The 72,089-nt window shown below is 38.8% G+C and overlaps 1 protein-coding gene across 5 annotated transcripts; it reads left to right on the plus strand.

Moving 5' to 3' along the window:
• The first annotated feature begins 13,812 nt into the window (after nucleotides 1-13,812).
• tmem200ca (transmembrane protein 200C, genome duplicate a) lies at nucleotides 13,813-59,399 on the plus strand. 5 transcript variants are annotated; one of them, XM_048595907.1, is made up of 5 exons: nucleotides 13,813-13,923; nucleotides 24,714-24,831; nucleotides 43,797-43,914; nucleotides 49,542-50,017; nucleotides 56,934-59,399. In XM_048595907.1, the coding sequence occupies exon 5, from the start codon at nucleotides 56,958-56,960 to the stop codon at nucleotides 58,524-58,526; it is 1,569 nt and encodes a 522-aa protein (XP_048451864.1). In that variant the 5' UTR covers nucleotides 13,813-13,923; nucleotides 24,714-24,831; nucleotides 43,797-43,914; nucleotides 49,542-50,017; nucleotides 56,934-56,957; the 3' UTR covers nucleotides 58,527-59,399. The 5 variants fall into 5 exon arrangements, 4 of the variants coding, with proteins under 4 accessions (XP_048451864.1, XP_048451863.1, XP_048451866.1 ...); XR_007261936.1 differs by lacking the exon at nucleotides 56,934-59,399 and having other exon boundaries at nucleotides 49,542-50,463; XM_048595906.1 differs by lacking the exon at nucleotides 49,542-50,017.
• The last annotated feature ends 12,690 nt before the right edge of the window (nucleotides 59,400-72,089 follow it).

The raw sequence follows: 72,089 nt of genomic DNA on the forward strand, positions 1-72,089 counted from the left end.
AAAACATTATTGAGAGTAATGAGGATCTGGAATTCAAAACATTAACAGATCAGCCATGATTTTATTGAATGGCAGAGCAGATGAGGGGCCGAATTATCTACTTCTGCTCCTATTTCATATGTGTGTTTGAACTAAATGCATTAATTTGTAATAATGGACGCAGGAAGTATATCAAAAGTCTTAACTCAAACAATTGTTCTAAGCATTTGAACAATCTAAGAATTTATACACAGTGTTAAATTAAACAGCCATCTATTAGATATTATGAAGTGATACATGACAAATTAGATAAAGAATAAGAAAATACATTTTTTTTAATAAATTGATTCTGTTTTAAAATTCCAAATAGCTATTGACTGTTCCTTGGTATATCAATAATATTTAGTTTGATTTGAAAATAAGTAAACATACTTTTTTCTACTTTTCCAATATTTGGTAGCAATTGGTGTTCAGCTTACCAATTTACTCTGTGTGCAAATTTTGATTAACTTGCACTTTTCACTTTAATATAAATCATTTCCCCGACATCCCTGGGTATGTCCTGCTCCACTGGCAGAACAGACCCTGTTCAGAAAAAAAGGTGTTTGCATAGTGTGGAGGATGATATGACCCAGGAGTGTTCAATATGGACACTGGATCACATGAGATATATGGCATCAGGTCAGACACAAGCAAATAATCTATTCTTCCTCTGCTGACGAATCAGTACTCCTCCACTTGGTGCAGCATTGAGGGTAACATGAGCACTGAATGTACTCAGAGATGGTGTCTTCAGTGTCAATCATCAAGAGTGATTACTCGTATCTCTGCTGACCAAAGAGGCTAGTTATTGAAGGACATAGCTGCCTGATAGCCTGCATTGCCAATAATCAGGGAAAATTTTGACCTTTACAATCTACCTGTTGCAAATGTTCATGACAAAATTGGTTGGAAGGGCCATTGTACAGTACTTCTGGAAAAGAAGCTTCACCTTCACACCAATAACATGCTCCATTTTGATGTCTGGCACTACACAGTGCTCAATAGAATACATTCAAAATGGATCTAAGAGCTCAAAAACTGACTATTCATGAGGAATTCTGGGCTGTCAGCACCAGCAAATTGTATTCTACTGCAAGATATAACTTCATCGCCCTGTATAAAGCCCTCATTCTACCATTACAATCAAGTCAGGAAACGAACACTGGTTCAGCAAGGTGTTTGGAAGAGTATGCTAGGAACTGCACCAGGCAAGCAAAAGAATGAGGAACCAACCTGCTAAAGCTATAACACAAGACTAAATGCATACCAAACAACAGTTACATTACACTATACAGCAAAGCAATCCCCCAACCTATGGTTCAAATCATAGATATGCAGTCCTGCTGTATCCAACAATGACTGAAAATAGGCAATTAAACAAATAATTGGGGGGGATAAGGTTCCTCTAACATTCCCACCCAAAATGATGGCAGAGGCAACATGCAAGTATAAAATACAAAACTGCAACATTTTTAACAATATTCAGCCTGATTTCCCAAGTAGATGATCCACCACGACCTCCACCTGAAAACCCCAGCATCATAGATGCCAATCTTTAGTCAATTCAGCTCACTCAAAGTGATAACAAGAAGCAGTCGAGTGCATGGGGTGCAGAGAAAGCTATGGGCCCCTTCAATCTCCCAGTTATCCTGCTGAAGATGTGCTCTGGAACTAACTCACTCAGCTGGGCTGTCTCAGTAAAGCTGCACCATGGCTATCAATCTAACATGGAAAATTGCCCAGATATGTCCTATCCACAAAATGCAGGACAATCGAACCCAGCCAAGTACTGCCCCATTAGTCTATTCTTAAAACATCAGAAAATGATGCAAGCTATCATTGACAGTGCTTTCATTCAGAACTTTATCACAAATAACCTGGTAACTGCCTTTCAGTTTTGGTTCTGCCAGGACTGCGCATCTCCAGACTTCATTATAGACTTGGTCCAAATATGAACAAAGAAGTTCTAGTACTGAAGGCGAGGGGAGATTGACTGTCTTTGACATCAATGTAGAATTTAACTCAGTGTGGCATAAAGTAGTCATTGTAAACAGAAGTGAATGGAAATTGAGGTTAAACTTTCCACTAGTTGAAGTCATATCTAACACAAACAAAAACAAAAATTGATGTCATTTTTGGAGGTCAGTCAGTGCAGCCCCAAGACATCATTACAGTTCTACTGCAGGTATATCTCTGACCAACCTTCTGCGGCCAACTATCTTCAGCTGCTTCATCAATCACTTTGCCTCCGTCTCAAAGTCAGAAATGGTGATATTGGCTGATGATTGCACAATGTTCAGTGCCTTTTATGACTCCTCCAATACTAAAACAGTCCGTGTCTACAGGGAGCAAGATCTTGGCAGCACTCGAGCTTGAGCTGATAAGTGGCAAACAACAGTTGTGCCAATGTGAGGCAATGACCATTTCAAACGAAAAAAAAAGCTGTCTACATTGCTTTGACATTCAACATAGCCATTGTTGATTGCTAAATTACCCATTGGGTTCACTAAGTCCTCTAAGGAAGGAAATATGCCATCCTTGCCTGGGTTGGCCGACATGAAACTCCAGCCCCATAGCAATGTGGTTGATTCTTAAGAGCCCTCTAAATTGGTCTGGAAAACAACTCAATTCAAGGACAATTAGAGATGGGCAATCAAGGCTGGCTCTGCCAGTGAAATCACATCTCATGAATGAATAAAAATCAAACTTTACCACCAGCAAAACATGTTTGTAATTTTACTGCCCACAAGATGCATTGCAGCAAATTACCAGAAACACCTTCCAAACTGGTAACCACTAACTCTAGAAGGAAAAGGGCGGTTGGCACAAAGAATTAAATTGAATGATTTATTGTTACATATATTTTACAGTGAGAAAAATCAGTGAAATACAGTGAAAAACATTTCCAATGTTGCCACAATCTGGCACTATTTTGAATAATTTAAGAATAGAAAGAAAAATAGAAAGAGATAGCTTAAAGAGAGTCCATCAGTCCTAAGCCAGCTCATCACCATCAACGATGCCTGTGCTGCCATCTCTACTCCACTACATCTCTGCTGCCTACACTGGACCCAACCAATGAAGTTGTCGATTCTCAGATGCCATCTTTTGTTGCTGGGCCGATTCTCTTCTGCCCACTCGCACCAGACCTACCCATTGTCACAGTCATGTCGCTCACCATTGGGTCCACCTTGATGTCAATGTTATGCCCTTCTGCCACTCCTTTGCTGCTGCCAGTGCCAAACTCAAACAACAACAAAGTCGCCGATCCTCAGGCACCATCTTTCACTGCTGGGCCTACCTCAGCGATGTCGCCTCCGCCGATGTAGCAGCTGCCAAGTCCTGTCCTCACGCTGGAAAGTACTTTGGGGCTCATTTGAGGTCTACGCTGGGCCCATTCGAGGTCCACACTGGGCCTACTCTCATCCGCAATGGGCCCACTCAAGGTCCACACTGGGCCTACTCTCATCCGCATTGGGCCCACTCGAGCTCAGAAAGATCCGCCACCAATGCTGTTGAGCTCAAGAGGTAAGTAAAGAAACACTGCTACTTCCAAGTTCCCTTCTAACTCTCACAGCATCCTGACCTGGAATTCTTTTCTTTTATTCCTTTTTTTTGAATTCATCATTCCTTCCTTATCACTGAGTCGAAATACTGAAACCCTTAACCAGCACTGTGTGATTATCTTCATCGAACTGATTGCAGCAGTTCAAGAAACCAGCTGACCATCACCTAATCAAGAGTAACTAGTGAGTGGAATAAATGCTGCTGTTGCCAGTGATATCTAGATTCCATAAATGAATAATGTATTTTGCAAATGAATAATTTATGAAAAGTTGAAAGCATTTCAAACATAGATAAATTCAAGCAGGCTAAACTTTAAACTGTGGAAGAATCTTAGAGCAGTAGGTTGTTTTGCATTCAATATTTCTCCTTCATACAATACCAAGAACAAAGTTATGAATGATAAGAGTTTCATTAATACTATAGCTAGCAAAGAATCGGGAAGACATTTGCATTAGTCCTGAAATTCTATTTGTTTTTCAAAACTTTCATGCCATAAAACGTTGGCCAGAAAAGTGGTAGTATTCAAAAGAAAATGTCACCTGCAGCCAAATATATGGCAGAATCCAAAAAAAATTACAAATAGTCAGAGACAGTGAATCTTCTTTGAAATGGAAATATTCTGAAAAGAAATGGCTTTTCATACAATGGACGTGGGTTTTCTTCTTGTGGCAGTGCTGAGATTCTATATGGGAGAAATGCAGTTGCATCAAAGAAAAGTGATGCATAGTGGTAGATCAGCAATTCTCTGTCAAGCACAGTCTCAATTCTGCTCAAGCAATTACAGGGATTGCAAAATGTGGACTGTACTTCCTTCTGCAGAGGCCAAGATACTCTGTAGTGATGTGCAAGCCATTTTTTCAAATCTGCCATGTCTCTTGTCAATTTCATAGTTTGAACACTGGATACAAATGCAAACAGTTAATTGTCATATCCGGAGTTCAGAGATAGTTAGTGGCAATTTCAATAAAAATAAAGAGAGGCCATTGCAATCGCTTTCAGAGCACTGCTATACATAGGCCCTAACAAACAAAAAGTTATATCTAGGTTTTTTTTCCAAAAAGGTTGCTCAGGAAATGACGTCTTTGCTTCTCTATCTTACTTGGGGGCTGTTACACTGCATTTCCACCCACAAATTGACAAAACTCACAGCCAAAAGGCCAGACAGCTTTCTTCCCAAACAGTACTGATCCCAGGGACAAAAGTGTGAATGGGACCAGAAAGATACCACTAGGACAGCAGGAGTGTCATCAGGTTGCAGTTTAGAAATGTAAAAACATCTTACAAGAATTTATTATTCAATTCTATTTGTTAGTGCCAATAACAGTGCATGTCATTGGACTGTACCACAAAATAATCAGCAAACGACCAAGATACTTACAGCGGACAGAAAGGCAAGGATCAAAGCCCTGAGATGTGCATATCATTCCCCAGTTGCAGTACCTGACATTAGAATTGTCCATCTGACCTATTTTGCTTGTCACTTAACACATCAATATGTTTAGACTGCAAATGAAATTGTGAACTGAGCCACGTATTGAATGTCACTACTGTTTTCCTAGTGTTGATGGCCCTAATGGCTGGTCTGTGTCTGGATTTTAAAGCTCTGACTATGTGCTTCTCCACAAAAAAAGCATTATTCACAAAGACAGGGCCTGCTTATGGATGGGTACTGAGATTTCAAGGGAAAAGAAAAGGAATGACTAAAGATGTTGTTTTATCAAAACATTGCATTTTCTCATTATTTATGGCTCAGCAATCCATATAATGTCTTGGCTCTAGTCCTCCAATATTCAACTCTGTTTTTCACAATATCCTAATTTTATCCATATACTCTTATAAACTTAAAAATAGAGACATATGCATACAGACATTTTCCTGGTTTATTAACAATCTACATCCATTTGAAGTGTCTTTTAATACCAATAAAGCATCTTTTTTTAAAACAATTAGTATAAATTAGTAGTTCCCTCCAACCTACCTCAACAACTTGCCTTTGCCCCAAAATTGAAGCCACAATACCCACTGCATGTGTTTCTTACTTCATTCATCCTGAGTTCTGACAGAGTTTCATGGTCACCACAGGTTTTCTGAATGCAGCACAGCTCATAGCTTCATAAAATTATTACTGTGCAAAAGGGGCCATTCAGTCCATACTGTCACCACTGTCTTGATGAATTAGCATATCAATTAGTGCCACTGTCCTGTCTTCTCCCTGTAACCCGACACAGTTTTCTCTTCAAATAACAGTCTAATACTCTTTGGAATGCTTCAAATGAACCTGCCTCCTCCATACTCTCAGGCAGTTCCTCAAACTTCAAAGTTATTCTAAGAAATTATATTGAGTTATAATTATAATACATCTACCAGACATGGGCAACTGTTAGCTTATCTGCAATACGGTCTTTACTTTTCTACTTATTCTATGAAGTAATGCTTAGTTTTTTAACCCCGTTTCTCTTACTAATTTGTACCTAGGTTTTTTGTACCTAGGTACCTTGTTACTTTAAGTGGCGACATCATACACTTTTCACTGTACTCCTGTACTTCTATATTTAAAATCTAAATTTCAATCTCTCATGGTGCTAATTAGTAAAAGCTCCACTTAAAAATAGTAAGAGAAATTGAGATAAACTCACTCAGGGCAAATTTCAAAACAAGTGCTGTTCTGTTTATTGGAATCTTGGAAGCTTCCCGTGATGGTTCATCCATAAATTGTAATTGGATGGAAAATAGTGCAGACACAAAATAAAAGAAATTCATCAATAGTGCTACCAGCATCCATAGAAGTGCGTGTATTTTGAGAAGGAAAGAAAAGTAGCAAAAAAATGTTACTAAACCTTAATTATGTTGCAATGGAAAGTATCTATTCTCCCCTCAGTGTTTTCCAGTAGGAGCAAAGCAAACTGCAAAACACTCTTTTCCTTTATCCTCTCAGCCATCAAGTGAATATGTCCATTTGTTTAACAGTGTTGTGAGGGAGCACTGTCCTTCAATCCAAATAGGCAATCCAAACAGCCAAACATTTGACCAAACTAACTTTATGAATGCGTAAAGTTCTTCTTTATTCTAAAAAAATTGATCATTCAATTTCATGGTCAATGACAAAAAAAAAACTCAGATAGTACAGGGAAGATTGGTAACATATCAAAATCATTGTAAAGAAATGCAGTGTTCCACATGGAAACAAACAAAATTTAAAACAAAAATTGTGGAATGAAGCTGTCATTGTCAAGGCTTACATATATTGCCCATCTCCAATTATCCTTGAGAAATGGTGATGAGCTGCCATCTTGAAAATTGAGTGGCTTGTTAGGCTATTTCAGAAGGCAGCTAAGAGTCAACAAGGCTTGCATCAGAACTCAGTAAGGATAGCAGATGGCCTTCCTTGCAAGGACAATCCATGATCATAATCACTGGCGCCACTTTTTTTTTTAGTCTAGATTTGTTAGGTTAACTGAATTCCCCAGTTGCTGATGAGATCTTAACTCATATCTCTGCAAGGTGGAGACAATGGCCTAGTGGCATTATTGCATGACTGTTAATCCAGTAAACCCAAGTAATGTTCTGGGGACCCCAGTTCAAATCCTGCCATGGCAGATGGCAGAAATTGAATTCAATAAATATCTGGAATTAACCATCCACTGGTGACCACGAATTGATTGTCAGGAAAAAAAACCCATCTGGTTCACTAATGTCCATGTGACTCCAGACCCACAGCAATGTGGTTGACTGTCAAGTGCCTTCTGATCAATTAGGGATGGGCAATAAATGGTGGCCTAGCCAGCAGCGCCCTCATTGTGGGAATAAATTTTTTAAAAATCCTAACTAACCAGTGGATTACCAGGATAGGCAAGGTGACACAAGTGCCAGACAATTACTATCTTCATCAAGAGAGAATTTAACAATCACTCCCTGACATTCAACGGCATTACCATCATTGAATGCTCCCACTATCAATATCCTGGCTGGTGTGGGGTGGGAGAAGTCACCATTGACCAGAAACTGAACTGGACTCGCTACATAAATACTGTAACTAAAAGAGCAGACAGAGGCTAGAAATCATGCAGCGAGTAACTCAACACATGACTCCTCAAAGTCTGTCCTCTACCTACAAACCACAAGTCAGGAGTCTGATGGGATACTCTCCACTTGCCTGGATCAGTGCACCTCCAAAAACTTTCAAGGCGCTTGATGCCATCTAGGAAAAAGCAGTCCACTTCATTGTCACCACATTTACACCCTCCACCACAGATGCTCAATAGCAGTGGTGTATATCACCTACAAGATGTAGTATAAAAATTAACCAAAGCTCCATAACAGCACCTTCCAAACCCAGAGCCATTACCAGTTAGAAGGACAAAGGCAGCAGATACAAGGGAACACTGCCACCTGCAAGTTTCCCTCCATGTTGCACAATATTCTGACTTGGAAATGCACAACTGTTTCTTCAGTGCTACTGGTTCAAATTCCTGGAGCTCTCAGCTTAACAATGTTGTGAATCTGTAAATGGACTGCAGTGGTTCAAGAAGACAGCTCCCTACTACTTTCTCAAGGGCATCTAGGGATGGGTAAGTAATGCAGGCCCAGTGATACTCATAATACATGAATGAATCGACAGATCAAAAATGAGAGGGCACAGGTTTAGTGATTCCAAAGGAAGTAAGTGCAAGGTGAGGAAAAGCTTTAACACATGGTTGGTATCTGGAGCACACTGCCTGGAAATGTGGTGTAAGAATTTCAACTGATGCATTCAAAAGAGCATTGAATGATTCTTGAAATAGAAACAATGTGCAAGGGTATGGAAAAAAGGCAGAAGAATGGCATTAAGTCACGATGCTCATTTGGAAAGCTGGTGCAGAAATGATGAGCCGAATGGCCTTCTTCTGCATCATAACATCTGTGCCTGTTGAGTGGTTACACTTGAGAGGTAAAATTGTATGGAGTATTTGCCACTCCCAGTCTACCATTGGGAAAATCCCTAAATTCATCAGACAGGTTATGACCTCAGCAGCCTCAGGCTGATCCCAGATGCATACTGTAAAATACTAGTCAGTGTCAGGACAGCAGGTTTAATAGGTTATTTAATTGGCTTAAATGACAATCTGTCACTTTCAGGTGAGTAGTATCACCAGGACCCCTCAACCCCTGCAGTATCCAAAGAAGCATTTCCAAAATGACTTTGATACTAAATGTCCGCACAATTGGTGCAATAGTTGGTAATATGAAATTGCCAGCCCACCCAGCTCAGTTTCAGTTCTTCAGCCAAATGAAAATTTAGCCCATTAACTCCCTGTTTCTCTCCCTAGAGATTCCACCTGCTGAGTATTTCCAGCATTTTCTGTTTTTTATTTTAGTATTTGCAGTATTTCTGTAAACATTTTTACAAACTGATATTAGCTTAATCTCATTATTTAATGTAAAAAAAAATCTTAAAAGACACACTGAGCAGAAACAAGTTTATTCTAAAAAAAAGTAAAGAAAAATGACAGAAATGCATTCTGTGGCTGTTTGATTTTATGTATTACATGCACAAATTGCTCACCTAAAGTCAAACTGCAGCTGCACAACCAAAATTCATCCAATTCTCAGTACATTTGAGATTCATTGGACTTTGCTGACTATAAGGAATCGATGTAGCTTTGAAACATCAAGAATGGTGAAGTGAATTAGGCAAGAGCTTATATATTTGTCACTAAACTGGCAATTATATTTACAAACGCAATAAAAATAGAACTTAAAAACTTTGAATAATTAGGAAAAGTATTTTCTAATTAACTTGATTCATTACGTCCAGATACGATTATGTATTATTATGTTTCTAAAAATTCTAATAGCAAGTGTTTAATTGGGAATCTGAATACCATCTGCCATTTTAAACCTATTCTGTGCTTAAATCTGCTGCATATGCTGGCAACTGTAGTCTGAATGTGTTCCTTTGAGATGCTAATGGCATAACTTTCTGAATGCCTCGGTGTATAGTACACAGATGCAACCCTGTGCAATAAACCAGATTTTAAGAGCTACTGTTAAAGATCAAAGGGCCGTCTGTGTTTATTTTAGAAAAGGCTTACGTTCCAGTCATCCTGTTGTCAAACACTAACAGGAAAGCAAAATCTTATTTTCAGTCAGATATTGTTTACATGATTTAGCCAGTCAAGATTTTAGATTTTAGATTTAGCTATTAATTATCTCAAAAAGAACATCAAACACAACAAGGTTAGAACATCAAAAGCAACAAGAACACTGAAATAAGAACATGTTAATAAGGTCCTGCACAGCTCAGATCTCAGAACAGGGACAACAGTAAAAACTCTGAATTTATTACACATGTATGCCAAAAATGGTTCAGAACTGTACATAGTCTGCCATTTTTTAAAAAGCACTTTACCACTTCTGTGCTGTTTTAAACAAGTTCAATTGGAGTTAAAATTGTTATGAAGAGGCAAATGATAAAAGTGAGAAAAGACTGACGTGTTGCCAATTCCCTATTTTAAATGAATCCAACAATTCTATGTGGCAAACTTAATTTTCCTATCCAGTGCAAACTTGAACAGGTTATCATTGAAAAGGGGGATGAAATTAAGCAGTGAGATTTAGTGCCATCTGTCCTGCTTGATGTAAATTTGAAATGAGTCCTCCAATGAATTCTCCTACTCTAACTCAGTTACAACAGGATGTCAGTTTGACTCAGGGTAATTCTCTTGTATTTGAGTCAGAAGAATATGGATTAAAGCGACACATGAGGTCCTGTGTATGCAACCTAGTCTGACATTTCAGTTGAGCCCAGAGGGAATGCTACAATGTTGAAGGTGCCGTCTTTCACAAGAGATACTAACCAATTCCACAATCTTTACTATCAAACAGGACAACAGCAACAAGATTATGCAAATACTGCTGGTTTCGAGGTCCCCTCCAAGACATACACCATTCTGACTTGCTTGGACATTTACTACCATTTGTTCGCATACTGATTTTAAAATCTGGAAATTCCTACATAATACAATTGTGGGAACATTATCAGTATGCACAATGCCACAGTTCAGAAAAAAATAGGCCCAGTGCCACTTTAGGACAACTATGGATGGAAAGAAAGCATGCTTTTGCCAGCATTGTTCATTTTCCATACAAATAATAACAAATTCCACATTTCTGTTTTTAAAAATCTGACTTTTATTTTTGTGTTTCTGTCTTTTTTGGATACTGCTTGAGGGATGAGTATATTTTCAAGCTCATATTGACAGGTCTTGTGAACTCAGTTCTGGAATAGGGAGATTGAAAGACCACGCAAAACAAAAAGAAATAATTAATCAATTTACACATGCGCTCCAGCAGTAAAATAAACTGGAATTAGAGAAAACATTTTTTTTCTTCAAAGAAGGTTGAAACATTTGCAACCATCATTTGCCAGAAGTGGATGATCCATGTCAGTTTCCTCCTGCTGTCCCCAATATCACAGATGCCAGTCTTCAACAAATTTAATTCATTCCAGCTGATGTCAAGAAACACTGCATATAGCAAAGCAAATGGACCTTGACAACATACCAACTGCAGTACTGAAGTACTTGTGCTTCAGACATAACAGTGTCCCTAGCAAAGCTGTTTCAGTGCAGCTAAACTGTCATTAACCTAACAATATGTAAAATTATCCAGCTCCATAAAAGCAGGATAAATCTAATCTAACTGATTTTCAGTCAACTCTTGAGCATCAGCCAACGTATGGGAGGTGTCATCTATCAAGTAACACATACACAGTTAATACCTGCTTACTGATTGCTTAGTTTGGGTTCCATTAGAAGATGAAGGTGGTGACATAGTGATAATGCAACTGGACACCAGATTAATATTCTGGAGGCATGGGTTCAAAGACTACCACAGCAGATGGTAAAATTTGAATTCAGTAAAAATATAGAATGAAAAACTAACATATTGGCCACCATGTATCCTTTAGGGAAGGAAATCTGCCATCCTTACTGGGATCTGGGCTACATCTGTCTCCAGACCACTGCAAATTGGTTAAATCTTAACTAGCCTCTGGGCAATTAGGGATGGGCAATAAATATCGGCATAGCTGTTGAAACCCACAGCCCCTGAAAGAGTGTGACTGCTGTTGACATCAAGACAGCATTTGACTATCGTAGCAAAACAGAATTCAATGAGAATCAATGGAAAATCTCTCCACTGGTTGGAGTTAGACCTCACACAAATGAAGAGAGGATTGTGGTTGATAGAAGCCAAGCATCTCAGGCCTAGGAGTCACTACAAGAATTCCATTGTGTAGATATTTTCTAATCAATCAGTTCAGAGATATTAGTACACACCTCTGGAGCAGGTGGGCTTTGAACTGAGGCCATCTGCTCCAGAGGTAGGGACACTACCACTGCACCACAAGTGCTCCGAAGGTCCTCCCTGTGGTGTCTTCAGCTGCTTCATCCGCAATTTTCCCTGAATTGTAAGGACAAAGGTGGATATGTTAAGCTTAATAAGTGGCAAGAAACAATTATGCCAGGCAAATACTTGGCAGTAACAATCACCAACAAGACAGAATGTAACCATCTGCTCTTGACACTCAGTAGTGTCAACAAAACCAGAAATTGCTGGTGAAATTCAGCAGGTCTGGTAGCATTTGTGGGAAGAAAGCAAAATTAACATTTCAAGTCCTACAGATGCTGCCAGAGCTGCTGGATTTTGCCAGCTATTTCTACTTTTGTTTCAGATCTCCAGTATCTTTAGTTCTTTGTTTTAATCTAGTAGTGTTAGCATCACTGAATTTCCCTTTGTTAGCATCCTAGGGGTTAATATTGTTCAGAAACACTGTCAGCACTAAGATGCACTGCAGAAATTTGTCAGCCCTTTTTCAATAGCATCTTCCAAACCTGAAGCCCGAAACACCTAGAAGGATAAAGGAATCAGACACACATGAACACCATCACAGTTATGAGTTGGAGCTACATTACTGTTACTCATTGCACACCCACACCAAGATGGACCACAAGAGTTTGAGAAGTAAGCTCACTATCACTTTCAGAAGGAAAATTAGGGTTAGGCAACAAATGCTTGCCTTGCTGGCAGTATTTGCATCCTATGAAAGAACAAAAAAAAATACAAAAAGTAAATACAAATTGTAAGCTAAAATCTTTAATGAACGACCTTGTATGTGATGAGATGTTCAACAGCTGTTTCCAAACGATTCTTTTATTGTGCCAACAGCATCTGAAGCTTTTTTGACAGATATTACCAGACAACATTTGAACCACAGTACAAAAACATTTAAAACACAAATTTTTCTTAGGTAATGATTTCCACTGGGAAGTTCAAATGACAGTGAAAGTAAAAGTGCAAACTGATGACATGGCCGGAATAAACAGATCAGTGAAGAACTTAATGCTGATTATGGTTTTTTAATGCAATGAGAAGATAATGATCATATTCCCCTACACAGCGTGATGACTAAGCACACACACAAAAGTTCTGCAGTGGCAGCTGTACCTAAGCATTTTGCAAAGATAAAATGCATAAGTGGGTAAGAACACAACCTATAAAAGGTGAATAGTTAAAAGGATGGTTTTAATTCAGTGATTAAAGTAGGTAAGGTAGGGCATGAGATTCTAACATTTGTTCCTACGTTTTCCAAGAATATTGCCACGAATGGTATATGTCACAGTACCAGCTCAGGAGCACAGTTTGCTGCATGAAGTTCCTTTCCAGCTAGGGGGTAAATTTTTCAATCATGTTTTTGCCTTGCCTTTGTAAAGTGTGTGGGACACAGATCTGGCTGGTTGCCCGTTACTTTTCACTCAGAAAAACTATTAAGTCAGAATTGGTGCGAGTGATTTTCCTCAGCTCGGCTGGCCAGCGGTGCACTTTGCTTTTCAGGCGGTGAAGAACGAGGTTTTAGATGATCAGTGAGGAAGCGAGGTGTTTTGTTGGAAGAGCGAGAGTTTAAATGGCAGTTACTCCCTCAGAAGCTGCAGCGACCGTATCCTAGCAACGGCGAGGGCAGGGAGCTGCTCATCAGATGAGCAGCCGCAAGGAGATAAACAGCAACAAAACATAATCGGGCACTTTTTCGGGTTGTGTGTGTGTGTTTTTTGGGAGGGTGTTTCCAGGACATCCAGAGGGGGTGGGGGGAGGGGGTGGTAAAAATGTGAAACTTACCCAGATGATAAACCGGTTCGGCGAAGATGGGGAGCGGCCTACAGGGTTTCTCCGGGCGCTGCCTCGCCTCCCCCGGCCCAACGGAAAAGCCGAGAGCGGCCGGGAGGACCGGACCTCATCCCTGACAAGATCTGATCGAGGGGACAGGTCTCCCGGACTGAGCCGAGCCCTCAGACTCTGGTAAGTGAAGCCCCCCGTCCGTCTCCTGCCGGCCTCCATTTTGAAGTGAGTGAGTTGAGCTGTCAGCAGCAGCCTCTGCTAAATGTTCTCTTTTGTTTTAAAATTAAAATAAGCCTCTTCCAAAGTTAATCAATTCACTATTTCTGGACGCGACATTTTTTAAAAGAATGCGATAGTGTTATTTCCCGAGACCTCGGTGAACACTAGATCTATTTTCATCACGTTTACCCTTTTTTAACTAAAAATGATAAAAGACTTGGTAGGTGCAATGCCATTTATTTCCATGTCTGAAAAGTGTCAAGTGGGCAATTGCAGTTTTTTTTTTGTTTTCTAGGAAACTTTGTAGTGGTAACATCAACAAACCTTTTTCCGATTGCCATCAATCCATATTAAAATTGTTGTTTTTGTATGCTTTAAAACAAAAAACAAGTCAACAAATGGGAAATGTGACATATACATCTGTTAAATCCCAGTAGGGCACACAGATAAAAACATAAACAAACCTTAACCTAAAACTTAACAAAGAAAGTTTTTTGGGAGGAAATAAATTCTATCAATTATCAGTTTGTATCCGATGTATGATTCTTGCAAAATTGCTTGACCAGTTGGAATAGAGCTGGATTTGATTTCTTGATACACTGATTTCTAACTTTGCTGGTATATCTTCATAAGGCTTAGCAATGTTTATTTTAAAATACTTATCCATAATTATTTTCTGTTTATTATCATCTTTACTCAGCATTCACTTGAAAATTGACATTCTCCATATTCAAATGTTCTGTAACTAGTAGAAGAAGCTAAAAAAATGTTCACCAATTCTTTCTTTGCAAAGTCACAGGCTTTCTTTTCATTCACAGAGAATGATATTGTCAGCGTGGTTTAATTATAAAGATATTGCATATATATTCTAATTAATCAACCATGATTTGGTATTAGCATTTGTTCTTCTTCCTCCATTATCTAAAGGCAAACATCTTTGGCTTTTGGAAAATAAAGCAATCTTTCCTGTAAATATGCAATTTCCTGCTGAGTACGCTGTGTGAAACACACCATTTCTAACTGCATAATCTTTGTATGTGTTTGTCTGAGGATCCATAAGTCTAATGTGTACATGTATGCATAATTTAGTTGTATGTATAAAATGCATTACTTGGAAACACATGGTGTTTTCCCCAGAAAGAGTGGTAATTAGTTGTGATTACGTGTTCTATTTAAAATTCTTGTAACCACTGCTTCTCAGCTTTAGGCAAACAAGGGATAAAGTTTATAAATTCATTGCAAATTTATTGCTATATGTTTATTGAAGGTACACAGATATGTACATCACAGAGCCAGATAGAAAGATTGTAAATTGAACATGAAGGAAGGGCAATTACTGAAGAAACGTTGCTGCATCTTAGTGATAAAAAGTGTTTTACGGTACTAATAATTTCCTGTGATTCAGTCTTAAAAAGGCTTTTACATGTAGATCTGTATATGTGCTTTTTAATTGATATAGCTGCTAAGGACCAGAGGCAAGAAAATAAAAGGATGTAAAAGTGACAAAATAGAAATAGCAAGTGATACTAACACCAGTGCATTTGTTGGTTGTGTATCGACTCGGATTACCCTTCCTTTCCTTACTTTTCCATCTTGCGTGTCATCCTTAGAGATTATCATCAAAGCAGCTGCAGCTCCCTCTAAATTTAAGTTTGCTCCATATTAACATAATTTTGACATAGACATAAGCCAGCCTGGAACTTACTTTCCATTAGATTTTCTGAAGTTTTTAAACATTGTTGACGTTTATTTTACAATTATTGTAGATGCTGCAATCCACAGACTGGGGAGGTTTAGGTAGCTGTAATATCAATGACATGAGTGAACAAAGGGAAATCCTGCAATTTCAACACTAGAACAATGCATGGTAATTGTTTTGCTAGTCTGCATCTCGTGTAAACCATTTTATTGTTAGCGAAAATGTAAGCAAACTATTCATAGAATTGCAAATGTAGAAACATTTTGAGTGTCATACATGTTCACAAATATCTAATTTAGGATTATAGAGACAAGTTGCATTTAATCAATCAGATTTTATTTTTAATATGTTTACTTTTAAGTGTGCCAAGTTATTGCTCTAAATTGGAGTAAACTATTTTTACTAAAATGGCAATTTATATATTGCATATGTACAATAACTTTATCCCTTTGTGATTTTTGTAAACCTTTGTCAACTGGAGGTAACAAATCAGAATTTATAGAGCATGAATTAACTCTCTGACATTCATTGTCACCTCGTATCTGTGATATCACATATTGACTATTTTCCTTCTTAAAAGCTCCTGCTATTTCAATTAATTTGTGGTATAAATAGAACATTAAAAAATTACTTATATGTGTATTGCAAAATAATAGACCAGGCATGAGCTACAACTGCATGGCTTTCATCTATGTGTTAACGTACGGTAAGCTTGGACCAATGTACAAACGTGCAATTCTGTCCGGCCTAAGATAAATCTGTCTGCTTCCATTCATGTACAGATCTGTGATTTAGTACAAAATCAATTAGACTAAAACTATTGCATCCATTCTGCTGGTTAATTGTGAATCCCAATATTCATTCCTCCCATATGTCAATAAATTAATAAAATTTTTGATATAAATTGAGTCTTTTGGTATGATCATTTTGTTGGCATGTAAACCTATCAAAGCCTTTAACATATAGGGCCTTCTGTATGGAATATATTTATAGATCAAGAATTAAGGAAAAATTACATGCTTATCATATTGATTTTTAAGGAATTGTTACCATGCCAACAGAATAGTCCAACTGGGAAATTCTGCTTCGTGCTCTAGAAGTTTAACAGTTAATGGACAGTTCTGTGATCTATGGTAAAGTAAAAAAGATTATCATGTACTGTCTCAATTGGAAGAGAGCACTCTCAACCTATGAGATAATGATTATTTTTTTCTTTCCTACTCCCCCTATGGCTTTTGTAATTGGATGAGGATATGGTTCTTTTCTTTAATTGTGCTTATATGAAAGGAAGGAGTTCATCCAGACTTTGCTACAATTCTTGTCCAGATTGAGTCAAAAATTCTACACAAGTATGAAATAATTTGGACAGTGAAAAAAGCAGAAATACTTCTTGAGGAAAAAAATATTAGTTAGTTCAGCCCGTGGAAGTATTATGTTGCAGATTAATGTACATAAGCCTTTGCCTGCAGGGCCCTTCAGTACACAGTTGAACAAAGATATTTGAATCCGTTTCCCAGTAATTTGAGATAAAAATGCTACTGATTAGTCAGAAGCCAACAGTGAGTTACTATTTCACCTGAACAATTTCAAAATAGAGCTTATGCCTCTTCAATTAAAGTGCTCATTATTTGGCTAATTTATTTATACTTTCACAATCGCAGTTTTAAATTTCACAAGTGCAGTGATCACACTTGAACCCATTTTTAATTCTGACAAATTTACAAAGGAGTAATATGAATTAAGTTAGTATTCAGTAAAGAGAGGAAGGCATTAGTGAGAAGTTGGGAAGCTGTGTCTCCGTGCTGTTCCTCATCTCTTCCATGCACTTTGATTTTCCAATTTATTTATTCTGTTATGTTATTTTTCTCAAAGTTGATATTAAGTTATTAATGATGCTTGATAACAAAATGGGTTGTACATAATTTATGGAAGTACAGTCACAATATTTAAAACATGATAAAATATATTCTTGGCTAGATTCTGCAACGTGCTTAAATAATTTTTTTAGAACTATCAAGGTGTTAAATGAGATTGTAATCTGAGATTGACATCTCTACAGCCACCGATCTGCTGAATCACATTTTCAGAATAAATTTTGATGCCCTTGTCCCCATTAAAATTATTCCTTTCTCACCTTGATCTTTCTCCTGGTATGGCCATCAACTGTTTCTCTTAAGTCTAAGAAATACAGATTTCAATGTCAATGCTAATTGAACCATTATTTGCTTGTTCTGAGTGGACCACATAAATTGCTAGCAGGTTTTGTTGTCCTTGACCAAAACTGTTCACTGCTTTAGCATCATATTGCAATGCCAAGATAACCCCTGCTTTCCCAGTACATGTTTCTTATTAATTTCTTTGGTCCTAACTCATTCCTACTCACCTCTAACAAAAGTGTGAGAAGCTCATAAAAATTGTCACGTTGGATTGGAAGCTAGAAAATGTATGCCACTATCAAGAAAGGAGGGAGAAGGAAAGCAGGGCACTACAGGCCAGTTAGCCTCACATAATTCGTTGTAGGAATATTGGAATCCATTATTAAGAAAATATGCCTAATGTTTAACAGATATTTAATAAGTTTGTGGATGTAACTGGTAGGATAGATAAAGGGAATAATTAGATGTAGTATATCTAGATTTTAACAGTATTCAAAAATGTGCCACACTAAAATAGTTGGTAAACAAGTCAAGGGGTCACAAAGCTGTGTGTAACAGCATCAATACAGGACTAGTTAAAAGGTAGGCAGCAGAGAGTATGAATAAACTGTTCCTTTTCATTTTGGTAAGTTATTACCAGTGAGGTACAACAAGGATCAATGGTGGGCCCTTAACTATTTCTGGTCCATGTTAGAAGGACTGTGCTGTGCTGTAGCGAATGAACCAGTTGTTTTGTTCGCAACCAGAAGGTCAAGCCGGGAACTCTTTGGCGTTCACTTATTGGTTACACAAGGTCGCCAACTTTGGCGAATCTGGATTTGATCTGTTGTGAAATATGCAAGTACCTGGTGCCATTGGATTAAACAGAAAAACTGCCAAGCAACAGCTTTTGGATAGCGAAGTTGCAGATTGTCACAGAACTGAGAGAAGGTGTTTGCACTCAAATCTTCAGAAAACCTGCAAAAGACAGATCTTGCTATTGCACTTGCACTCGTTTTGTCTCTTCCTTCCTCTGTGTGAGTGGAACAAAACAGCACACAATGACTCTGAAGATAAGGACTTCTAACTCAAATAAAGACCTAGGTTCAACTGACTGTCAACTGCAGATCTTCTACGCAGTTGACAATGACATGATATCATCACTAAAAACCAAAAGATCTGTGAGAACGTCACCTCATTCCAGCCTGTGGCTTGGAATCTTAATTCACAAGTCTGTTCCTTCTGCTTATGTTTCCATCCATGATATTTCTGCAGAACTGTTTGGCTTGTCTGTCCTATTTGTGAATTAATGTGTTCATGTTAAGATTTAAAAGGATATAGTTTAAGCTAACATAGTAGTAATCTATTTTTTCACTTTTTAAAGGATGTTTGTTATCTCTAAATAAATTTTTGTTTTCTTGCTCATTGATGGAATCTGGTATGTTTCTTTTTCTCTTGTAGTGTTTGAAGGCAGGCAAAGTAACCATCTTAGTGATTAAGGTGGTCATGTATACACTTGTTATGGTTCGTGGAATAGCCGGGATTGACTATCAGTGTACCCTTCCTGTCAGGGTCATAACGAAACTGTGGGACTTGATTAAAGGATGTTTAAATGTTGTCAGCATGAGATTGGACGTGGAGCAAGAGTGAATGATGAACGATAAGAGGGCAGATACCAGGTTTCTCATCTTGTAAAATAAGATGGAATTGGAAGTAGCTAAACTTATCCAGCAGATGGATGAGGTGTCTCTGAAGTTTTAGCAAAGATTTGTAGCTCGGGTTGTGGGTGAGGTTGTTGACTTGCTCGCTGAGCTGGCTTGTTTTCGTTCAGACGTTTCGGCACCATGCGAGGTAACATCATCAGTGAGGCCTCCGATGAAGCAATGCTGTTCTACTCTGCTTGGAATTTATACTGTCCAGTCCATTCTGGTGAATAATGTGATTTCCAGCTTTGTTCTGTATGGGTTTGTATATGGGCTCCAATTCTATATGTTTGTTAATTGCCTTGTGTGTTGAGAATCTGCATGTCTGTGTTTAGCTTGGGCTACTATAGTTACATTGTCCCAGTTAAACTGATGGCCTTCATTGTCCGAGTGTACTGGTATTAAGGAAAGTTTGTTGTGTCGTTTTGCTGCTAGCTGACATTCGTGTATTCTGATTGCTAGTTTCCTTCCTGTCTGTCCGATGTAATGTTTGTGGCAGTCGTTGCTTGGTATTTTGTAAACTACGTTGGTTCTGCATGTTGTGGGAATGGGGTCATTAATTCTTGTGAGTGTTTGTCGTAGAGTATACAAACCCATACCGAACAAAACCGGAAATGACACTACTTACCATAATTGACTGGACAGTATAAATTCCAAGCGGAGTAGAACAACATCGCTTCATCACTGATGATGTTACCTAGCATGGTGACGAAAAGTCTGAACAAAAGCAAACCACCTCAGCGAGCAAGTCAACAACCTTATGAGGTGTCTCTGATTTATAAGACCAAGGTAAGGCCATAAAATCAGATAAGAGGTTAAAGATGGAATTTCTTTTAAAAGCTAAGATGGCAGAGATTATTAACATATAGATGCAGCATTTGGGACTGCTGGAAATACAAGAGGCACTAATTACTAAATGCATAGCATTTTTGTTCACGAAAATTTTATTGCGACTAAAATGACTTGAACATGCAAAAGTACAAAAGCAGCTTGAAATGGAAAGGGAAATAAACTTAAAAGCATTTAACTTGAGGAAAGAGACAATTTAAGAGGCTGCGACTGGAGATTCAGCGTAGAGAAAAGAAACAAGAGAGGAAATTAAGAAAAGAATACCAACCTAGGAGAATAGAAATGTAAAGAGATCTCCAATGTGGAAGAAGGCTCCTTTTAGGAAAGCCCAGTCATAATATGAAGACCAATAGTAAAATGTTTAAAGTTGTACAGGCCCTACCAAAACTTGAAGAAATAGTTGTGGAATATTTCTTTGTTGTGGTTTGAAAATATAACAAAGTGAATGAAATAGCTGAAGGAAAACAGCTAGGAAGGAGTCATACAGAGCAGGTTGCGCTCATAAAATTTATGCATCACTGTTAGAAGAGGTTTCAATAGATTATGACACTATAACAGGTTATTTTGGGCTCAGGAAATTTCCATTCCTGAGCATATAGAAGAAGTTTTGAAACTTAAGGAAGCAGTATGGGCAAACCTACATTGCTTTACCTATTCAAATTCAAAGTAATTTTGACTGGTAGATAGAGTCATAGAGCTGTACAGCATGGACACAGACCCTGTGGTCCAACTCGTCTGTGCCAACTAGATGTGCCTGATTAAATCTAGTCCCATTTGCCAGCATTTGGCCCACACATCCAGATGCCTTTTAAATGTTGTAATTGTACCAGCCTCCACCACTTCCTCTGGCAGCTCATTTCATACACGCACCACCCTCTGTGTGAAAAAGTTGCCCCTTAGGTCTTTTCTAAATCTTTCCCCTCTCACCTTAAACCTATGCCCTCTAGTTTTGGACCTCCTCACCCTGGGGAAAAAACCTTGTCTATTTACCCTATCCATGCCTCTTATGATTTTCTACACCTCTATAAGGTCACCCCTCAGCCTCTGACGCTCCAGGGAAAATAGCCCCAGTCTGTTCAGCCTCTCCCTACAGCTCAAACCCTCCAAACCTGGCAACATCGTTGTAAAGAGATAGTAGGAACTGCCGATGCTGGAGAATCTGATATAACAAGGTGTAGAGCTGGATGAACACAGCAGGCCAAGCAGTATCAGAGGAATAGGAAAGCTGACGGTTTGGGTCTGGACCCTTCTTCAGTAATTCTGAAGAAGGGTCCAGACCCGAAACAACAGCTTTCCTGCTCCTCTGATGCTGCTTGGCTTGCTGTGTTCATCTAGCTCTACACCTTGTTATCTCTAACATTCTTGTAAATCTTTTCGGAACTCTTTCAAGTTTCACAACATCCTTCCTGTAGCAGGGAGACCAGAACTGAACGCAGTTTTCCAAAAGTAGCCTGATCATGTCCTGTATAGCTGCAACATGACCTCCCAACTCCTATACTCAATACGCTGGCCAGTAAAGGCAAGCATACCAAGCGCCTTCTTCACTATCCTATCTACCTGCAACTCCACTTTCAAGAAGCTATGAACCTGCACTCCTAGGTATCTTTGTTCAGAAACTCACTTCATGAATCCACAAAGGTCAGAAAACTGGAGAATGAAAGAACGGCAAGTGGTGAGAAACTATTAACTGTTGGTGTCCTTGTAGATGAAAAACAGCAAGTTAACATTCAGAAAGGTACACAAAGCAGACAGGAAGAAAAATGTTGATTGGCCTTTAATTACAAGGGCATTGGCATACAAAAGTAAGCAAATCTTTCCTCAATTGTATAGAACGTTTGGTCAGACCATACCTGGAATACTGTAAATATTTATAGTCTTCATTCCTAGAAAAAGCATATTTTATAAACTTGGGTAAAGGTGAATTCCATGACTTTAAGCCAAAAAAAAAAGTAATTTTTCATTTCTCAAGTGAAAGTCAACTCCAGTTTTTCACGGATCAAACCAAATTTGTGATAATTACTTAATGGGTTGCCACGGTTCCTTAATATAAAGGCACATGTAAGAACCTTAAGATTTTCCATCCACTAATTGAAACTCTTCCAATTAATTGGCAAGATGAATGTATACCACATGATCTATCACAATACCTTTTGACTAACAATCTGTTCTCATTCTTCTCAGTCTGTCTGCAGCCTTTTAAGTGGTTGACCACACCAAATTTGTCACTGTATTGAAGTTTCAAGAAAAAGAATAAAGCGTAAAGCAGACCACACTCCTCACAAATTTCCCACGTTCCATCAATGTCAATTCTTCTTCTCCCTATCCAGCCTGTCATTCCCTCGATGCCGACCGATCTACCTTTGCCAACTTCCTTTATAACGTTATGCCAACATACGTCCCCACACTCATCTCTCTCTTCCCTTACATTACTATACCAACTGATCCAATATCAACCATGGGCAGAATTCAGGACCCATTCAAAGTTGAAATAAAATAATATGAATTATGCATTGCAAACTTTGCTACTTTGAAAAAAGTCACTCTATTTCATAATGACCCATTTACATGCCTTCAATTATAAAATTTCTCACAGCAATAAGCATTTCATTCATGTGTAATACCTTACAGCAACAAACATTGGAATTCATAATCCCATTTCAATTTCTGTAAGTACTTGGAGCTGTCAATCAGTGAAATTGCAGACACCCTACAATGATAATTGACTGTGGTGAAATCAATCATGCAATACTAATCCAATAATGGAACCCTCTGTCCTTTTGAGAACAGATAGAGTCAAGTAGAAAACAGTGATCTTTTTTGAACAGGACAGACATTTTAAAAAAAATTGAACGGCAGGGCATTTAAATACATTGACATTTGACATCTCTTTTTGCAAGTTCCTCTTGATATTTTTGACAGCTCGTTTTGTTAGATCTGATGAGCTTGACAGTTAATGAGTTTATTTACTTCTTACACAATTACATGCCAACTTTTAACTTTCAAAAAGGAACCTGACCTCTCCATAAGTATTCCAAGACCATTCCAATGCATACCTTGCCTTCTCAAAAGGGTACATGAGCTGTTCAAAGTTCAGACCTGCTCCTACCAAGTCTAATCTGTGCACCTCCTCATGTTTTAAACATCCAGATTACCAAGATAACATCAGAACAGAGGCAGCTGCTGTTTTATATGGGAAACTGCCTCCACAAAATGGGCACCAAAACAGGTGCTGTGCTTGGGGCCAGGACTTTGGGAACAGGATTTTCAAGCACAACCACCATTTTGCTATGACGGAAAAGCTTCCTGTTGTTATAAAATCCTGGCCAAATTTCTGGAATTTTGTGGTTTACCCTAAAGCATGCAAGAAAACAATTTGTCAGATAGTATTACATTTTTTTTTTCTTATTTATATAAATGAACTAGAAACTAGTGAGATAGAAAGTGGATTTGATTTTAATTCTCCAAAGTTCCCTAGAATCGGGAAAGGTTCCATTAGAGGGGAAAGTAGTGAATGTAATTTTTTTTGTTCAAAAAGGGAGAGACAGAGAGAAGAAAACACATGCCAGAGAGCTTAACATCTATCATCTGGATAATATTCGGCAATATTAAAGACATTATAGAAGGTTACTTAGAGAGCTTCAAGGTAATCAGGCAGAGTCAACATGGTTTTGTGAAAGAGAAATCACGTATAACCATTTTTTGGACTACTTTAAGGAATTAACATGCTATGAATAAAGGGAACCAGTGGAAGTACTGTGCTTGGAGTTTTACGAGGCATTTAATAAGTTGGCACATCAAAGATTATTGTGAAAATAAAATGAAAGCTCATAGCATGGTGTTAAGATGTTGGCATGGATGGAAGATTGGCTGGCAAACAAGAAACTGTGCAGTCATAAATGGGCCACTTTCTGCATGGTAACATTAATTGAGTGGTATGCTACAAGTATCAATGCTGCATTTTATATAAATTACTTAGATGTAGGAAGCACAGGTGTGATTGCTAAATTTGCTGATGAGATAAGGATAGGAAGGCAAATAAGCTGAAGAAGGAAGCTACAAAGGAATATAGATATTTAAATAAGAAGGCAAAGACGTGGCAAAAGATAGATAATATGGGAAAATGTAAGATTGTTCATAAAGGCCTAAAGAATCTGCAAAGTTAACTAAATTGACAAGAAGGTGGCACATGGAGTATAATGTGCTGAAATACAAGGCAATTTGCAGATAGGAAGAATAGAGCATTTTCGTTTTATTTAAATGGTGCAACATTACCAGTTGATGATCTTCGGACAGAGTTTTGTCCTTGTACAAAACAAAAAGAGGTGGAGAAATTTATTCTCTTGTACCACTTATTTTGGTTTACAGATTGCGTAGAGTTCTGAAGGGTCGGCAACGTTGCAAATCACTGCCTACGCACTATGATTTTCAATTACATGGATGAGGACTGTCTTGCAGGGAGCCCACACCTTCACCATCAATTAAAGTAAGTCTTTATTGCACTACTTGAGGTAAACAAAAACTAGTTTATACGCGATGTTTTGATGAAGTTTTTACCCTAGAACAGCAAGCAAGGAAAGTAAGTGATAAATTGGCCTTTCTTGTAAGTGGGCTGAAGTAAGGAAGTTTTGCTGCAGTCGTATAGGATCTCGCTGAGACCAGATCTGAAGCACTGTATCTAGGAGAGATATTTAGGAGAGTTTCAATAAAATTACCTATAGTTTTACAAGTTAGTTTATTTTTCAGAAGTTGAAACATAATATCCTGAGAGGCCCTGATAGATTAATGTTTGAAGGCTAGCTGCAATGTAAAACAAATAGCATAGTTTCAAGGTAGAGAGACAGCCATCTCAGACAGAAATACAAATTTTTTTCACACAGTTATGAAGCTTTGGAATTCACTACCCCAAAGGACTATCAATGGTCAGTCAATTAATGTTTTCAAGGTTGAGCTTTTAAGAGATTTGAAGAGTATGATGATTGGGCAGTAAAGTAGTGTTGAAGTACAGGATCAGGTAAGATTGCAGGAAGTGATAGAGCAGGCTTGAAAGCCTATTATTGCTGCTATTTCTTGCCTGGCTTCTTGAAGGTTGAATACAAGCAGTGGAGATCTGAATGAGTTGGAATTACTTTGGAGCCTGGTAAGGAAATTATTTGAAAAATTCAATTTTGTAGCAACAATAGCATGAATAGGAGTTTTGGGGATGGCTAACCTTGAGACAAGAGATTTTATGATAATAGAAGTTGACGGTCTTGATCGTAGACTAAATATGAAATTTGAATCTTAGTTCAGCATTCAACAGAACATCCAGGTTGCTTTTATACTAGGAAAGGGCAGGGGAAATCAGGAACTAAATGCTTCTATGTAGTCCCATGATGAAATCATTGATAGAGGCTTTGAAAGGTTGTCATAACCACTATATAACCTGATTGTCATTGTTTCTTTACCTCACAATGTAAAAATTTATTGAAATTCAAAATATGTAAAGGTAAAGTCACCATCATGACCACATCAGATTATGGAGCTGCTGTCCTATTAGAGAGTGAGAGATGACTGACTGGTGATGGTTTAGCCTGTGGGTGACTACGTCTCAGATGAGGGGAGAGGTTGAGAAGGCGAGTTCTTCATGGTAACCTCAGCTGGTGTGGGAATTGAACCCATAATGTTGGTGTCACTCTGTATCAGAAACCAGCCATCTAGCGGCTGAGCCAACTGACCAGCAAGAAACCTCCTGCTGATTGCCGTCTATTGTTCTCCCCCACCCACTGTCTGACCCTTGGCTCATGAATCAGTAATCATACATTCCTACATTTTGGACAGCACCTGGAGGAAAGGCTGATAATAACAGGGACACTGAATGTACTCTGGTGTGAGTCTCCAATGTGCATCACCGAAAGTGGCTTGATACTACCATCTGAGCTGGCCGAGCCCCGGAGAACATAACTGCCGTACTCAACTGCACCAGGTAGTGAGGGAATCAATATGATGGAAAACTCTACCTAATCTTCATCAATCTACATGTTAACAGATGTGTCTGTCCAGGACCATATTGATAAGAGTGACTAGTGCAAAGTCCTTGTGGAGATGAAGTTCAGTCTTCACATTATGAGTGCCCTCTGTTGCGACGTTGCCACCATGCAAAATGGGACATGCTTTGAACAAATCTAGACCCTCTAAACTGGGCCTCCGTGAGACACTGTGGATCATCAGTGGTGACAGAACCACAATTTAATCACAAGCTATAATCTTATGGCCTGGCATTTTCCCTATTTTCTTTTCACCATCAAACAAAAAGATAAACTCTGTTTCGTGAATGTACGAGGACATGTCAATAGCAGCGCCAACCATGTGTAAAAATGAGATGCAGAGTGGAACTACTTGCATGCCAAATAGCAGATGCAGCATGCAATAGACAGGGCTATGCAGTCCCACAACTGGGTTAAGCTCTGCAGTCCTACAACATCCAATCCTGAATGGTTGTGGAACGGGAAGTGGGACTCCGCGAATATCTGGTCCTTGATAGGGAAGCCAAACATATCAGTGCAAAGGACAAGGCTGAAGCATCAGCCAGAAGTGCCTAGTGGATCACAGCCTTCTCTGGAGGTCCGCAGCATCAAGGATGTCAGCCTTCAACCAGTGCAATTCTATGCACATGATCATAAAAAACATCTGAGGTCACTGGATTTTGCAGTGGCCTTGAAAACATGGAAAAAATATTGAAGATTTGTGCCCTGAAATAGCCATGCCTCAAACCAAACTGCTCCAGGACAGCCACAGCATTGGCATCTATCTGGCAATGTGAAAAAGTTCCTGAGTATGTGCACAAAAACAAAACAAATCCAACATAGCCAGTTTGCATCCTATCAGCCTACTCTTAATCATCTGCAACATGATGGAAGGGGTCTCAGACGCTGCTACCAAGTGGCATGTTCAAAGTAATAACTTGTTCATTGGCACTCAATTTGTGTCCTGCCAGAGTCACTCAGTTTCTCAATTTATTTCAGCATTTGATAAAACATGAACAAAAGAGCTGAACTCCAAAGATGAGATTTCTGAAGAAGGATCTAGGCCCGAAAGGTGAGCCTTCCTGCTCCTCTGATGCTGGTTGGCCTGCTGTGTTCATCCAGCTCTACACCTTGTTATCTCTTTTACCAGAATGTTGCTGGGATTGGAGGTTTGAGTTATAAAAGTAGGCTGGATAGGCTCAGACCTTTTTCACTGGAGCATAGGAGGTTGAGGAGTGACCATATAGAGGTTTATAAAATCACAAGGCGCACAGATAAGATGAATAGCAAGGGTCTTTTCCCTAAGGTTGGGAAGTTCAAAAATAGGGAGCGGGGATGGGAACTGGAGCTACAGATCAGAGGATGGGGTAGCCAGTGTACAGACAGACAGAGCAATCAGAGAATCTATGAGGAAGGATAAGCAGTTGATAGGGCAAAGTGGCAGTCAATGCGACAGGTTGAGATGTGTCTACTTCAATGCAAGAAGTGTCAGGAATAAGGGTGACGAACTTAGAGCATGGATCAGTACTTGGAACTATGATGTTGTGGCCATTATGGAGACTTGGATAACACAGGGGCAGGAATGGTTGTTGGATGTTCCAGGGTATAGATGTTTCAAAAGAAATAGGGAGGGAGGTAAAAGAGGTGGGGGAGTGGCATTGCTAATCAGGGATGGTATCAAAGCTGCAGAAAGGGAGGTTGTGGAGGAGGGTTTCTCCACTGAGTCAGTATGGGTGGAAGTCAGAAACAGGAAAGGAGCAGTCACTTTATTGGGAGTTTTCTATAGACCCCCCAATAACAACAGAGACACTGAGGGACAGATTGGGAGACAGATTTTGGAAAGAAGTAATAGGGTTGTTGTCATGGGCGACTTCAACTTCCCTAATATAAACTGGAACGTCCCAAGTGCAAATAGTTTGGATGGAGCAGATTTTGTCAGGTGTGTCAAGGAAGAATTCATGACTCAATATGTAGATAGGCCGACTAGAGGGGAGGCCATATTGGATTTAGTGCTTGGCAACGAACCAGGTCAGGTGTCAGATCTCTCGGTGGGAGTGCATTTCGGTGGTACTGATCACAACTCCCTGACCTTTACTGTAGTCATGGAGACCGATAGGAGCAGACGGTACGGGAAAGTATTTAATTGGGGGAGGGGGAATTACAATGCTATTAGGCAAGAACTATGGAGCACCAAGTGCGATCACATGTTCTCAGGAAATGCACAACAGAAATGTGGAGGTTGATAGGGAGCGGTTGCTACAGGTACTGGATAGATTTGTACCACTGAGGCAAGGAAAGGATGGTAAGGTGAAGGATACTTGGATGACAAGACATGTTGAACACCTAGTCAAGAAGAGAAGGAGGCTTATTTAAAGTTGAGGAAGCAAGGATCGGACAGGGCTCCAGAGGTCTACAAGGTAGCCAGGAAGGAACTGAAGAATGGACTTAGGAGGGGGTATGAGAAAACCTTGGCGGGTAGGATCAAGGAAAACCCCAAGGCTTTCTATACTTACATGAGGAACAAGAGGGTTGCCAGAATGAGGGTAGGGCCAATTAGGGATAGTGGAGAGAACTTGTATGCAGAGTCAGAGGATGTAGGGGAGGTCCTTAATGAATACTTTGCTTCAGTATTCACCAGTGAGAGGGACCTTGATATTTCTGAGGACAACATGAAACAGGCAAATATGCTCGAACAGATTGATGTTAGGAAGGAGGATGTGCTCGAAATTTTGAAAAACATGAGGATAGATATGTCTCCTGGGCCAGATGATATATATCCAAGGTTACTACAAGAAGCGAGAGAAGAGATTGCCAAAGGGGCAGCAATGATCCTTGCGTCCTCACTGTACACCAGAATAGTACCAGAAGATTGGAAGGTGGCAAATGTCATTCCCTTGTTTAAGAAAGGGTATAGGGATAATCCTGGAAATTACAGACCAGTCAATCTTACTTCTTTGGTGGGCAAATTATTAGAGAGGATTCTGAGAGATGGTATTTATGATTATTTGGAAAAGCACAGTTTGATTAGAAATAGTCAGCATGGCTTTGTGAGGGGCAGGTCATGCCTCACAAGCCTTACTGAATTCTTTGAGGATGTGACAGAACACACCGATGAAGGTAGAGCAGTGGATGTGGTGTATATGGAGTTTAGCAGGGCATTCGATAAGGTTCCACATGGTAGGCTTATTCAGAAAGTAAGGAGGCATGGGATTCAGGAAAATTTGGCTATCTGGATACAAAACTGGCTGTCCAATAGAAGACAGAGGGCGGTAGTGGATTGAAAGTATTTAGCCTGGAGCTCGGTGACCAGTGGTGTTCCGCAGGGATCTGTTTTGGGACCTCTGCTCTTTGCTCTTTGTGATCTTTATAAATGACTTGGATGAGGAACTGGAAGGGTGGGTTATTAAGTTTGCCAATGACATGAAGGTTGGTGGAGTTGTGGACAGCGTCAAGGGCTTTTGTAGGTTGCAAAGGGACATTTACAGGATGCAGAGTTGGGCAAAGAAGTGGCAGATGGAATTCAACCCAGAAAAGTGTGAAGTGATTCATTTTGGAAAGTTGAATTTGAATGCAGAATACAGGGTTAATGGCAGGATTCTCGGCAGTGTGGAGGAACGGAGGGATCTTGGCGTCCACATCCATAGATCCCTCAAAGTCGCTACCCAAGTCGGTAGGATTGTAAAGAATGTGTATGATGTGTTGGTTTTCATTGGCAGGGGAATTGAGTTTAAGAGCCATGAGGTTATGCTGCAGCTCTATAAAATTCTGGTTAGACCACACTTGGAATATTGTGTTCAGTTCTGGTCACCTCATTACAGGAAAGCTTTAGAGAGGGTGCAGAGGAGAATTTACCAGGATATTGCCTGAACTGGAGGGCAGGTCTTATGAGGAAAGATTGAGGGAGCTAGGGCTTTTTTCATTGGAGCGAAGAAGGATGAGAGGTGACTTGATAGAGGTTTACAAGATGATGAAAGGCATAGATAGAGTGCGTAGTCAGAGACTTTTTCCCAGGGCGGAAATGACTATTACGAGGGGGCATAATTTTAAGGTGATTGGAGGAAGGTATAGTGGAGATGTCAGAGATAGGTTCTTCACACAGAGAGTGGTGGCCGTGTGGAATGCACTGCCAGCGGTGGTAGTGGAGTCAGATACTCTAGAGCTAGTCTAGATACTTAAGCGACTCTTGGATAGGCACATGGAGGATTGTAAAATGTAGGGTATGTAGGGTAGATTGATCTTCGTAGGATAATAGGTCGGCACAACATCGCGAGCCGAAGGGCCTATACTGTGCTGTACTGTAGAATGTTCTATATTTGTAAGGTGAGAGGAAAAAGTTTTAAAAAGAACATGTGGGGCAATTTTTTTACATAGTGGTTCGTGTGTGGAATGGACTGCAAGAGGAAGTGGTGGATGCAGATACAGTTACAATTACAACATTTTAAAAGATATTTGGATAAGTGGATGGGAATAGCAACGATTAGGAGGGATATGGTTAAACACAGGCAGTAAGGCTAGTTTAGTTTGGGAACATGGTCAGCGTGGACTACTTGGACCAAAGGGTTTGTTTCCGTGCTAATTGACTCTATGGCTGTATAAGTCAGGAGTGTGATTGAATACTCTGTACTTTGTTGGATGAGTACAGTCCAAGAAGCAAGAAGCTTGACACCATCCAGGACAAAGCATCCCATCCATCGCCTTCAACATTCACGCCTACCACCACTGACACACAAGAGGTAGAAGTTTGTTTAACCTTCAAGATGCACTGCAGTAACTCATCGAGTGTCTTCTGCCAGCACCTTCTAAACATGTGACCTCTACCGCTTATGATGGCCTGTGTAACGGATGCAAGGGAATACCATCATGTGTAAGTTTCCCTCTAAGTCAGTTACTTCCTGATTTGGAACTGTATCATAATTCGTTCAGTGTCATTGGGTGGAAACCCTGGAACTCTATTCCTATTCATTGAAGGTGTCTTAGCATAACGAGGATTGCAACAGTTTAAGAAGATGGTCAGAGTTATACGGAGAGGCTGGATAGGCTGGGATTGTTTTCCCTGAATTGTAAGAGGCTGAGGGGGGACCTTTATAGACGTTTATAAAATCATTAGAGCCATAGATAAGGTGAATAGCAAAGGTCTTTTCCCTAGGATAGAGGAATTCAAAACTAGAGGACATAGGTTTAGGGTGAGAGGGGAAAGATTAAAAGGGACCTGAAGGACAACTTTTTTTTTTACACACAGGGTGGTGTGTAAATGGAATGAACTGCCAGAAGAAATGGTAGAGGCAGGTACAGTTTACAACATTTAAAAGATATTTGGACAGATGCATGAGTAGACATGGTTTAGAACGATATAGGCCAAATGCACGTAAATGAGACTAGTTCAGTTTGGGAAACCTGGTCAGCATGGACAAGTTATACCAAAGGGTCTGTTTCCCTGCTATATGACTCTATGATGCTAAGAGAGCTCCTCCCTCCAGTCAATACCCAGCCCCACCTTTTCCAAGACAGTTAAGGATGGGCAATAAATGCCTCCAGCATGCATCACCCATGTCCCTTGAATGAATAGAAAAAAGCTTTTTTTTGTTGATTACAAATTATTTGCTCATAGTTGTGCTCATTATTATCCATAACTTTTTTTATATCCTTTTATAGAATCATAGAATCCCTACAGTGCAGAAAGAGGTCATCAGTCCACTAAGTCTGCACCAAATCTCTAAAGAGCATCCCACACAGATCCTAATCCCCTACCCTGTCCCTATAACCCCACATTTACCTTGGCTAATCTACGCACATCCCTATACACAACGGAAATGTAACATGGCCAGTGCACCTAACATGCACACCTTTGGACTGGAAGGAAACCGAGCACCCAGCAGAAACCCATGCAGACTCCACGAACACGCAAACTCCACATACATAGTCACCTAAGGCTGGAATCGAACCCAAATCCCTAGCGCTGTGAAGAAAGCATTGCTAACCACTGAGCCACCATGCTGCCCTAAAATCTCAGTTGGAAGTCAGCAATGTTGGCCAGTATGGTGATTGAACCTAAGACATTGGCATTATTAACTCCACATTCTAACCATCTGAGCTAACCAACCACCAGATAATTTATATATTAAGTAAATAAAAAATGTATATCTGATGAGCAGAAAAACAAAAATAGGGAATAAAATTATGTAAAAATATACAAAAAATTAATAGCTAACATTCAGATGAAATAAATTTCATTAAAACTTACAAATGCCTCAAGTCAGGGCCAAATTAAGTCTAAATAAAAACTGAAAGAACTGTGGATGCTGTAAATCAGGAACAAAAACAGAGATTGGTGGAAAACCTCAGCAGGTCTGGCAGCACCTGTGAAGAAAAAATCAGAGTTAATGTTTCAGGTCCGGTGACCCTTCATCAAAACTGATGGTAGCTGGGAAAGTGTTGGTTTATATGTAGAAAATAGGGGGGGGGGGGAAGGGGGTAGGGAGTAAACAATATGAGAGAGCCCGAAGAGAGAAGAGAGCAGTTGAATAGACAAAGGAGTTGATAACGATCTGGCTAGAAGGGTGAATAGCTGTTAATGGGGGCTGTTAGTGACTAACAATAGGTAGTGTGTAATGACCAGCTATATGATAACAAGGCCTGTGTGCGGGGTAGGGGGCTAGGACATGGGAGAGTTTAGGCCCTAAAATTATTGAACTCTATATGAGTTGAGCTTCACTGAAACACTGCAGCAAGCCGCAGACACAGATGTTGGACACGGAACAGGATGGTGTGTTAAAGTGGCAGGCAACAGGTAGCTCAGAGATAACAAGGTGTAGAGCTGGATGAACACAGCAGGCCAAGCAGCATCATAGGAGCTCAGGGTCTTTTTTGTGAGCAGAACATAGATGTTCTACGAAGCAATCACCCAGTCTCCACTTTGTTTCCCCAATGTAAAGGACACCAGATTGTGAGCAACGAATGCAGTAGACTAGATTCTAAGAAGTGCAAGTGAAGTGTTGCTTCAACTGGGAGGTATGTTTGTGCCCTTGGATGAAGTCGAGCCACTTATCTGGAGTTTGATAATCAATTTAGGGAAGTTATGAATGTATGCTAAGTACTATTTTGCAATGTGAGAATTTCCAAAATTTGTTGTTTTAATGTGAATTCAGTTTGTTTCTTTTTTAGCTTCATTTTCTTTCACTGTCAGTATTCCCATAGTTCCTACTCCCTGCTTATATTTCTGTCAAAAGTAGAAGTTTTCTTTACTTTGCATTGAGACTTTCACTTAGTTTTGACAAGTACTCATGGAATAATAACTGTCTACAGCACAGAAAAGGGCTGTTTGGCCCTTCAAACAACCACCTAACTATCCTAATCCCATTTTTCAGCACTTAGCCCATAGCCAATATGCCTTGACATTGCAAGTGTGCACCTAAATACTTCTTAAATGTTATGACGGCTTCTGCCTCTACCACCCTTAAAGGCAGTGATTTCCAGTACTGTATATTCTTGTGTAAAAGTCAATATTTTGAGGCCAGTTTTTTTTGTGGCAATAAGTAGAGGTAGAATTTTAGTTTAGTGGTAGACTTCTAGTTTAGAGGTATTAAAATCCATGCCAGAATTTGGAAACTGCTGAACTGATGCTGACACTGACAATGGTTGCTGACCGTGGTTCTGAATTCAGAATGCAATGGCTGTCACAAGGTATCAGCCATTGCTACTCCTGTCATTTAAATGAGAAAAGAGCATGTGTGAAAAAGACTCATTATATGGTTCCATCAAACCTACACCAAAAACTATTACAAGGTACGTGAAAAATTGAGGATATTTTGGCCAAAAGCCAGAGGTTAACTTATAAATGCAATATATGGGAAACAATGGATTTTGTGCCCAAAAGCTGGGGTCAGCTATAGCATTAGATTGACTGACTGTTATTTGAGTACATGTGGTCAATTTGATGAGTGATCAACTGTTAACTGGTCATTTTGTATTCTCTGAAATCTTGATCTCTCTATCGTTTGCTGGGTTTTCCTGGGTCCATTGAGATTCCAGGGAAGGGACCTTTTAACTTGACAGGTGAGACAAAGATCCAGAAGTCTCATATCCATTTCTGATATCTCATTTGCACCAGTAGGGGAAGAACTGTTCTGAAGATGGGTGACTGGTCTCAGTGTTAACTGTTTTCTCTCCACAGATACTGCCAGACCTGCTGAGTTTCTCCAACAATTTCTGTTTTTGTTTTAGATTTCCAACATCTGCAGTGCTTTATATAAATATGTCCTATTCACTTAAAAAAACCGGGAACTCTAATAGATATTTAGAATTTTATTTTCTTTCAACATGGCTTCAGGAGTATGTCTACAGTGGATACTGGGTGAGTTGACATGGTGAGAGGGTGGTGGGTGGGGGCAGAGTTGGCATAGCTGTTATATAGGGTCTTGTTGATCATGAGATGGCACTAAGTTGACATTAGGGCTATAACAGGACATGGAGGCAGGTGGTGCATGTTGGTTTGCATGGAGGATACAAACAATTTTTTAGGGTGTTTGAGGGGCCATGAGTTGGTATGGAGCATCTGAGAGGACATTCGGGTTGGGACTATGGGCATAGAGCGTGGGTGAGAAGATATGAGTAGTAAGAGCTAGGTCTCCTAAGTATAAGGAAACTACTTTCAAATAGCACAGCTTGGCACTTGGCAGCCCTAGTGGCTGCCACTACTCCATGTCAATGATGTGCAGGCTTGAATCCTGCACCCACCTCAGCATAGATAATTTCAATTAGATATTTCCTGCCAAGGCAGGTGCGCAGAACTAGAAAATTTCCTGACTCACTACCGGCCTCAGGAGAAAATGATTGTCCCAATATGTCCCACAACCACTGCTTTTCCATCAATCTTCACACCAGTTTTGTCTAATCTACCATCAATATGACCTGTTGCCCTGTCACTTCATTTATGCAATCAATTTCCACTTGAGCTTATTAACTGTTTGGATCTTGCATAGATTCTTTTCAATTGCTGCAACTTTCAGTATACCACAGATGCCCTGCATTGTAATCTGCACACCACCAATGATGCCTTCTAAATCTTATGAGCAGACTGCTTTTTGAGAAGGTGTTTAGATATATTACTTTCAGTGGTTATTTTGTTTTGTTTAGAGTCTGTTTATATTTTTACATATTACTGTTCATATATTGTCTTCTTCAAAGTGCTGTTGTTTATTAATTTTTTGATCACTTATTTTCTAAATCTTTGTTTTATTTTAAAGTGTCTTATTGTGAAGCGTGATTATTTGAAACAACGCTTGAATCCTTCTTTCTTTCCCTTGAAACTGGCACAAATTATTTACTTCAGAGATTGAAATTTATCTAGAATATTAATCTAAAAGGTGAATATATTGGCACTATGGCCCAAAATGGGGATAAGATCGTTCACTTTCAGATGATGCTCTAAATTCAGGAAGCTGAGGTATAGAAGCAGTGTGGTCAGAGATGAGGAATGCTAGAGACAAGAGGTCACTTGTGGGAGTTATGTTCAAGCTTCTTAACAGTAACTGTATGATAGGACATGGTGTCAAGGAAGAAATAATCGACGCTAGTCAAAAGGATACAGCAATTATCATGGGAGCTTTTAACCTACATATATGCTGGGAAAATCAGATGGTGAGCGGGGAGCAGGGAGAAGTAATCCAGGTGAAGAATTCTTTGAATGATTTCAAGACAGCTTAGACCAGTATGTTATAACACCAACCAGTGAGGAGGCTAAACTAGACCTGGTTTTTATCAACAAGATAGGACTAATTCCTGACCTCATAGTGAAAGCACCCTGAGTAGTAGTGACCATAATATGAATGAATTTTAAACCCAGTTTAAGGGAGAGAAGTGTGAGTTGAGGACCACAATATTTGAATTCAAACAAGGGCAATTATGAGGATATGAAAGCAAAAGTGAACTGACAATTTAAGGTAAGGGGTAGGTCAGCAGATCTGCAATGGCAAATATTTAAGGGGAAAGTGCAGAATAGATGCGTTCCAATTTAGAAAAATTCTAAGGGATGCCATTCGTAGTTAGCTAAAAAGGTAGTGAAAGATAGTGTCAAACTCCAAAGCCATGCAATTATGTGAAGATAGGTGGCAAGTCAGCAGGTTGCACAAAATATACAAAGTAAACAAAAATTACTAAAAGTTTGGTAAGGAAGGGAAAATATAGTGTGCAAGAAAAAATTAGCTGAAAATATACAAAATGTTTCTTCAGCTATTTTAAACAAAAAGACTTTTAAAAAGTAAGTGTTGATCCTGTAGTAAATGAGTCTGGTGAATTAATAATGGAGGATAAAAAGATGCCAGATGAACAGAACAGATACCTTGCGCTGTTCTTCACAAGAGAGAATACAAGTAACATCCTGGAATTGCTATAAACCAGGAATTGACAGGGAGGAAGGAACTCAAGAAATTTCCAATTATCAATGAAGTAGGACTGAGTAAAATATTGAAACCACGAGTTGACAATCCCTGGATCTTGATGGTTTTCATCCTAGAGTTTTAAAAGTAGAGTTTTAACAGTTTAATGATGACCATGAATCCACTATTGATTCTGGAAGAAAATTCAACTGGTTCACTAATTCTCTTTCGGGAAGAAAACTGCTATCTTTACCTGGTCTGGATACATGTGACTCCAGACCCACAGCAATGTGGGTGACTCTTAACTGCCCTCTGGGCAATTAGAGATGGCAACAAATGCTGGCCTAGCCACTGATGCCCTCATCCCATGAATGATTAAAAAAAAAACCCTGTATAACCTGGCTCCATCCCCGCCTCTTCGACCTGTTTGTTTCCTCTCCACCTATCCTCTCCTCTATCCCTCTTCTATCCGCCTCCCACTCTCTCCCTATTTATTTCAAAACCCCCTTCCCCTCCCCCTTTTCTGATGAAGGGTCTAGCCCCAAAACGTCAGCCTTTCTGCTCCTATGATGCTGCTTGGCCTGCTGTGTTCATCCAGCCCTGCACCTTGTTGTCTCGCATTCTCCAGCATCTGCAGTTCCTACTATCCCTATTCCTACTCTTGCATGCAATTCCTCTCACAACAAACCATTCTATTACCTTTTCTATTATTTGTTCTACCTGCATACCATCCTTCTGCAATCCATGCATTAGGACACCCAGATCTCCCTGCATCTCTGAGCTCTGCAACCTCTCATTATGCCTTTTTATTCTTTATGCCAAAATAGACAATTTAACATTTTCCCACATTACTTCCATCTGCAAGATCTTTGTAAGATCTATATCATTTGTAAGCTTCTTACATCCTCTTCACAGCTTACTTTCCTACCTATTTTTGTGTCATCAACAAATTTATTTACCATACCTTCGATCCCTTCATCCAAATAATTTATATAAATTGCAGAGTTGAGGTCTCAGCACTGATCCCTGTGGCACACCACACATGACATTCTGCCAGCCTGAAAAAGACCCATTTATTTCCACTCTCTGCTTCCTGTTAACTTAGAGTCATAGAGTCATGGAGTTATATAACACCGAAACAGACCCTGTAGTCCAACTAGTCTATACTGACCATAATCCCAAACTAGACTAGTTCCATCTGCTTGCACTTGGCCCATATCCCTCCAAACATTTCTTATTCATGTACTTATGCAAATGTCTTTTAAACATTGGTCTGTGTGTGGAATGAACAGTTATATTCTCTATGTAAAAAAGTTGTTCTTCATGTCTTTTTTAAATGTTTCTTCTCTCACCTTAAAGATAAGCCCCCTAAGTCTTGAAATACCCCAACCTTAGGGAAAAGACACCTGTCATTCACCTTATCTATACCACTCATGATTTTATAAACCTCTAGAAGGTCACCCCTTAACATCCTATGCTTCAGTGAAAAAAGTCATATCCACGCTAATATGTTACACATGCTATCATGGGCTTTTATTTTCCACAATGATTTCTGATGTGACGTCTTACCAAACGCCTTCTGGAAATATAAATACAATACATCCGTTGGTTCCCCTTTATCTATAGCAGAAGATACTTCTTCAAAGAACTCCAATAAACTGATTGAGCATGATTATCTTGTTAGCTCTGGCTGATTATCTTGAATTTATCAAAGTACCCTGCAATAATGTCTTTTATGATGGTCTCTAACACTTTCCCTATGACAGATGTTAAGCTAATTGTCCTGTAGTTTCCGGCTTTCTGCCTGCCTCCCTTTTTGAATAACGAGTTATATTAGCTATTTTCCAATCTAAAGGAACATTTCCTGAATCTGATGAGTTTTAGAAAATTAAAACCAATGCATTAATTATCTCAAAACTAAAACAAAGAGCAGTGGACGTTGCAAATCTTCAACACAGAAAGCAATTGCTGGATAACTGCAGCAGGTCTAGCAGCATCCGTGGACAGAAAGCAGAGTTAATGTTTCAAGTCCAGTAACCCTTCTTCAAAACAAGCATCATCAATTATCTCACTATCTACTTTTAAAACTCTAGGATGAAAACCATCAAGATCCAGGGATTGTCAACTCGTGGTTTCAATATTTTACTCAGTCCTACTTCATTGATAATTGGAAATTTCTTGAGTTCCTTCCTCCCTGTCAATTCCTGGTTTATAGCAATTCCAGGATGTTACTTGTATTCTCTCTTGTGAAGAACAGCGCAAGGTATCTGTTCTGTTCATCTGGCATCTTTTTATCCTCCATTATTAATTCACCAGACTCATTTACTACAGGATCAACACTTACTTTTTAAAAGTCTTTTTGTTTAAAATAGCTGAAGAAACATTTTGTATATTTTCAGCTAATTTTTTCTTGCACACGTTTTTATTGAATTCAAATTCCATCATCTACCATGAGAGGATTCGAACACGGATACCCAGAACATTACTTGGGTCTCTGGATTTACAGCCCACTGATAATACTGCTAGGCCATCGCCTCCCCTTAGCAGGGCATTGGTAAGATCACATCTGAAATACTATAGATAGTACTGTTCACCGTACTTGCAGAAGGATGTTAATGTGTTGGAAGCAGTTCAGAGAAGATTTCCTAGACTAACACCTGAAATTAGCAGATTGCCTTATGAGGAAAGGCTAGACAGGATAGACCTGTATCCTCCGGAGTTTAGAAGAGTCAGAGGTGACTTAATTAAAGCGTGTAAGTTCCTGAGGGTACTTGACTGGGTGGATGTGGAAAGGATGCTTTCTCTGACACAACAAGGTGCAAGGCTGGATGAACACAGCAGGCCAAGCAGCATCATAGGAGCAGAGAGGCTGACGTTTCGGGCCTAGACCCTTCATGGGAGGATCTGCAGCTAAGGGTCATAGTTTAAAAATAAGGAGTCAAGACGCAGAGGATGTAGAATCTTTAAATGTTTTTAGGACAGAGGCAGATAGGTCCTTGATTTGCCAAGAGGATAAAAGATTTTTGGGGGTATGTAGGAATATGGAATTGAGATTAAGGTCAAATCAGCCATGATGTGATTGAATAGTGGAGCAGGCTCAAGGGGCTAAATTGTTGTCCTGTTGCTTCTTTGTGTGTTCATTAATTGTGCCTTAAACCAAATTAATCCTTAATTTGACACTACAGAGGTGATACGTGCTGGAAAAACAAACATTAACTATCAGAGATGAAATAATGAATAAATTTGCACCAAAACTGCATAATCACTAACATAATGTGAAGTATACTTTTTGATTTGAATATTATTGTCACATGTACTTAGATGCAGTGAAAAGTATTGTTGTGCATGCTAACCAGACAAATCATACCTTACAGAAGTACATCAGGATAATAGAACAGAATGCAGAATATAGTGCTACAGCTACAGAGAAGGTGCAGAGAAAGTTCAGCTCTAATATGAGAGATCCGTTCATAAGTCTGAAAACGGCAGAGAAGATGCAGCTCTTAAATCTGTTGATACAAAATTTTCAAACTGTTTTCTCTTCAGCCCGAAGGAAGAGAGTATAACCAGGGTCAGAGGGATCTTTGATTGTAGTGGATGCTTTCCTGAGGTAGTATGAAGTATAGATGGAGTCAACAGAAGGCAGACTGATTTTTGTTATGGGCTGGGTTGTGTTCACTATTCTCTATAATTTTTTGCAATCTTGGGCAGAGCAGTTGCCATACCAAGCTGTGATGCATTTGGATAGGATGCTTTATATTAGTGCATCCATAAAAATTAGTAAGAGTCATTGTGGACATGCTGAATTTCCTTAGCCTTTGAGCAAGTAGAAGCATTGTTGTGCCTCCTTGACTGTAGCATTGACATGGATGGACCAGGACAGATTGGGGATATTTACTCCAAGGAACTTGAAAGTCTCAACCACCTCCACCTCAGCCCCATCTATCATTTGCTTTATGCATAATTTGCACAAAAGACATCAATAACTTTGGGATGTACAACACTATCAATTGCTATTCTGTTGTTAATGTACAAGTGTGGTGTCCACCACATTATTTTGCCAAGCCTACAGCCTACTGCTACTGTATTTTTGAGTACTGCTTATTGAGCACCTCTTTTCAAATATCGAACATAATTCTTTCAAAGTAATATTTTTCCTGCCAGTTATACTGCCACATTTCAAGTAGACAACCATCACTTCCTTAAATTCTGAAGAGTAGGTAACTGTCTATGTGTGTGATGTAGTAAAAGGTAAAAGTTGCCTGAGGATCACCACTTCTTAGACACGGGGAGAGGTTGAAAATGAAAATTCTACATGGTAACCTCAGCCAAAGCTGGAATTGAACCCATGCTGTTGGCGTCATGTTGCATCACAAACCAACCAACTGAGCTAACTAAGTCCATGACGTAATAAGAATTAATTTTGATTGCTTACTTGGAATACGGTCAACAGATGTGGCACAGTCCAAAGGTAATCATTGGAATTGCAGGTTCATTGGTTACAGTTTGAGGTGAAGCAATAGGTTATAGCTATAGTCAACAAAATGAGGACAGAAACTTCCAGAAGGTGGAAATCTGATGTTAGAGAACATTGGCAGTTTCTTGAAAGTATACAGGCTTGGAAAATAAAGGCTAATAGTGTGTGTGGTATGTCATCAGCTTGATGTCATTCTAGCTAAAATACAATTTTTATTTCCATGGATAAATCTCCACATGAGCCTTTAAAAATAGAATTTATTTCCATTTAACAGAAAGCAATTTCCTGAAAAATAGATTGTTTCTATGGAAATACTCTTGGCATTACAGATTTTCATCTTTTGAAAGGGCCGGAGGAGACGAGTGGTAAGCAGAATAAAAGGTCAAGAAAAAAACTAAAAATAGAGACCAGAGAAATCATAAAAATATCACAGAGGCTAATCAGATTACAGAAAACACAGAAAGGGACAACGTAAATAGTTATTGCACAATAGCAGAATAGCCACCAAAGCACAGGAGAATAATAAGACCAGCAGTTAATACAGAAAAAGATGAAAGGATAAAAATAAAACCTAGATAATAAATGAGACCAACAATAGAAAGACCATGATGTTCTTTTATTAGCTAACCTAATGAATGTTGCTGGATTGTTGAAAGTAGAACAGTTAACGAAAATTGTAAAGCATTTCACAAAATAATTAACTTTCTGGGCTGATTTTTTTTGTATGGACAACAGTTGTAAGAATTCTGTGTGCAATGTATACCGGAGGAGTTAATATTTTGTTGTTGCTGTGTTTGTGGTTTTAATATTTCAGTCCTCCTATGCTTCCAAATTCTTTGTAAGGGTGATGAGGGCACAGGAAGGCGGGATTTCACCCTCAATCATAGTCTCTGGGGGTGGGAGATAAGTAGGAAAGTAGCAGTGCTGCAGTAGAAAGCAGACCATAGGCATCCAGAGTAAAAAGACCACTGCAGAGAAATGAGAACTGCAAATTTCTAGGAGATTTCAGTGAGACGGAATACAATTTGAGTGAGTAAAAGGAGAATAAACAGTTGTTTCACTTAAATGAGTAGAAGGTTGTTACAGAGCAGAATGGTGTAGTTCGTAAGAGATATGAGGTACGCATTCACTTATTCACAGGAAGTAGGTAATTAAATTGGACGGAGCCTGAAATTATGCTGAAAAAGTCGAACTGAAAAAGGTTTTAAAATTGCATTAGAAATAATTGTTTTGTATACCCTGTTATATGATGCCATTGTAAAATTGCAGTTCTTTTATGCTTTTCTATTTATTGGGGTTTTGTCAATTTTTAGTTTAGAAAAAAGTTTATTTTACTAGGTCACTTGATATAGATTAGACTTGAACACTTGAGTCTAAAATAAATATTGATACCATTAATAACTTGTGTTGATAAATGTTTATTAATAACCTGTATTTGTCACTAGCATAAAGATGAAATCCTGATTCTAATTCTCCTATGAATTAAAAAAGAGCCTCTAAGATTTAGCTAATTCTGGTGACAACAGTAAGTAATTGTATGTAAAAGGCTTCTTTATTATCTTTTAAACCTTGTTAATTTTTTATTTCAGATTAATGTCACTTTGTCAGAACATTATAGTTCAGCTCTTTTGAATTTTAAGCAGCCACAGTTTACGTACATGGTAGTTGAATGTGCAGATTCTAATGTTGTAGTTTCATAATTCTTATACACATTTGCGTTTCAGTTAGTGAATGAGAAACTAAATGCAATTCTTAATGATTTTATTAAACATTTTTTAAAAAAATTAGTGCAACAGTCTGTCCATATTTAGTCATTCTGAGGGGAGTATGAACCATTCACACATTGTGGAATTGAAATTACAAGCAGACAGGTTCCCTTCCCTGAAAGACATCAGTCTAGACGAAACACTTGCAAAGGGTAGTTCGGTAGCTATACTTGGAGTTTTCTAAATACTATACCAGCTTTCCAAATCTCAGTCAAACTACAGGGAAGAACCTGATGGAAGTCAGGCCTGTCAGCAGATGGAGAGTTTCCATGGGGACTGCTCATATTAACATCTGAAAGACTGGCCAATAGTGACAATGGTATGAAAGCAAGTTGTGATCAGGGTTAGGATTAGAGGATAGAAATAAAAAAGATATTAATCTCATAAATAGATGCAGATTGTGTCTCAATTAAATTGCAGTGTTACTGATCATTTACTTATATTTTTAAAAAAATAGTAATCTTTTAAGAGGGCACTTCTTAATTAAAGTTTATGAAATAAATACAGATTATAATACAGATTATACAGATTGTAATATTTTTAGAGGGTTCTATCAAAATCTTTCCATTTATTTAATGAAATTTTAGTCCAGTAATTGTTACAGTGCTTGTGTTGCGTTAAGAAGTCACAGACATGTATTTCTCCATTTCAAGTGAAACGTGCCAACAATTATAGTTAAGAAGCAATGATGTTGATTTTCATTGGCTTTGCTTGCAGTTAAATAAGTCATAATGATCTCAAGATGGGATCAGCAGTTATCATTGTCCCAGTTACATGGCTGGTTCTATATTGAAAGGGGCTAACCAGTGAGTGTTCAATTTTTTTTTCAGAAGAAGCGTATAGACCCAAAATGTCAGCTTTCCTGTTCCTCTGATGCTGCTTGGCCTGCTATGTTCATCCAGCTCTACACCTTGTTGTCTCAGTGTTCAAAATTTGGCCTGTTTCAGAGTGAGTTTTTTTTCAGTGGAAATCAGGGTGCTATGTTGAAAATATGATCCTGATTGCCATTTTAAATCTGAATTGCTTGGAGCTTGCTTTGTGTTGGTCTCCAGATCAGTTCAACAGGCTATGGAACTGAAGAGTCTTTCCAAAAATAAGTATCAAATTGTCTTAATTTGTAATCACTAATCATAGCAATTTAAAAAAAAAAGTCTGGGTTGCTGCCCAGAATCCCACACTCGACAATCATGACTGTTCCTGCCCAATCCCTGCAGCTTATTTTTCTGGTCGCTGTTCCAGCCCATTCTTTAGGCCTCAATTTGGCAGACTGCACCAGGAGCTGCAGCTGCTCTGCCTAATTTAAGATAAATTGTAGTCTCAGTTCTGGGACGTAGGAGGTCTGCTTCATCATTGTTTGACTAGCTCACCGAAACTCCAGATTCATCCATATCTCATACATATAAGACAGTTCATACTTTCCAAATTTCTATCACATTCATATATACAATATACAGTGCAGTGTGGGGATACTGTAAAAAAGAATCAATTTTTGCCTAAATACAATATAGTACAACAAATAATTATATTTTAGCTGTTAATTTGATGCTAAATATTATTTTTTGTACCATGTCTTTTTTGAAAGTAGGATTTTAAAAATTTGAAAATACACTTAATTTTTTATATAATATCACAAGATATTTTTGCATTCGAACCAGTTTATATAAGCCACTTAAAGGTTGATGTCATCATTGTACTAACCAAAGAAAATTGACAGTGAAACCCTTGTACACAACCTAGATAATGTGGGTAAATACAATAAGTAACTAAAGAAAAAAGACATCTTTGTAGAATCTTGGATCGAAATTGTATATTTTTTAAGAACTTCCTGATTTTTAAAAAATCCTTCTCAAAAATCAAGTGGTCTGATTAGTGCCTAAAATGGACTTTATGATTTTAAACTTAAGTGCTGAAAAATTGTTACTTTTTATTTTATTTCAAATGGAACCATGTAAAGCATTGAGCTGCTGCTTTTGTCTGCAATAAGTACATGCCATATTGATCATCCTGGAATGCAAAAATAACTCCCAACTTGTATTTTTTTCTTCTGCACCTTCACATCCAAAATAAGTGCAAGGAGCTCACAGCACTTTTATACTTTGAAAACTATCTGATCAATTGCCTGTGTCAGTATCCTCCCTCCCACAAACCCACTGGACCAACCATCCTCTAAACTTCCCTGTTGTCCTAACCGTGAACTTGTATCTTTCTTTAATTTTGCTCCTGTCTCTGCCATGCCCTCTCTAAGCTCATTTTGGCCTTCAGGCCCACATCCTGTTCCCCCAAACCTATTCCCACACTAAACTGCTAATCAACAAACTTCTCCCTCTGGTCCTCATATTAGCCAAAATTCTTAACAGTTGCTGTCTCAAGATGTTTTCCCTCTATCCTTTAAATGTGCCTTCGTGTCCAACCCATTGATTTATTTTAAAAAAAAACAAGGCTGGATTCCCAACATCCTTGCAAATAACTGCCCTATTTCTGACCTCCCAAATTCTCTCCAAATTATTTGAGTATGGTATCACCTCTCGAATCAGTATCCGTTTATTTCCAGGATTTCTTTGTTTGAATCCCTCCAATCAAGTTTGCTACCCTGCCACACCCTCAAACAGTTCTTATCAAAGTCTGACATGATATCCAAGGTGACTGTGGTAAATATTCAATCTTCAAACTATTTGACATGGTTGATCACATCCAGTGTCATCCCGTTGCTTGGATTACACTCTCCTGGTTCCATTCTTATTTAATTGTAGCCACAGTATCACTTGCACTGGTATCTTTTCCCACCTCTAAACCTGTACCTGTGATATCCCGCATGGATCAATCATTGATTCCTTCCTATTTCTCACTTACATCATTTGAAAGATTTGGAATCCTTTTGAAAACTGTGAGGAGGACTGTGTGGAACTCAAAGGACCTGGACAAGTTGGTACAGTGGGCAGATAGGTGGCAGCTGAGGTTCAATGCAGAGAAGTGTGAGATAATGCACTTTGGTCAGAAAAATATTGGAAAACAATATAAAAGAGGAGATACAATTCTAACGGGGGTGTAGAACAGGGACATAAAATGTGTACATACACAGATCTGAAAGGTGGCAGGGCAGGTGGAGAAAGCAGTTAAGAAATCGTACAGTATTCTCACCTTTATAATATGGGCATAGATTACAAGAGCGATGAGGTGCCATTTGCTTGTACAAGACACTTGTTAGTCCTAGGTTGGAGTTGGAGTAGAGGTGCTACATTACTGAAAAGGTGTGAACACATTGAAGATAGTGCTGATGGAATTTACAGAAGAAATGGTTCCAGAAATGACAAATTTCAGTAATGAGGACAGTTTGAAGAAATTAGGACTGTTCTCCTTGAAGAGAAGATGGCTAAGAGGAGATATATTTAGAGGTTTCCAAAATCATGAGTGGGCTAGATAGTGTAGATAGGGAGAAGTTGTTCCCACTTGTGAACGTAAAAAGAATGAAAGGGCATAGATTAAAGTGATGTGCGAACAAAGCATGGGTGATGTTTCATACAGCAAGTAGGTAGGATATGGAATGCACTGCCTGGCACTAGGTAATAGAACCAGTGCAGGCACAATGGGCCAATGGCCTCTTTCTGCACCGTAACAATTCTGAGAAAAACACAGCATTAGTTTCACATAGATGTTGACAACACCCAGTTCTGCTTCCTCTTTACCTCCTTTAACTCCACCCCAGTGCAAAATTATCACAGTACTTATATAGCATTCCCTCAATACTGGATGAGCTAGGATATCTCCAATTAAATATTCAAAAGACTGAAGCCATTGTTTTTGGATCCTGATCCAAACTCTGTTTTCTACCTAGTTACTGATTCTATCTCTTACACTGGCAGCAGTCTGAAATTAGAACAGCCTGTTTGGTGTCATCTTGGTGTCACATTTAACTGCGAAATGAGCTTCTGGCAGCATATTTCTGCCTTTGCTTTGATCACCTATTTCCACCTTTTTGTAGCATTGGTCACCTTCACAATTGTCTTCATTTATTTCCTGCTAAATCCTCATTTATATATTAATTATTACTGGAGTTGACTGCTGCAGTGCACTCCTGGCTGGTCTCCCACAATCTACTATCTAAACTTGAGGTCACTCCAAAACTCTGCTGTCTGTAGTTGAAATCATACCAAGTTCCACTCGCCTTTCTCACACCCCTTACGGTGGCTTCTGGTCAAGCAACTTGTTGATTTTAAGATTGTCATCCTCTTTTCACGTCTCTGTATGACCTCCTATACCCCTATCTCCCCAGTTCCCAAACCCCTTCTGATATCTGCCCTTATAATTTTACACACTTGAGTAACCTCATTTTTTATAGCTCTATCTTAAGTCTTTGGATCCTACAGTTCAAGCTCTTAAATCCCTCCTTCTGCCTCTCTACTTGGCTTTCCTCTTTAAATACCTTTTAAAACCTATCAGTTGAGAACACCTTTGGTTAACTAACCTAATATTTTCTTCTGTGACTAGCTGTCACATTTTGTGTTATAACATTCCTGTAAAGCACCTCAGAACATTTTAAGTTTAAAGCCCGGTACATATGCTGTTCTTCCTGTACATGTGCTTCTGGTTTTCTTCATTTGCTATTTTCTATAAAGGTATTAGACGTTTTTTGTGTTGCACAAGTAAGTAAAGATTTCTGTGCAGAGAGATTGGATGTCTGTTTGCAAATGTAACATCGAAAGAACCATTTATCTGTCTTACTAAAGGTGAGAAGAAAAACTTGAGTAAATCTCAATGGTTTTACATCCCTAAATTTAAAAGTTGTCATCCTTGTTTGCAAATCACTCCATGGCCTCTAACTGTAACCTCCCCTAACCCCACAACTTTCAGATAATTTGCACTCCAATTTGGAATTTGAGAGCCCTGATTTTAAAGCACAGCAACCATTGACAGTTGTACATTCAACTGCCAAAGCCCTAGCTCTGAAATTCCTTACCTAAATATCGCCACTTCTCTAGCTTTCCTTCCACTTTTAAAACACTCGTTAAGATGTGTACCTCTTTAGCTGAAATTTTGGTCATCTGCCTAATGTTGCTTTGTGTGGCTCAGTGTCACATTTTGTTTGCTAATGCTTCTATCTAAGAATCTGGAATGTTTTACTATGTTAAAGATACTATTTAAGTAAAAGTTGTTATTGTTGTTGTTGTTGTGAATTACTTTTGTTATGATGCCAGCTCATTTTACTATTGGAGAAATCAGATCCCAGAATGAAATCAGGCTTGATACGTTACTTAACATGGTTTTCATTCACTGAGATATAGGTATACAAGCCTGTAGATTTCCTTCACCGATAAAACAGAAGTTATAACAGCCCTTCTCGTAATCTTTCTCAAGAAAACGACTCCCAATCTGTTCAACCTATCCTGATTTGATATCATCCTCAACTTGTAGTTCCAGTTCCCAAGTTCAAACTGCTTATGTAAATGCTGGGTAATAGTAGCATTAAAATCTCTGAGAAAGAACACTTCTCACCATTTGCAAGTTTGCTTAACTACATTTTAATTCCTACCCTAGGATTTCTATTGTGTAGCTAGCCTATTTGTCATTCTGTTTCCTGTCTTCCGATTCTACTCATTTTGGCCTTAGTCATGTAACTTGATCACTATTGGGCTAGGAATCTCTGACCATTCTTACCCAATTTGGTTTATATGTGACTCCAGACCCACACTAATGTGGTTGCTGTCTAACTGCCCTCTGAAATTGCCCACTGTATGGTATTTTATCAAAGGTCTTTTGAAATCCAGATATATTATACCTTACAACAGTACAATTGTCTACCTTTTTCAAAGAAGATTGGCCAAGCATGTTTTACTAATTACTCTAATATATTTCAGTTTCAAGTTTTTTTTTCAGTGACATCTTTGAGTAAAGATTCCATTGTCTTGTGTACCACAAAGATTAAGTTAATTTGTCTATAGTTCCCTGGTCTTATTCTATTCCTATTTCAAATGTAGAAAAGGAATAACATTAAATCTCTGCGTGCTTTCTGGCACTTTTTACTTTTCTAGTGAGTATTTATCGAGACATAATAGTATTTCTGTTATCTCTTTCCCAACTTGTACTTTGCATTAAATTTTTTTAACAAATTAGTTTCCCTTCATATTTCATTTTTTTTATATCTTTGTGATCTATTTTAACACCATACCCCATCATGCAAGCCTTCCTGGCTATCAGGAACAGTAGCATAGTCCTTATGTTACTGGATAGTAATCCTATGTCCTGGACTAGTTATTCAGAAAGAGAGAGTCTGGAAACCAACAGGGAAGCTTAAGAATTTAAATTCATTTAGTTAAATAAATCTCCAATAAAAAGCAATATATCAGTAATAAGTATGCAAGCCTAAAGCATTGTTGTAAATCCTCTTCTGGTTGTCTTCCTTTAGAAAATAAAATCTGTCAGGTTTACCTGTCTGGCCTATATTTGACTCCAGACCCACAACAATAGCCTAGTAAGACACTCAGTTGTATGAATTGCCATGAATGAATATAATAAAAATAACCCTGTTCTGAGGAAGGGTCACCGGACCCGAAATGTTAACTCTGTTTTCTCCTTCACAGATGCTGCCGGACCTGCTGAGCTTTTCCAGCAACTTTGTTTTTGTTCATAATAAAAATAAAACTGGATGGATTAACTGGCATCGACCTTGGCACCAAACAAGGCAAAAGCATACTCCGCATAGACGATTCTACAAAGGCTACTTCACTAACATCTGGAGGATTGTGCCATAATTGGGACCAATGTCCCACAAACTAATCGAGCAGTAATGTGGCATTGTCGTCCCCATAAAATCGCGATTTTAAGACAATATCCCAGACACCTCAATCAACACCCTGTCTAAGTCCTGTCTCAATGGAAGGCCAGAGCCACCAGAGATCATTGAACATTAGGAGGGATTGGCCCTCAACGTATGCTTCATGAAATCCAAAGTCAATGTAACCAGATCAAACTGCCTGCTACATAACACCTACCACCCTCCTTCAGCTGCTGAATTTGTACTCCCTATGTTGAACTTTGCTTGGAAGAAGCACTGAGGGTAACTAGAGCACATAGTTTAAATGAGAATCTTCAATTTTCAGCTCCAAGAATGTCTTAGTAGCATCAAGCTATTGACTTGGCTGGCAGCAGTTCTGAAGAATGTAACTGCCAGACTAGGCTTGCAGCAGGTGGTGAGAGAAACAATATAAGGGAAAAACATATTTGACCTCCTCTTTACCAATCTACTTTTCTCAAAATGCATTTAATCCATAATTGTATTATCAAGAGTTACCAAATTATATTTTCACAATAGGATACAGTTACAGACAAGGAACAGATGGTAGCTTTTTGACTAACTGCAACAAAATGTGTTCCAAAGAACTGTTTTAACCGTGTGAGTGTTATTACTTTAAATTAAAAGAATAAACATGTATTTTCTCAGTAGCCAAAATGTAATCACGACAGCTTGCACTTCCTCAGCCATACAAGACACACAAGTAAGAAAAATTGTAACAAAAGATGTAAATTTTTTTAGAGAGTTCAGTTAGTTCTGAACATGGTAGCTGTAAATATCCTATTAATTTCCACTCCTTTCACTGAATGGAGGTTAGTTGTTTTCTTGTGATGAATGTAGAGTAGCTTTGCCCATGAAACGGGAGCTTTCTGGCTTTGCTGCAGTCAAAGTTATAGAAGAGCCACTGTCGTGAAGATATAAGCAGCAGGTTTTTAAAAATGCCCAACTTCTGTTCCTTTGGTGAATTCCTTAGTAGTATTATTCCTTTTCAGGACAGAATCTTTTAATCTAACTCTGTCCCTGGGCTGCTCGGTGTCACTTGATACGGTGTTTCTTACCCAAAATTGGATTTTGGTAAGCAGTCCCTGCATCCATTCCTATTGCCCACACAATGAGTTCTGATGACTTTAGCCTGGGCATAAAATGAATTGTTTCTGGGCTATTTGCATCTCATTGTGAATGAATTTCATTCACACACATTTTGTAGACAACATCTACCTGGTTCTGGACTTAGTGTTTACAGAAAGTGAAATACATACTAAAGTCTAATGTTAACTCCACACCGAGAGTTCTAAGGTCTCTTCAAGATATCTACTTACTGACTCAGCCAGTTTCATGTATTTGCAGAGATGGTTGGGGGGTGCGGGGATGTCACTCCTCCATTTGTAAAGGTAACTTGTCCATTTTCATCATACTTTTTAAAGTAGTGTCCTTCCTTATTTCCAAAAACTCACAGTCATAACTACGTAGGCATAATAATACCTTCCATCATGTTGTGTAAGCTCAGAAATCACATGATACCGGGTTATAGTCCAACAGTTTATTCAAAAGCATAAGCAGCAAAAACCAGACCATATAAATTCGAACCAGCACAAGACAACAGCGCTTCACAGGAGGGTCCACAGTGCTGACGATGTCGCCTAGTAAGGGGACAAAACGTCTGCTATCAAACCTCCCAGCTCAACGAACACACCAACATCTGTAACCAGCACCCAAGCTACAAATCTTCACTCAAACCCTGAGCATAAGCTTTCGGAGCTTTCGTCAGGTGAAGTGAGAAAGAAGCACGCAGAGCACAGAATTTATGAGTAAAAGATCAAAGGGTCACACAACTGATGATCTTTTACACAACTGATGAGCCTTTGATCTTTTACTTATAAATTCTGTGTTCTGTGTCCTTCTTTCTCACTTCACCTGACGGAGGGTCTACGCACTGAAAGCTTGTGTTTTCAAATAAACCTGTTGGACTATAACCTGGTGTCATGTGATTTCTGACCTTGTCCATCTTAGACCAACACCGGCAGCTCCACATCATCATGTTGTATGGCACTACCTTCAAGAGCAGGTCAAAACTGGATATCTCTGAAACACTATTTTGGATCAGCAGTGGCAGCCAAAGGTATTCAATCATGATCTATGACCCCATGGTCCAGCTTGTCCCTCTCACTATCATTGCCACCAGGACAGGGGAACCAATCATAATTCAATCAGGAATTTACAAGGTCATGCCAATGAGTAAGCATCCATAAAATTGAGATGCTAACACGATGAAGGTACAACACAGGGCTACATGCATACTAAACAGTGGAAGCAGTGGGTTGTATACAGCGATAAGCAATCCTGTAACTAACAGTTCAGATCAAAGCTTCATATTCAGTCATGAATAGTGGCATATAATTTACTAACTGGGGGAGTTGGCTCCATCATCATCCTCATTGGTGGTGGATCCGGGTACAAGTGCAAAAGACAAGGTTGAAGCATTACGACCATGTTTGGTCAAAAGTGCAGACTGAATGATCCATCTTGGCTTCCTCCACCTGCATCATCACAAGTGCCAGTCTTCAGACTATTCAATTTACTCCACGTGGTATTGCAAGATGGCTAAGCACGCTGATCCCTAACATACCTGCTTCAATGGTGAAGATTTATGCTTCAGAAGTAGCCATGTCTCTCACTAAGCTGTTCCAGTATAACTAAAACACTGGTATTTGGACAATGAATTGGCAAATTGCTCGCGTATGTCATGTCAACAAAAGCAAGACAAATCCAATATAGAGCCAGTGAAGCCCCAACAAGCCAATCTTAATTATTAACATTATAGACATTATCAACAGTGCAGTCAATAGCAGTTACTCTCCAATAACCTGCTTACTGGTGCCCAGGTCAACTTGGCTGCCTTTCTAATTATGGTTATTTTTAATCAATCTGTTTATACATGTAATGGTACCGCTGGAGCAGATGGAACATTAACCCAGGTCTTCTGGCTCAGAGCTAGGGACACAGCCACCACATCACAAGAACCTCCTAATCTCAATATAGACTTGGTTCACACATGGGACCCAACTCTATCTGATGCCCACCTCTGCCCCACCCTCTCCAAAAATGTGTAATCTGGGCCAGATGATGGAATCAGCAAGCTAGGACATTTTCAGACTTGTACTCTCCACCATCGGAGTGAATTGCTGATGATTACACAATATTCAGTACCATTCAAAACCCTTGGGTACTGAAGTATCTGTTCCTGTATGCAGCAAGACCTGCATGATATACAGACATGGACCAAGGAATAGTAACCTTTTTGTGACATAAGTACCAGCCAATGACCGTCTCCAGAAGAAAACATCTAACCACCATCTCTTTAATCCCATTCACTGTTGATTCACTATTAATATCCAGGGGAGATCACCATTGTCCTGAAACTTTATTATATCATAACTGCAATGGCAAGACAGAAGCAGTGCTAAACATGGTGGTGAGTGACACGCCTAACTCCCCAAAGCCTTTCCACCCTATGGCACTTTCAGGGAAGCAGTAGTATCCTCTTTGCATTTCTTCGATGAGTACAGTTCCAGCAATAGTCAAGAGACTTTGCATCCATCCAGTACAAGACAGTCAGCTTTATTGGCACCTTTAACATTTACTCCAATAACCATCACTATAGTTTGATATAACAAGATGTAGAGCTAGATGAACACAGCAGGCCAAGCAGCATCAGAGGAGCAGGAAGGCTGACGTTTCAGGCCTAGACCACTATACTTTGACTGCAGTGTGTACCATTTCGAAGATGCACAGCTTAGAAAGGGTTCCTTGACAGCAAATTTCAAATTCGCAACCTCCACCACCCTAGAAGGAGAAAAATAAAGACACGTGGGGGCATAACCAACTGCAAGCTTTTCAATTGCCATTCCTCCAATATGACTGCGCCAAAATCTTGGAACGTGCTATTTATGTACCTCAATCATGTAGACTGTAATAATTCACAGAGCTGCCTTAGCACCATTTTCTCAATGGTGATTAGATATGGGCAATAATGCTGGACTTGCCAGTGACTTTCCTATACCATGAATAAGTAATGAAAAATACAGAGGCAGAGTAATTATTTAATATTTATACCAATTAATTCTCATTACCTAGCTCTTGGTCAGTGGCACAGTAGGTTATCGCATCTCAAGTGTACATCCAAATTTGTTTTAAATATGATTGGGATTACTGCTTCTATACTTTTTTTAGGAAGTGAATTCCAAATCCGAATACCCTCTGGATTTTTACTAGAAATTAACTCCTGTAATCCTTACACCAATTTGGTGCCCACTCATTACTGACCTCTCTGCAAATGGAAAGAAGTGCTTTCAGTCTTTCTAGCCCCCTCGTAATGTTATATACTGCAATTAAATCTCCCACCTGTTTCCTTTGTTCTAAAGAAAAGAGCCCATTCCTGTCTAATAGTCCCTCGTTTTCTCTTTGCAGGACAATATTGAACTTCCTTAGCTCCTCATCGAATGCCTCCACTGATCTGACACTGTTTTGCCCTCAAGTAGCTGTTTCCAGTCCCCTTATTTTCAAATTGCAAATCAGCTTAGTAAAATTGACTTACTCCCAATTTAAAACTTTTCCTCTGGGTTTGTCTTCATCTTTTTCCATATGTATCCAAATCTAACTGATTTACGATTACTCCCTCTAAAATGATCTCCCACTGGTACCTGTTCCACCTGTCCAGATTCATTTTCTAAAGTCCACAGTTGCCTCTTCCCCAGTTGTGGCTTCTCACTCACGCCATCTAGTTAAAAGTGCAGATTCCCCTCTATGGCATGCAGAAACATAACCTTTAAAGAGCAATCTTGCTGGCTTTGGATGTGTACCCTTGCTACTTTCTCAGTAGAGCAGATTAAAATCTGAAAGTTAATTCTCAGTGGGTTCAGTGTGGGCCATTAAGCCAGCGACCAGTGGGGACTTGTGTAAGACAGTCTAAATTTACTCAATATTAATTTTATGATCATCAGTAGGAAGCTTTAAACGACTTAAGAGAAATTCAACTTCTGTGTCAGAAGTGAACTGACAATGCATTCACCACTGTACTAGCTAGTGATTTGCAAAATGTACTGTTTACCTGTAGAATAAACATTTCAGGTTGATGTTATTAAGACTGTTTAAACTAGGAGAGGATATATTACTGCAATTTAAATGAAATAAGCAAATCTAATAAGTACTTCATAGAGAAATCCGAAGCCGAAATAAGAATTGTTGAAAATGTTTAACTGAATGACTGGTAAATAACGACTGTATAGACCCGTATGATGCAAACAGTGATAATACTGGTTAACTTCGTGGCTGCTGAATTATTTCAAATCTAATGTTTGTGTGAAATTGTGTATGCTAGGACTTCAATTATTCACTTTATTAACAATTTGAATAATGGCATAGAATATCATCTATCCAAATTTGACGATGACACAAAGTTAGGTGGCAATGTAGACAGTGTAGATGATTGCATAAGATTGCAAAGGGATATTGATAGACTAGGTGAATGGGCAAAACTGTGGCAGATGGAGTACAAGGTAAGGAAGAGTGAGGTTGTCCATTTGGACTGATACAGGATAGTTCGGATAACTTCTAGATGGTATGTAGTTAAATACTGTGGATGTCTGAGGAGACGTGGGGCTTCAGGTGCATAGATCTTTAAATTGCCAGAAAACAGGTGCGGAAAATAATCAAGAAGGCTAATGGAATGCTGGCCTTTATATAGAGGACTGGAGTATAAAGATGCAAAAGTTATACTGCATCTATGCAAAACCCTAATTGCACCCAACTTGGAGTACTGTGAGTGTTACACCTGGCCTTGGAAAGAATACAGCATAGGGTTACAAAAATGATACCTGGGCTTCAGGGGCTTAGTTATGAAGCAAGGTTATACAAATTAAGACTGTTTTCTTTAGAATTGAGAAGGTTAAGGGGATGATCTCATCAAAGTCTTCAAGATATTAACAGGAAAAGATAAGGAGAAACTATTTCCACTAGTTGCTGATTCTAGAACTAGGAGACATAGTTTGAAATTAAGGCTAAACTGTTCAGGAGAGATGTTAGGAAACACTTCTATGCATAAAAGGTGGTGAAGTTTTGGAACTCTCTTCCACAAATGGCAGTTGATGCTTGATCAGTTGTTAGTTTTAAATATGAGATAGGTAATTTTTTGTTAAGCAGAGGTATTAAGGGATATCAGCCACAGGCAAGTATACGGAGTTAGGCCACAGATCAGCCATGATCTTATTAAATGATGGACCAGGCTCGAAGGACTGAATGGCCTACTCCTGTTTCTATGAAACTGAAGAGAGATTAGATGTATTGAACAATTCCTTGTCAGTTAGCAGATTTCTCCATAAAGTGCTGATACATAGTAACTTGACTGAGCTTCACGTATCTCCTGAAAACTAGGAGTGAACTAGGCAATGGAAGCAACCAGGTGCTTAATGCAAATACCTCATTTTATAACTTCACACGTATTCTTTTAGTAAGGTACAGGATATTAAAATCAGGATATAAGCCTGCAAATTATATATAATTTTTAACTACTTTAGACAATCACTATTTACTACTTAATGTGACCTGAAGTAACAAGGTCATTGAATTCTTGGACTTACCTAGGTTTGAAAACAAAAATATGTAAGCATGTTTTCTATTTTCGATTGTGTAATGAGACCTATCTACAAATATGATATTTGATGCACTTGAAGCCAAAATTTTAAAATGCTTTTGACTTTCTAGGATGTTTTCCAGTACAGTTGAAGCCATTTGCTGTTGTAAGTGATGGACTTATGATGTTCCTGCTTAATTACTAATCATGAACTCCCATTCCTAACAACTGAGTACATTGTTGCTAGTTTAATTAAGATCAACTTATCTTTTCCAATTAATGAAAAATTCCCTCCATACTTCTGACATCTGACTGAATTTTCCCAATGTTCCTGAAGTGATGGTAAATTCTGCACAAACTGACCAAGTACTGTGTGCATCAGTCACTGTTAGTTATTGAAAATTCCTTTTTATAATTTGAACTGCTTCCAGTAAGTGACATGCTAGTTTACCAATCCTGAATCAGATATATAGATATAATTTTTAAGTAATTAGAAATATTGTTCCATCTTTTCTCATTTCTTGGTTTTTTTTCTGCTTTTCTTTTTTTCAGACATAGCTGATAAGTGGATTTATCATGATTGCAACTGGGGGGCTTCTTCGTATTTCAGCCAGAAGACAAGATTCCTTTCGATCACGTAATCGTGTTAATAAACACAAAAAGAAAGCAAAAAAGAAATGCAAGAGTGATGTAGTAGTGGTTAAAGGCAAATTGAAGCTGTTCTCCATTTCTGGACTGATTGCTGCATTTGGAATCCTAGTACTGTTAGTGGGAATAGCAATGACAGTGATGGGCTACTGGCCTAAAGGCACTGACATTTTTGAAACTATTAAGGTCCAATCTAATGATACTAACAATAGCACCGTTTTAGAAAGGACAACACTGGAGATTATTTCTAAATTTTTAGCAAGCTATTTGCATTCTGAGAAACTGAAGGTTTTAGGACCCCTTATTATGGGAATTGGTATTTTTTTGTTCATCTGTGCCAATACAGTTCTTCATGAAAATAGAGACAAAAAAACCAAAATAATTAATATACGAGACATCTATTCTACAGTTATAGATGTACACAATTTGAGGACAAAAGATTGTGGGCCGCTTAATGGTTTTGTCAACTATGTACAATCCAAAAGCATGGATAATCTCAAATCTCCTGATTCTTTCTGTGCAGCAATGTTGGCGAAAAGTACCTTGCGGACACCTGTTGGTAATGCTGTAAAACCTATGGATCCAAAAGAAAATGTGGGTAAAAAGCATTGCGATTTTGTAGCAAACTTGCAGCAACAAATCCCCAAAGATGGAAAGACATTCTCTGATACTGTTTACAGTATTTGCAGAGACCAAATCAGAGTAAATGATAGAACCCAAATGCCCCAAATGTGTGGGACTAAGTCAATTGTTACTTCTTCCATTAATGCATTCACACTGCCCATCATCAAACTGAACAACTGTGTCTTGGAAGAGGGTGCTGCCAGATATAGAAGCAATGAGAATGAAGCACAAACATCAGAAAAATGTAATGAAACTCAACAAGAATTTGAACGTTTTGCTTCTGATCAAATGGGAAGTATTGAATCCATTTCAGCGGATATAGGAAGTGATCACCATGGAGATGATAACCAGGACATAGAGACAGAGACTTCAAATACCTTTAGGTTAAATGACAACCAGTTGGTATCCAGCAAAAATTCCCAAAAACCTTCTGCCCAAGTGTCCCAGGTTTCTCCAATTCCATTTCAGAGAACAGAATCCAGTCTTTCTCTCCATACTTTGTCAGTTCACTCTAAACTTATGAATCTTGATGACTATCCTTCCACATCCACAGTGCAGGATGAGGAGAAAGATCCAAATTGTGCACATTTAGATTCCACCAGCAGTAAGGGCTATATAACATTGAGTAATGAGGACTCTCTTCAGTCTGCTCCTGTGCTATCAGAAGCCATAGCTACATCTAGTGATGATTGTACAGAGAATCTTCATAGAGATACCATACAAGAAAGTACAATGCCAATCAATGAACAAAAGGTGGACAAACCTCAAAGGTGTGTGCAAAGACAGTACACAAAGAGAGAGAAATTGCTCATGATTTCTGGTTCCCACAATACGCTTAGAATGGACAATGTTGAAATTGATAGTAATTCGTAATTATATGCCATATAATGTAATCATATATAGTTGGGTTCAGAGATGCAAAGGTGCAGTAAAAGCTATAACAAATGAAAATAATATGTCGCTGTTCTGTAGCTATTAATGATTACTGAATGTCAGCCAAGCTCCACAGACTCCTAGAACATTGCTGTGGAACTAAACATCCAGTTTCTTTAGTTGCTTCCAAACGTAATTGCATCAGCCATTGAGTGGCAATTGTTAATCTTGATTAAACACCAATTTAAACATTTTAATATAATCAGTTATTTGTTAACAGCTTGTGAAAATTAAACATCAGACATCCTAGGATTGTAAATTTACAGTTTGGAACCATCAAAATAAGCCAATTAACGTACTGAATTCTATATTCTGACAAATCAAAGGATGTATAGATATCTTGTATAAGCACATAATGCACTAAAACACACAAAAATGTGATATTGAAAAGTGTTCAGTGTATCATTTCATAATTAAATGAAAGAAATTATTTGCATACGTAGTCACTAATAGAGGTCTAATGAAATAATAATTATTTCTGTAATCCTGGATTCTGTATTATACCTCATTACCTGTGTTTTCTAAATTGTAACCTAATATTCTAGAATTGTATTGTTTTTTCATTTGAGTTTCCCTTTAGAGCAACCTTCATGCATTTTTATCATCACAGTTGTCTGTTTTTCCAAAGGATTTATCAGGTAAGTGACCAAATCCTATACCTCATTACATATATTTGACTTCACAGTTATGTAAGGAAAGATGTAATAAAAAAAACATTTTGTCCATCAAGTGCACTTTTGTAAAAGGAGTGTAATAGGGTCATCATGTACTTCCCTGGAGTTAGGTTGAAATATATTTATATTTATGAACAAATGAAGCTATGTATGATTTATTTATTGTCACTTGCATTATATAGTGAGTAACACAGTAAAATACAGTGAAAAGCTTCAACAGTTGCCACAATCAGACACCATTTTGAATAGTTTTAGAATAAAATGGATGAAAGATATAATTGAAAGAAGAGTCCTGACCTCTGAGCTGGCTCACCAACAACACCTGCGCCGCCACCCCTCCTCCACCAGGCATACCAATGTAGGAGTCGCTACTGTTTAGGTATCATCCTTTTGCCACTGTTCCAACCTCGCTGATGCCGGGTCCCACGCTGAACCCACACTTGTCCCGCAACCAGGATTCACCAGCTCCACTGCCACCTCGATGATACCGGGAGTGCCGGCTCCAGACATACCATGCTGCTGCCACTGCAGCCACCACCTCACCAATGCCAGGAGTCGCCGCTCTGGGCCTACTACCACCAGGAGTCCCTGGCTCTGCTGCCAGACCAGGCCACCTCCGCCATCTCACCAAGAGTCCCACTCTGGCTACTATTCTCCGAGATCTTGCCTTGCCAGCACTGCCATCTTAAAAAATCCATTGCCGCCAATCACTGGAGGAGCTTTGTGCCGCCAGTCCTGAATGCCAGGATGACATCCCTGCTGCCACTGCTGCCATCACCTTCAGTCGCCATGAGCCATGTTCCCAACCAACTCCAACCACTGCTGCACAAGGCTGCAAAGAAAAGAAAGATAGTAATGAAGAAATGAAAGAAAAAGAGCAGAAGTAATAAGAAAGGGAAAAAAAAGAAAGAAAGCATGTAAGGGTGAATGAGCGCCAGACAAAAGCCAGCATACAACCCTGCTTCTCTGCTGCCATCTTGAATATTAGTGAGTTAGATGGTCTCTTGAATAGAAGAGTAAAATATTTACAGTTGTATGACATACAGGGCTGATAGTTTAAAAAAGAAGAAAAATTAAATCCTTTGAACTATTAGCTCACAATCAGCAAGCTTAATTGGGGAAGATATTGGAAAGCATTTTCTATAACTATATGAAACAAAATCTAGAGGGTAGCGCTTATGTTGAGGTAACCTAGTATATCTTTAGGAAGAAATGCTTTCTTACTAACGTAATTTTACTTAAAAATAAATGCTCCCCATAGATGGAAATTTCCAGGAGGGGATTGTTTGAGAGAAACAAAAAATGCAGAGATATTTATTAAGATTGGCAGCATCTTTAGAGAGAGAAAAGTTAAGGTTTCAGGTTGATGACCTCTCAGGACATTCATGTTGTTCAAGAGGTGGGTGCTAAACAAATTGTTACAGGAAGGGGCAGAAAATACAAAAAGAAGAGTGCAGCAGAAATTTGGACTAGAATAAGCATAATGGTTCAAAAAAAAGTCAAAGCTTAAGGCTCTTTATCTGAAAATATCTAAAATTGTAACAAGCTGATTGAGTTGATGGCACAAATGGAAATAAATTAATATATCTTGATGGCTATTACAGAAATATGTTTGCAGGGTGACCAGGACTAGGAAATGAATATCCAAGGGTTTTCAACATTACAGAAAAAAAGGCAAAAATGAAAATGATGTGGGGTAACTTCCGTAAATGAAAGCATCAGCACAATGGTGCGTGGTGATATAGGTGCAATAGATCATGATGCAGAATTAGTTTGGATAGAAATAAGCAATAGCAAGGGAAAGAAGTCATGGGTGGGAGCCATCTATAGCTCCTACGGAGTTTGCTCACTGTGGGACAAAATATAAATTAGGAAACAATGAAGGCAATGTAAGAAGGGCACTACAATTGTCATGGGTGATATTAATTGTCATATTGTCTGGACATTTCAGATGGGCAAGGTGACATGGAACACAAATTTGCCGAGTGCATCACGGATTGTTTCTTAGACCAATACATTGTAGAACCTATACAGAAACAGGCTGTCGGTCTTAAACCTTCAATTTAAATAGAGACCATTACAGAGATATGAAGAAACAGTTGTCTGAAGCGTGCTAGTAAAATAGAGTAAGGGGAAGGTAGGTTGATAAGTAGTGGCAGACCTTTAAGCAGATATTTCATAAAGTTCAGCAAAAAATAATTCTAGTTAAAAGAAGGACTTGTTGAGAAAGATGAACCACTTGCGGTTAATAAGGGCAGTTAACAGGAGTATCCAATCAAAAATAAAGGCTTACAAAGTGATAAAAATTAGTGGCAGCCCAGAGGATTGGAATTTTTTAGGAACCAGCATAGGGTTACTAAAAAGCTAATAAAGTGGGAGAAAGCTGGTTATGAAAAAAGTATAAAAAACAAATAGCCAAAGTAGTTAAAAGAGTAGCTAAAGTGAGTATGGAATCCTTGGATGAATACACCTGGGGAATGGATAATGGGGAACTGGCAGATAATTTAAACCAATCTTTTGTCTTCATGGTGAGTGCACGACAGACATCTTAAAGATATCAGATGGGCAGGGTGCTAATGGGAGGTAAAGTCTTGTAACTATTGCAATTATGAGGGACAAAGTGTTTGACAAACAATGTGACTGAGGGCAGGCTAGTCAGCAGGACCTGACAGCCTGCATCCAAGGATTTCAAAGGAAGTGACAGAAATAGTTGAGGCATTGGTTGGAATATTCCAGAACTCACTGGATATCGGGAGGGTAGCAGAAGATTGGAAGACCACGCTGACACCCTTGTTCAAGAAATATAACTCCTCTTAAAACATTCAATGTTTTTTGGCCTCAACTGCTTTCTGTGGCAGAGAATTCCACAGGCTCACCTAAGTGGCTTACCAAATATCTTAGAAAGTGACCCCTGATTCTGGACTTCCTGGCATCAAGAACATCTTACTTGCATTTACTCTGACTAGTCCTGTTAGAATTTTGTAGTGTTTCTATGAGCTTCTCCTGTCATTTCTTCTTAACTCCAGTGAATATAGTGCTAACCTATGTAGTCTCTCTTCCTTCATTAGTTCTGCCATCTCAGGAAACAGTCTGATAAATCCTTGTTGCACTTCTTCCAGTGCCAGAACATTCTCAGATAAGGAGACCAAAACTGCACGAAATACTCCAAGTGTGGTCGTATCAAGGCCTTATGCTATTGCAGCAAGACATTTCTGTTCCTGTACTGCAATCTTCTCACTATGAAGGACAACTCACTATTTGCCTTCTTCACTGCCTGCTGCCTCTGCATACTCTTTCAGTAACTGTTGTGTAAGGATACCCAAGTCTTGCTGCACCTCCCCCTTTCTTAAACTATCAACATCTGCTTGTCTGTTTTTTTTATGTTACCAAAGTGGATAACTTCACATTTATCCACATTATACTTCATCTGCCAAGCAATACTCAACTTGTCAAAATCATAGAGGCATGTCTCACAGTTCACAGTTCATCCTCCCACCCGGCTTGGCATTATCTGCAAACTTGCAGATATTACATTTAGTTTCTTCTTCTAAATCATTATTATTACTGTTAGACTGTCAATCCAGAAACTCAGCTAATGTTCTGGGGGCTGGGTTCGAATCCCATCATGATAGATGGTGGAATTTGAAATCAATAAAAATACATCTGGAATTAGGAATCTGTGGATGACCGTGACACCATTGATGATTGTCAGAAAAATCCATTTGGCTCACTAATGTCCTTCAGAGAAGGAAATCTGCCATCCTTACCTGGTCTAGCCTACACGTGACTCCAGAACCACAGAAATGGGATTGACTCTTAAATGCCCCTGGGCATTTAGGGATGGGCAATGAATGCTTGCCTAGATAGTGACACTGCATTCTGTGAATGTATCAAAAAAAAAGCTGGAGTCCAAGCATTGATCCATGTGGTACCCCACTAGTCACTGGGCGCCACTCTGAAAAAGGCCTTATTATTCATACTGTTCATTTCCTGTCTGCCAGCCAGTTCTCTATCCATGTCAGTACACAACCCTAACCCCAAATGCTTTAATTTAACATGCTAATTTTAATGTGGGACCTTCTCAAAACCACAGTCATTGGTTTCCCCTTTATCAACTCTACTAGTTACATCCTTGAAAAATTCCATGTTTATTTTCAAGCTATGTTGTTTTATAGCTCCAGCATTTACTTTAGACTGTTACTTGTGACATACAGTACTCCAAAAACTCATCAGCATGGATATCATGCTATTGTGGAGAATCTGCCTGTCATAGTATATATCTGTCCAATAATTTTCATGTTCTGTTTTCAATTCTACCATCTTTTGAAGGAGTCAATCAACAGCTTCAATTGTTAGAGCTGGAAATGGATTCAAAAATTCAATTTTCACGAACTGCTTGCTCAGAAATATGCCTTCTCTTAGCTTATTACTCAGCTGTAATCCTTCTCCATTACTGTCCTAACAGCTTAATTTTTGCCAAAAATTAATTTTACTTTGACAAAAATGGAAAGTTTTTCAACTTTTATAGTTTCATTTTGATTCAACTCAGTTTTCCATTGAACAGAAGATCAAAAGCAATAATCATGAATACAATTTAAACTTTTAATTCATGTTCAATAATATATTAAAAAATAATTAGGAATGGTGTTGTACTGGAACTCCTAGATATCAATATTGTACAGATTAATGCTTCAAGCATGTACTTTTCTTGCAAATTCTTGCTTATCAGTGAAATACTTGCTGTCTGTTTCAACTAATTCATTACATGCTGGAAAACCCAAATTCCTTGAAATGGTTGAAGAATACTTGGAACATTTTAAAAAGTAATTAAATGACATCCAGAAACTTTTTTTTCTGACATATTTACAACTTTATTTCTCTGAGAATTTTCAGTATTAGTCAACTTTCTTATAATACGAACATATGAATCCAGATCAGGATTATGCCATTCGGCACCTCAAGACTCATCTGCTATTCAATAAATTTACATTTGATCTGATTCTAACCTCAAATAAGACCATAAGACATAGCAGAAGAATTAGACCATTTGGCCCATCGAGTCTACTCCACCATTTGATCATGGATGATATATTTCTCAACCCATTCTCCTGCCTTCTTCCTGTAACGTTTGACCCCTTACTAATCAAGAACCTATTTATCTCTTTGTCTTAAATACACTCAATGACTTGACCTCCACAGCCTTCTGCAGCAATGAATTCCACAAATTACCCATCCTCTGACTGAAGAAATTCCTCCTCCTCTCAGTTCTAGAGGGTCGTCCCTTCACTCTGAAGTTGTACCCTCGGGTCCTAGTCTCTACTACTAGCGGAAACATCTCCATGTCCACTCTATCCAGACCTCTCACTATTCTATAACTTTCAATCAGATTCCCACTCATCCTTCTAAACTCTGAGTGCAGACCCAGAGTCCTCAACTGCTCCTCATATGATAAGCCTTTCGTCTCCAGGATCATTCTATTACACTTCCTCTGGACCACCTGCAAAGCCAGGACATCTTTCCTTGGATATGAGGCCCAAAACTGCTCACAGTATTCCAAATGTGCATTCCCACTTGATCCTTTTCAGAAAGAATATTCTAAAGACTCACAACCCTCCACAAGAATAAAAAAAATCACCAAATCTCACCAAATGGCCAAACCCTGACTTTTTAACTGTGATCCCAATTCTAGATTTTCCCATAAGGGAAAACATTTTCTCCACATTTACCTTGTCAAGTCCCCACAGGATTTAATATGTTTCAATCAAATCGTCACTTATTCTTCTGAACTCTGGCAGATACAAGCTTAACCTGTCTTACCTTGCCTCATAAAAAACCCACACCATTCCAGTAATCCAGTAAACCTTCCCTGAACTCCCTCCAATACTATTGCATCTTAGATAAAATGACCAACACTGTGGACAATACACAATGAGCTATTGTTATAAACAATTTCTTTAGGTTTCTTGCAAAGCATGCTTTCTAACTGACATTTCACACTTTTAATGACTGCACAATTTTGACTTGATAGTATTTAATGCATAAAATTTTTATTTGCTCATATATGTTCCTACTTCTATCACGCTAAACAAGTGTTCTGCATGCATTTAACATCACAAAATCAATACAAGAATACAATTTTAATTATTTTAATAAATTGCATCTTTGAATCAAAGACAGAGTTAGTCTTAGCATTCAATCACTATAAATTTGCAGCATAGAGTCGTGCAGCACAGAAACAGACCCTTTGTTCCACCTCATCGACATCGACCAGACATCCCAATCTGACTTAGTTCCATTAGTTGGCATTTGGCCCATATCTCTCTTAAACCTTTCCTATTCATATTTCCATCCAGATGCACTTTAAATGTTATATTTGTACCAGCCTCTGCCACTTCCTCTGGCAGCTCATTCCATACACGCACCACGGCCTGCATGAAAAAGTTACTCCTCAGGTACTTTTTAAATCTTTCCCCTCTCACCTTAAACCTATGCCGTCTAGTTTTTGGACTCTCCCCACACTAGGTAAAAGACCTTGGCTATTCACCTTATCCATGGCGCTCATGATTTTGTAACCCTCCATAAGGTCACCCCTCAACCTCTGACACTCCAGGGAAAATAGTCCCAGCCTATTTCAGCCTCTCCCTATAACTCAAACCCTCCAGTTCCAGCAACATTATTGTAAATCTTTTCTGCACCCTGTCAAGTTTAAAAACATCCTTCCTATAGAAGGGAAAACACAATTTAGTCTAAGTAATGAGAGGGGAACAAATGTTTACCTAGAGCTAAGAAACAGATGTCTTTACAATTACAAATACTTAGAAATGTCTTGAGACTTAAGGGCATGGGAAATCAACATTACTCGCATCAATCGTCTCATTGGGCATGAAATTCTGACCAATTGTTGCTTTGCTTCACAATGTCTAATTCAGGAATCAAATCAAATGCAAAATGAAATGTCATAACATCAACAGCTTCATCACAAGTTGAGAGATAAAGGTGAAATTATGTCAATTTTTGAAAATCAGTATCAAATTTATACTATTCGAAACTCCTTTTGCTGAGAAGCAGTGCTACAATGGTACCTACAAAGCATGACACAGCATCGTTACTTCCATACTTCAGAAATTTCATAATTTTTCTAATTACTTGGCCTCTTCATTTATTCAATGTATAAAAGATCAATGATTATGATGTGTAAACCTTCACCTGCTTAGAATCTGATTGGTGATCTTATATTAATGCCTTTGTCCATTGCCAAAAAGCATACAATTAAATCCAAGCATTTTTCTAGCTTTCAAGTGTTTTGCGCAAACATACCAACAACATAAATATACCATAAAATCATAACACTTATTGAAATTTTACCGAAAAATATACTTGGAACTTTTTTTATTCATTAATGGGATGAGGACATTGCTGGCTAGGCAGCATTTATTGCCCATCTCCAATTGCCCAGAAGGCAATTCAGAGTCAACCACATTGCTGGCTAGGCAGCATTTATTGCCCATCTCCAATTGCCCAGAAGGCAATTCAGAGTCAACCACATTGCTGTGGGTCTGGAGTCACATGAAGGCCAGACCAGGTAAGGATGACAGTTTCCCTCCCTAAAGGCAATCTGCTCTTAGTCTAGTAAACCTTCTCTGAACTACATCCAATGCATTAACATTTTTCTGTAATTCTAGTGATTAGTACTGTACACAGTACTCCAGATACAATCTCACCAACACCTTGCATAACTGAAGCATAACCCTTACTTTCACATTCATTTCCCTTTGTGCTTCTGTGATATATGCTGTAGGACACCAATATTTCTCTGTATCTCAGACCTCTGCAACCTCTCACCATTTAGATAATACGCTGCTTTTTTATTCTTTCTGCCAAGTCAATTTCCCACATTGTTCTCATTTGCTAAATCTTTTGCCCATTCACTTAATCTATGTATATCCTTTTTAGGCTACTTACATCCTCTTCACAATGCAATTTCTACATATTTTTATATCATCAACAAGTTTAAATACCATACATTCAATCCCTTCATCCACATCATTTATATATAAAGAGTTAAGAAGGCAGGAGGAAGGGGTTTGAGAAACATATCAGACATGATAGAATGGTGGAGCAGACTCGATAGGCTGAATGGTCTAATTGTGCTCTTATATCTTATCGTCTTAAGCCCTTGAGTGTTGTTGGAGCTGCTGAGTATTGCTGAGGTGTAATGTAGGTACATTCAGAGCGTTGTCAGGGAAAGAGTTCAGGGATTTTTTAACATATATATGAAAGGATAATGCTTGCCTAGTCTATGGAACAGCTCTTTCAATTTTGGTGCTCGAATGTTAGGGTGCTGTTGTATCCAGTGCATAGGTCAACACAGCATGGGCCATCTGTTATTGTTTTATTCTCATTGTCTTATAGTGGTTTGATACAATTTAGAAGCTAGTTAACACTTACTTACATTGCTATGGTTATTTAGGCCCAACAGATTTCTGTCTCTAAAGGGTACTGTTAAACCAAATGGGTTTTTAATATAATAATCCAGCAGGTATATTGTTGCAGTTAGTTTTTTAAAAATTCCAAATGTACATCATCAACTGAATTTAAATGCCTTAGATTTTGTTGTGGGATTTGAACTTCAGCATCTGTATTACTAACATGGTAATATAACCACTATGCTACCATTCCTGATTCTTCCCATGTGAATTCCAATCTTTGTTGTGGAATCGTCCAATAATTGGTGTGGGCAACTTCAGACTATTATGTCTTGTGCTCTAGCATCCTATTGTTTCCATTTTTGGATTATGATTGTCATTGGGGCGGAAGGATTTGTCTCTTAAATGATTCTGCTGTAGAGTCTAGTACATTTGAACAACAGACTTTTATTTACATATGACACGACATACAGACAGTGAACTCCACTAGCTCAGAGTGTCACCTTCAAGAGGGTGCTCCAATTTCCTCCTACAGTCCAAAGATGTGTAGATTAGATGGATTGGCTGTGGTAAATTGTCCCTAGTATCCAGTGAGGTGCAGGCTAGGTACGTTAGCCATGGTAAATGTGGAGGGGTGTTGGGTCTGTGTGGCTTGGTCTTCAGAAGGTCAGTGCAGGCTCGATGGGCCAAATGGCTTCTTTCTGCACTGCAGAGATTTTATGATTCTATTAGATCTCTGTCCAGATCTTTGTACTACTTGTACCACAATTCTTCCTCACCTGATTGTAGCACTTGATAATTTACAAGTTTTAAAAAAAAGCTAAGTATGATTTCAACTGCATTGAGTTAATTTTGTTAACTGTTTAAGGAAATTTGTACATGCATTGTGTACTACAGCCAATTGGAGAAATATATTTGTACACTTGCACACTGAATTTCTATTGTCATGTGGCCTCTGTAGCTGTTATCTATAGCAAGGCATGAAGGCAGAAGTCATTGTGCAGCTGAAATGGTGTGCATTATGAGAACTATAACACAGCCAGCTGCTGTAAGAAACAGCAAGAAAGAATGACAAATAGTCTGCAACTTTGTACTGCCGAATGGGTTAGTATGGCGTTGAATTTTCCAGCTCCTGCTTCTGTAAAAATAAAATGCAATTTGAAACAGAAGTGGAGCTTCTTTCAGCCTTAATACTAGCATACAGAATAGTCACAGAATTAAACAGGAAACCTAGACAAGTAAAAGTAGCAGTTTTGTTATGACTGGGGAAAAAGTGCTACAATCTGAATTGCACTCTAGATCTCATTAGGAAGCAGGAAAGTCACACTGCTTAAATGTTAAAGTCCCTGAAGACCAAATTTAAACCCTCTTCTGTTATTACTTAAAAACAGTTTGCTCATGTGAAATATTTGCAGAAGATACAGTAGAAAGATTAAGGTCAGTGTGCAGGACATAAATATTTCAGAGGGCACCATACAAAAAAAACAGGAAACAGATCCAGCATGGGTAAAGCAATGTTCTAACTGCAAGAAACTAAATTATAAATAAGTATGCAAATAGTTTTTTCCCCTGGAAAGAGATTTGGACATTGATTGATCAGAATCAATCAACACTATATAATAGTTTGGAACTATCCAATTTCAAGGTGATAAATGGAGTTTGAGAGTTCTGAAATGATTTCTGCTCAAGAATACTCTGTGAATATATAATGTCACAAACACACTGGTACTACGTGCAACATCATGAGTTTTGCAGATCTGTTTACAGGGCTGAACATTGTGATCCAAAAATGAAGCCATTGAATGTAAAGTTAACGATCTATGAGGGGACAGTGCACTTCTTAAGAAGGCAAATTAAGCTGAGAGCCCAACAAAATGAGCAGAGAGAAGACCTGCGGTTGCAGATTGTTGTCATTAAGCAAAATCCACTCATCCCGGCTGAAACAAGTCTAAAATCTTAGACAAGTAACCTGAAGGGATGTGCAATGCTTCAAACAGCATCAAAGCATTGACTACTGAATAGATCCTAACAGATTAGAAGGATGTTATTACACGTCCTGCATGTCTTCCAAGTGCATATCAGCTTGAAGTAGATGCATCTGCCATGTAGAGTTTTAGCTGCCTACAATCTATTGACAAGACAAAATGGAAGAGTTAAAAAGCAGGTAGTAATAAAAAAAGTCTCACGGATTGGACTACTTTCCATAGTTCTCTTCAGAGTAGACTAAATACTTGCATGGATATGTTTCAACATTTCTCGTCTCATCTTCGTAGGGATAAGGATTTTAGTTCTTGGTATTAGACAGTATCTTGGATCATCACTTCATCTCTAAAAGCCCAACACTCTCTTCTAGCACCAGATTAATACATCATGGACAAAGGCTATCCTTTCATCACTATTTCCTGCAGCACTTGGAAAGGACCATCTTTGTGTGTAGTTTGATCTGAGCTGGAATGATGGTTTCCAGAGCATGTCATTATGTTGCTTTTTTAGTTGAAGATGGAAGACTTCACAGTCTGTATTAGCCTCCTCAACTTCTGCTGCCCTTGCTTGTACGTCACTTTGAGATGGTATCTCTGGAAACAATGTCACATTCTTTTGATGTTTTTGCAGTAAATAGATGCCATTCAAAAAAAAAAAAATGCTTCCAAGGGGCTTTTCTTCAGATTGTGCCATTGCTTTATGTCTCATCAAAAAAAAAAGAGCCAGGCATTTTTTCTCAATTTGTGCATAGTGACATTAATGCAATGTAAATGCAACTAGTTGCCCTTGCTCAATGAGGTATTTTCCAAATCTTGTCTCATTGTCATCAACACTGTGCTGATTTCATACCATGGCACTGGTGTTTTCATCACTCATTGTTTGACGGTGAAAGCTGTTTTTTTGTTCTGAGCTCCCAATATGACTGAACATTCTTTGAAATGAGCTAGCATTGAGATTCAATTCTGAAGACAAATTTGGTTGAGTTTTTTTTAGGTAATTCACAAAATCCTTCAAGTTATTATATCACTTTCACATTTGTTTGTTGCTGTATCTCTAATATTATTCTCACTTTCCAAGGGTCATGGTGAAGTATTTTTGCTGTCAGTGTATGACCTGTTGTCAGAAATTTGTCAAGATATTGTTAAAAAAAAACTGCTGTTTTCATCTAACGCCACGTGGCAGTGTCCATCCTTCACACCTACGGTTATAAAGTTCTCAGTCTCCACAAGTTGTGACAAACTTCCTTCAATCATTGACATGGGGTAGCGCAATTGCATCAGAGCTTTGTGGAGATTTCTCAGATCTTTGCAGACTTTCATCTTTTCAGACTTGTTCACTGCTAATATGCTGCTGGACCAGTATCTATTGCCCATCCCTAATTGTCCTCGAGCAGATGATGGTGAGATGCCTTCTTCAACTGATATACACCCACAATGTTATTAGGGAGGGAGTTCCAGGATGTTTAACAGCAACAATGAAAAAACAGTGGTATATTTCCATGTCTGGGTGGTGAGTGGCTTGGAAGGGAACGAGCAGATGGTAGTGTTCTCATAGGTCTGCTGCCCTTATTCTTCTAAATGGTAGTAGTTGTGGGTTTCAGATTTCGACTGTGCATCTTGTAGATTGTACACACTGCTGCTACTATTGAGTATTGGTGGTGGAAGAAATGGACATTTGTGGATATGCCATCAATCAAGCTAACTGCTTTGTTCTCAATGTTATCAAGAATTTCTTCATCTAAAGGATAGTTAATCTGTGGAACTCATTGCCACGGAAGGCTGTGGAGGCCAAGTCATTGGATGTCTTTAAGGCAGAGGTAGATTGGCTCTTGATTTGTGAAGGGATCAAGGTTCATGGGGAGAAAGCAAGAGAATGGGGTTGTAAAACATATCAGCCATGATTGAATAGCAGTGCTGACTTGATGGGCCTAATTCTGCTCCTGTAACTTATGGTCTTCTGTTTCTTGAGTGCTGTTGCAGCTGCACACATCCAGGCAAATTTGAAGTATTCCATCACATTCCTGACTTCTGCCTTGTAGATGGTAGACAGGCTTTAGGCAGTCAGGAAGTGCCTTGGCCTGCTCTCATAGCCACTGTATTTACATGGCTCATCCAGTTCTGTTTCTGGTCAACGGCATCCCCCAGGACGCTGGGATTCAGCGATGGTCATACCATTGAATGTCAAAGGGCAGTAGTTGGACTCTCTTGTTGGTGATGGCCATCACCTGGCACTTTTGTGGTGCAAATGTAGCTTTTCCCTTGTCAGCCCAAACCTGGATATTGTCTAGGTCTTGCTGCAGTTGGCCATGGGCTGTTTCAGTATCTGAGGAGTCACAAATGGTGCTGAACATTATGCATTTATCAGTGAACATCCTCACTTCAGATCTTGTGATGGAGAGAAGATGCTGAAGATGGTTCGGC

The sequence above is a fragment of the Rhincodon typus genome, chromosome 4, assembly GCF_021869965.1.
Source record: "Rhincodon typus isolate 14 chromosome 4, sRhiTyp1.1, whole genome shotgun sequence".
NCBI classification, from domain to species: domain Eukaryota; kingdom Metazoa; phylum Chordata; class Chondrichthyes; order Orectolobiformes; family Rhincodontidae; genus Rhincodon; species Rhincodon typus.

What these genes read in the sequence shown, in the direction of transcription:
- tmem200ca (XM_048595907.1), top strand. Translation starts at nt 56,958, where the DNA reads ATGATTGCAACTGGGGGGCTTCTTCGTATTTCAGCCAGAAGACAAGAT.